General features: G+C 37.7%; 1 pseudogene; it reads right to left on the bottom strand.

Annotated features, from left to right (window-relative positions):
- Positions 1–43,313: 43,313 nt before the first annotated feature.
- LOC116895449 lies at positions 43,314–45,037 on the bottom strand (annotated as a pseudogene).
- Between the last annotated feature and the right edge of the window lie 27,052 nt (positions 45,038–72,089).

Here is a 72,089-nt window from a genome sequence, read left to right as displayed (position 1 = left end):
TCATGTACTCAGAACTCACGGGACTTCACCAGAACCTTCTCCACACTAAATTTATAAAATACAGGTGAGGGGCAGGTACAGGATAGAAGGATGCCTGTCATTGGAGGAGAAGGAAGGATGGGCGGGAGAGAAGTTTGAAGAAAAAGGAGGAGACTGGAAGACAGAAAGGAGAAGAGACAAGAGGGAGAGGGAGAGAAGCTGTGGCAGGACAACAATGGAGGCTGACATTAAGATTGTGCTCTGTGTTGTTTTTGATAGGCAAATGGTTGGAACTGGAAAATATCATCCTGAATGAGGTAACCCAATCACAGAAAAACACACATGGTATGCACTCATTGATAAGTGGCTATTAGCCCAAATGCTTGAATTACCCTAGATGCCTAGAACAAATGAAACTCAAGACGGATGATCAAAATGTGAATGCTTCACTCCTTCTTTAAAAGGGGAACAAGAATACCCTTGGCAGGGAATAGAGAGGCAAAGATTAAAACAGACACAGAAGGAACACCCATTCAGAGCCTGCCCCACATGTGGCCCATACATATACAGCCATCCAATTAACAAGATGGATGAAGCAAAGAAGTGCAGGCCGACAGGAGCCGGATGTAGATCGCTCCTGAGAGACAGCCAGAGTTCAGCAAATACAGAGGTGAATGCCAGCAGCAAACCACTGAACTGAGAAGGGGACCCCCGTTGAAGGAATCAGAGAAAGAACTGGAAGAGCTTGAAGGGGCTCGAGACCCCATATGAACAACAATGCCAAGCAACCAGAGCTTCCAGGGACTAAGCCACTACCTAAATACTATACATGGACTGACTTTGGACTCTGACCTCATAGGTAGCAATGAATATCCTAGTAAGAGCACCAGTGGAAGGGGAAGCCCTTGGTCCTGCTAAGACTGAACCCCCAGTGAACTAGATTGTTGGGGGGAGGGCGGCAAGGGGGGAGGACGGGGAGGGGAACACCCATAAAGAAGGGGAGGAGGGAGGGGGATGTTTGCCCGGAAACCGGGAAAGGGAATAACACTTGAAATGAATATAAGAAATACTCAAGTTAATAAAAAAAAAAAAAAAGATTGTGCTCTGTGTATTTACAGGTTGTTATTAATGTTCTTAGGGGATGGATAGTACTGGGCTTTGTATGTTTAGGTGGGGAATTATATCATACCAATTGGGTCAAAGATCATTGTGTTATGTGTTCTTTTATGTGACAGTTTGAGTGTAGGAAAGTGTGCGGCAGCAGGAGACACTGGGCCACCACGGAGTTGGGATGTATTTTCGCCAAGAAATCTAGCATATATCTTGGCGCACTGAGGTGCTGGACCTAGCAAGGTAAAAAAAAACAACCCTACTTTTTTATTCTTTTTATATTTACAACAACATACACCTCCATGTGGGAACTGGAAACTGAACCAAGGACCTCTGTAAAGCATGCTGATGTTCTCTTAACTGCTAACCCATCTCTTCCAGCCCACAATATGTTTTGTTACATGTTACAGCAGAGGCAGCCAAAGCTAATTTCCACAATTCAGTCTTCTCACCTGTGTCAATGAGAATATGTCCTACAAAGCCATCTATCCAGAGTGGTGCTTCTTTTTTTCTATGTATTATACTATGTGTGGAAAGTCTTTGGGGAAGGGACAGCTTTCTTACCTATCTTTGTGAACAGTGGGAAACTAGTGTTACACGATATCAGGACATTGGATTCTTCTGTGGAATGAGGGAGTTTTATGTCTTGAATGATATAGCTTGTGAGGCTGGTTGTCTATACAGATTTTTGAGCTTATTTATATATACCCTCTGAGCTTATTTATATATACCCAAGATAATTTTCAAGCTTCGGAAATTTTCAAGCTTCTTGGTATAGTGCCAAGTTGGAGGCTTTCCCACCATGTTTCTTATATACCCTATTTGCAGAAAAAAAAGATATCTGGTCCAAGGATTAAAGATTTTGGTAGTCACAATACTGACTATCTAGTTTAAGAACTATCAGAACTTGTTTGGAGTATACTGAGAAACTTATTCATGTACACCAGGGCAAGATGAAATCACTAAATCCAAACACTTGGTGAGTAGGTACACATTTATTGGGAAATCAAAATTTCCAAGCCTTCTCTGTGAGTGGGGCCAGATAGAAGAGCAAAATGTTGAGAAGGTCTAGCCTATTTTAAGGGGACAGGTTGCAGTGAGAGGGAATCTGTAAGCTAGAAGGACCTAAGAATTAAGAGTCGTTGGAAGAATCATGTAAGCCAGAAAAACCTGGGAGGTACCTAGATGCCTGATCTGTTCCAGGTTTGCTTGAGTTAATAGAGAAGTAAATGCCCCATTGCTGGAGGGTGTTGGTTATCAGGGCAGAAGAGTGCAGTAATGGCTTCTCCTGACAATCAAAAACCCACTTCACAAGGTTTCTGAGGAATGCTGAGTTCAGGCTTTTGTTGGGACTCGAGAATTCTTCTGTTCACCTGGTCACAATCCAGCCTGTGCTTAGCCTAGAATGTCAGTTAGGACAGTGTCAGCAGCACTGCATTCTGGGGACCTGTATTGGACAGTACAAATCCTAAAGTGCCAATCCCAAACCTTGGCCTTTATCAGACATTACAAGGCCACTCTAGATGCAATCAAGGTAAAAGAAAATCTGGGCTCTCTTAAATAAACAAGTCTTCTAATAATTACTTGCTTTTAAATATTGTGCTCAGTTGTTTTGGAGTAAAAAATGTTATATAGCCTAGTGTGACTTCAAATTCTGGATATATAAAAGGCTGTATTTAACGAGCCCCTACCTCTGCCAACAAGTGTCAAAACAATAGGCATGCATCATTGTATTTAACTTCTGTTTTACTCTTTCTTCACATAAATTAATTAATTGAAAATTAATAAATTGAAAATTAATTAATTTATATCCTGACCACACTTTCCCCTCTCTCCCCCCTCCTCAGTCCTTTGACCCCACCTCCCTTCCCTCACTCACCATCTACTTCTCCCTTTCTCCTCAGGCAAGGACAGGCCTCCCACGGATATCCACCAGCTCTGACATATCTCCTTTGATTAAAACTAGGTACAAATTTTACTCTTGAAGCTTGGAGACACAACCCAGTAGGCAAAAGAGTCCCAAAGACAGACAACAGAATCAGAGACAGCTCTACTCCCACCAATAAGAATATCATATGATAATCAGGATGCATGACTGTAGCATATGCACGGAGGGCTTCGGTCAGTCCTGTGTGTATTCTCTGGTTGGCAGTTTGATCTCAGTATGCCTCATCATGCCACGTTAGTTGATTCTATAGGTTTCCTTGTGATGTCCGTGACCCCTGTGGAAGCTACACATTTCCCACTCCCTTTTCTGCAGGATGCCTCAAACTCTGCCTCATGTTTGGCTGTGAGTTTCTGCATCTGTTCCCATCAGTTGCTGGGGAAGCCTCTCTGATAACAGTTATGCTGGTATCAAGTCTGCAAGTATAGCAGAATATCATTAGCAGTGCCAGGAGGAGACTTTCCCTCATGCTATCAAACTGGTCCAGTTATTGATTGGCCACTCACTGAATTTCTGCTTGCTCTTTACTACTGAATATCTTGTAGGCAGGACAAACTGTGTGTTCAATGTTGGATATTTTCACATTTTAAAACAGTAAAATATATCTATTGTAATTTATTGTGTTGGCTAGTTTTTGTCAACCTAACAGAAGGTAGAAAATATCTTCTTAAGTTTAGTCTATGGGCAAGGATGTGGAGTGATTTCTTGATTAAAGATTGAATAGGAAGGGCACAGCCAAATCTAGATGGTTATACATGTGTGCTTTTAGTTGTACTTGGTGCTATTAGAAAAAATATCTCAGCAAACTACAGGGAACAAGTCAATAAGCAGAGTGTCATGATGGCTTTCACTTCAGTTCTTGCCTTCAGATCCTGTCTTGGACTCTAGTCTTGACTTCTCTAAGTGATGGTGTATGATTTTGAGCTGTAATATGAAATACTTTAATCCCCAAGCTGTTTATGGTTATGTTATCTTATCACAGCAATGGAATGTATATATGTAGATGCTTTTAAAGATAATGAAAATTATTACAAAATCAGTTTTAACTAGGTTACTCTGGTATTAGAGTGCCTTTTTATCAGAAAGATATCAGTCATTGAGTTTTAAAATATCTGACTTCAGATAGATTTTCCATGGAGGATTATGGTTTTATAAATTTAAAATATATTCAAATTCCAACGCATATTTGAGGGGTAAAAACCTAATTCTCAGCTGATAAAAATGCTACATAGTATATTTCATCTCATTCTTTGGTGTACAAATACATTCACCATTCAAAATACATCACTACATTGTTTGTATACTCAAATTCCTGCCTAATATGATGAGTAAATGCTGACCCATCTATCTTTCAGATGGAAGCTATGCACTTGTAGTTTCTTGGAGTTCACTGTTTGCTACTACATTGCTCTCTGTCACAACCTCATTGTGTCTTCTGCCTGAGTTTCAGCGGATGTAGTGGGAGAGTATATGAAACAACAGCTACCAAATCATAAAATTACTAGTCTGTGACAGATATCTTAGAGTTTTTCCCACTTTAATCAATCTTTCAAACTAAATAAAATAATCTTTAATCTCTTTATAAGAGAAACATGAGCCATTTAATTAAGAAGAATTCCAATTATTTACAATTTATGAATGGAATTTCTGCAGAAACAATGACAATAAATAGTCTCTGGAAGAAAAGGCCTCCTTAGAAATAGCTTTCCTGTATTAAGAAATACTAAGCAGTCATGATGGCTCACAGTTATAACACTGGGACAGAGGAGGCAGAGGTTAAGAATCTTTAGGCTACTCTGATCTATAGAGCAAGGCTGTCACAAACTATAGTTGGAGGGTAAAGTGCAGAGATAGAGTGCTTGATAAGCACGTGAAAGACCTAGAGTTGGTTCTTGATACTCTAAGAGGAGAAAGGGATAGAGAGAGGGAACGAGGAGAATGAGAGGAAGAGAGAAAGAGAGGTAAAAAGAAGGGGAACTAGGGGGAAGAGAGAGAGAGAGAGAGAGAGAGAGAGAGAGAGAGAGAGAGAGATATTTTGAAAGTAAAATTTTCTGTCTCCAGTAGTAAGGTAAGATTTTTAAGAAAGAGAGTAAGATCAAGCTCTATGACAACATGTGATGATTATTCATGAATTCTTAATTTTATCTGAACCAATTAGCTTCTCAACAATGCTAACTATGGGAGGTTTATTCTGCTATTCACACCAAGATAAGTACATTGAAACCACAGATTTTGGGCAATTTTCTTAAATGTTCAAGATGTTTACTGGAAGGTAAGATACCTAGACCAGGAGAAGCCATGCGAAAGCACCACCCATAAGGTAAGAGATTTGTCCACTCTCCTTTCCTTGTAAATATCAATGAAGCTACAAAGAAATATGAGCTGCCAGACAGAAAGGGCAGTTTTCATTTTCTTATTTTGAGCAAGTATCCTTTTGCCAACAAACTGATTGTCCTTAAAAAATGTAAAAGACAAGTTCATCTTCCTCAAGATAGAAAATTCCACAGTGATAAATTAGTTTCTTTTTTAAAATAATTTTATTTTTCTTGGATATTTTATGTATTTACATTTCAAATGTTATTCCCTTTCCCCTCTCTCCCATACCATCTCCCCCTCCCCTTTCTTCTGTGAGGATGCGCCCATTCCCACAAACTCACTCCAACCTCAACACCCTTGCAGTACCCTATACTGGGGAAACAAGCCTTTATAGGACCAAGGTCTTTCCCACCCATTGATGTCAGACAATGCCATCCTCTGCCACATATGTGGCTGGAGTCATGAGTGCCTCCCTGTATACTCATTGGTTGGTGGTTTAGTCCCTGGGAGCTCTGCTGGGGTTTGGTTGGTTAATATTGTTCTTCCTATGGTGTTACAAACCCCTTCAGCTCCTTCAGTCCTTTCTCTAACTCCTGCATTGGGGTTCCCTTGTTCAGTCCAACCATCCTCATCTTCTCAGGAGACACCCATATCTGGCTACTCTCAGCAAGCACTTCTTGCCATCAGCAATAGTGACTGGGTCAATTAATTTCTAATTCTTGATCTGAAAAATAAGAGCTGGATTATTTATCTGAGATTATTTGACTTGTTCAGACAAGAATATCTTTTTCCAGAGTGTAAGTTTAAGGTTACTTCATGCCCATTCCTGTGTGTGATTCCACCTCCAGAGTTTTGGGGATGGAAATCAAAGGATAAGTTTGATGATTAACTGAGTATGATTTTACTCACAAAAAGCACATAGATTCTATGCAATCAACAACATGCTTTTCTCTAAATGGTGATTAACATTGCTTTTTGTTTGTTTGTTTGTTTGTTTGTTTTCATTTTTCCAGGCTGACTTAAGTTTGTGTGTTCAGGGCAATTTGCTTCTTTTTTCTTTTAGTTTTGATCAAATATGCTTTGTTTGCTATATTTTATTGGTTTTGCTAATGTTCTGGTTAGCCTGTCTAAAATTGATGATCTATATGAAAAAAGCAGGGATAGAAATTTGAGTCATGTATTTTACAATGTATTTGAGTCATGTATTTTATAATGTACTTTAATACATTTTACTTCAGATGTCTAGGTTATTTAGTGGTATGCATTCTTAATCTAACCAGAATGTCTGTGTATTTTCAGGTATCAGACCGAATCATATTAACTCTTAAGTTAACATATGAGAATGAATTCTGATCTTTCTGCATATATATATATATATATATATATATGGAATAGCCTCCTAACAAGGGCCTAGTTATCCTTATGTTTTTCTGAAATGTGTTTGTAAATGAGAAAACCAGAATGTGTGAGCATTTGCAGTGCAGAGTGCCCATTTACAGTGGCCCAGGAAACTGTTGAAGAAAGGTTTAGCTATACATGCAGAAAATGTCTACCCTAGGAGATTTGATATTCATGCCAAAGGTTCTCAGTGGCAGTTTGCCAGAAACCTTTTGTCTCTTCTTCCAATATATGATCATACTATGTACAGTCTGTTCTGCTTGGCTTCTTTCCCAACAAAGCAAAAGACAAAGCAGAAACCTGTTGAGTAACCTTGTCAATATCTTTGGCAGGCTCCAGCTTGTCTCCTCTACACACAAACTCAAAATTATTACTCAGATCCTTCAGTATATTATTATTTTTCTCTAATGGAGCTTCCAGGTTTGGAATCGAGTTGACTGAGTTTCTCCATTGCTAGAAGCTCATATTGCAGCTGTTGTCTCAGCTCTGAGATTAATTCCTAAGCCTCTTTCTGAATCCTGGAATTCTAGAAGTTCTGGAAACCACAATACTCACACAGGACAAACATTATTAGTGACTACAAAGTTTTTTTCCTCATGCCACCTTTAAGAAAATTCTATTCAAATGGTTATCACTCACTCAGCCATTAATTTTATGTACTCATTTGAAATTGCAATAAACATTTACAGTAATTGAGTCTGTGACAGGCTATACATTTTGATCAGAACATATCATTTTGTTTTTGTTGTTGTTTACTTGTTGATCAAGAAAGTTCTTAACTTGTCTGATTTCTTATATATTGCTTACATTGTACTATTCTAAACACCATTTTTATGGCAGGTAGTTGCAGACTAAATATATATTACTCCTTGTATTTAGTGTGACTTTTATTTGTGAAATTATATTTTGTAGTTGACAGAATGTGTATATCAATTTGTGTTTTTTCTTTTACTATCTTATGTATTCTAAAATAATCATACCCAACATTAACTGTTCTTTAATTTAAGACAAATTAGTCACTCTTTTTCCAGGGGTATAACAATTTAGTAGCCACCACAAAACAGTCTCCCTTGCGATCCGAACCAGTGACCTGAGCAGACCTTGGGCTGTGGCTTCAGACATGATTCCACAACACCCAAAGGAAGCCTGTCTTCCTGGTGCTCCAATATGCTGAGAATCACAGGAGAGGAATCCATAACAACTGTCCTAACACTGGGAGAAACTGGGATCTCTGGGATACAGGAAGCAGGAACCCCTGCACAGCCAGTGGCACAGGTTACTTCTGGTTTGAACCTGGATTCCGAGCAGAATTTTGGTGCTGGCTCTGCATCCACTCTTACAAGACCCAGAAGGAATCTGACTCCCAGGTGCTCTGAAATGACCAGGATCACTGGATTATAGAGGAAGCTCGACTCCTAGGAGATTGGACACAACCAGGAGCACTGGACATCAGACACACGCAAAATTAAAGCTTAGGCCACATCTTTCCCAAAACTCATCAAAACTTGGACCTCCTACAGAAACCAGGGAAACACAAATCCCACAAGCCAGAGGCACAGGTTTCTCCCACCTTTCATCTGTGCCCTGAGCAAACTCAGGGTTCTGGATCCAACCCACTCGTGCAAATTCCTAAGAAACCTTGACTCCCAGGAGCTCTGACAAAAACAGGATCTCAGGAGCATGGTCACATCAGAAATTCAGGATCTCAGAGGCAGCTAGACTCCCAGGAGCTCACATATCACCAGGATCTCAGGATCACAGGATGCCAGAATCATAAAATAAAAATGATAGAAAACCTAGGGAAGAGAAGAGGAGTCATAGTTGCAAGCATCACAAACAGAGTACAAGAGAAAGAAGAGAGAATCTCAGGGACAGAATATGCCATAGAAAACATTGATACAACAGTAAAAGATAATGTAAAATATAAAAAGCTCCTAACCCAAAATATCCAGGATATCTAGGACACAAGGAGAAGATCAAACCTAAGGATACTATGTATAGAAGAAAGGAAAGACTCCCAATGTAAAGGGTCAGTAAATATCTTCAAGAAAATTATAGAAGAAAATTTCCCTAACCTAAAGAAAGAGGTACCCATAAACATACAAGAAGCCTACAGAACTCCAAATAGATTAGACCAGAAAAGAAATTCCTCCCATCATATTATAGTCAAAACACCAAATGCACAAAACAAAGAAAGTATTAAAAGCAGTAAGGGAAAAATATCAAGTAATATATAAAAGCAGAATTATCAGAATTACTCCAGACTTCTCATCAGAGATTATGAAAGCCAGAAGATCCTGGGCAGGTGTCATCCAAATCCTAAAAGAACACAAATGTCAGCCCAGGCTACTATATCCAAGAAAACTCTCAATTAACATAGATGGAGAAAACAAGATATCCCATGGCAAAACCAATATCTTTCCACAAATCCAGCCCTACAAAGAATAATAGATGGAAAACTCCAACACAAGGAGGGAAACTAAACCCTAGAAAAAGCAAGAAAATAATCTCCTTGCAACAAGACCATAAGAAAAAAGCCACAAAATTATACTTCCAACCCTAATAACAAGAATAGCAGGCAACAACCATCACTATTCTTTTATATCTCTTAACATCAATAGACTCAATTCCCAATAAAAAAGATATAGACTAACAGACTGGATACATAAAGTGGACCCATACAGGTGTGCATACAGGAAACACACCTCAGTCACAAAGACAGACACTACCTTAGAGTAAAAGTCTGGAAAACAATTTTCCAAGCAAATAATCCCAAGAAACAAGCTGGAGTAGACATTCAATATCGAATAAAATAGAATTTCAAACAAAAATTATCATAAATGATAAAGAAGGACACATCATATTCATCAAAGGAAATATCCACCAGGATGAACCCTCAATCCTCATTATCTATGCTCCAAATGAAAGAGCATCTACTTTCATAAAAGAAAGCTTATTAAAGCTCAAAGCACAAATCATAACACACACAGTAATAGTGGGAGATTTCATCACCCCACTCTCATCAAAGGACAGATCATGGAAACAGACACTAAGTAGAGACATAGAGAAACTAACAGAAGCTATGAACCAAATGGATTTAAAAGATATTTATAGAATATTACATCCCAAGAAAAAGAATATACCTTCATCTCAACACCTCCTGGTTCCTCCTCCAAAATTGTCCATATAATTGGTCATAGAACAGGCCTCAAAAGATATAAGAAGATTAAAATAATCCCATGCATCCTATTAGATCACAATGGTCTAAGGCTGGTCTCCAATAACAACAAATAACGACAGAAAGCCCACATATACATAGAAGTTGAACAATGCTCTACTCAATGATAACTTTGTCAAAGAAGATAAAGAAAGAAATTGATGACGTGTTACAATTAAATGAAATGAAAATGGAGGCACAACATACCCAAACTTATAGGACATAATAAAAGCAGTACTAAGAGAAAAACTCTGAATGCCTCCAACAAGAAACTGGAGAGTTTGATTTCACGATACAACCTCTAGAACAAAAAGAAGAAAATACACCCAAGAGGTGTAGATGACAGGCAATAATCAAACTCAGGGCTGAAATCAACCAAGTTGAAACAAAAAGGTCTATACAAAGGATCAACAAAACCAGGAACTGGTTCTTTGAGAAAAATCAGCAAAATAGATAAACCCTTGGCCTGACTAACCAGAGAGGAGAGAGAGAGAGAGAGAGAGAGAGAGAGAGAGAGAGAGAGAGAGAGAGAGAGAGAGATTATCCAAGTTAACAAAATCAGAAATGAAAAGGGAGACGTAACAACAGAATCTGAGGAAATTAAAAAATATCATCAGATCCTACTACCAAAGCTTATATTCACCAAAATTGGAAAGTCTGGAAGAAATGGACAATTTTCTGGACAGATACCAGGTACCAAAGTTAAATCAGGATCAGAAAAATAATCTAAACAGTCCCTCCCATAACTCTTAAAGAAATAGAAGCAGTTCTTAAAAGTCTCCCAAACAAAAAAGCCCAGAACCACATGGGTTTAGTGCAGAATTCTATCAGACCATCATAGAAGACCTTATAAAAATACTGTTCCAACTATTTCACAAAATAGAAAAGGAAAGAACACTACCAAATTCATTCTATGAAGACAAAATTAAGTTTATACCTAAACCACACAAAGACCCCACAAAGAAAGAGAACTTCAGACCAATTTCCCTATGAATATGGACACAAAATACTCAATAAAATTCTTATAAAACAAATCCAAGAACACAACAAAATGATTATCAAACATAATTAAGTAGGCTTCATCCCAGAGATGCAGGGATGGTTCAATATATGGAAATCCATCAACATAATTCACTATATAAACCAACTCTAATGATCATCTCATTAGATGTTGAGAAAGCATTTGACAAAATTCAACACTATTTCATGTGAAAACTCTTGGAAAGATCAGGCATTCAAGATTCATACCTAAACATAAAAAAGTAGTATACAGCAAACTAGTAGCCATCATAAAAGTATATGGAGAAAAACATGAAGCAATCCCACTAAAATCAGGTACTAGACAAGGCTGCTCACTCTCTCCCTACTTATTCAATATAATACTTGAAGGCCTAGTCAGAGCAATCAGACAAAAGAACGTCAAAGAGATACAAATTGTATAGAAAGGAGTCAAAATACTACTATTGGCAGATGATATGATAGTATACTAAAGTGACCCCAAAAGTTCCAGGAGAGAATCCCTAAGTCTGACATAGTTCAACAAAGTGGCTGGGTATATAATTAACTCAAACAGACCAGTAACCCTACACTACTCAAAGATAACCAGAAGGAGAAGAAATTAGGGAAATGACACCCTTCACAATAGTCACAAATAACATAAAATATATTGGTTTGACTGTACACAATCAAGTGAAAATTCTGTATGATAAGAACTTCAGGTGTTTGAAGAAAGAAATTGAAGAAGGTCTCAGAAGATGAAAAGACAACCCATGCTCATGGATTGGCAGGATGAATATAGTAAAAGTGGTCCTTTAGCCAAAAGCAATCTACAGGTTCAATGCAGTCCTCATCAAAATTCCAACTATATTCTTCATTGAGTTAGAAAGAGCAACTTGCAAATTCATTTTGAACAACAAAAATCCCAGAATAGCGAAAACCATCCTCAACAATAAAAGAACTTCTGGAGGAATCACCATCCCTTACCAAAAGCAGTAATACAGAGCAATAGTGATAGAAACTATATGCTATTGGTAGACAGGCAGGTAGATCAGTGGAATAGAATTGAACACCAAGAAATGAACCCATACACCTATGATCACATGATATATGACAAAGGAGCTAAAACCATACAGTGTAAAACACATAGCATTTTCAACAAATGGTTCTGGTTCAATTGGAGGTCATCATGTAGAAGAATGCAAATCGACCCATTCTTACTGACTTGTAAAAAGGTTAAGTCCAAGTGGATTGAGTATCTCCACATAAAAACAGAAACACTCAAACTAGTAGAAGAAAAATTAGGGAAGAACCTTGAACACATGGGCACTGAAGAAAATATCATGAACAAAACAGTAAAAGTTTATGCTCTATGATCAAGAATCAAAAAACGGGACCTCATAAAACTGCAAAGCTTCAGGCAGAGGACACTGTCATTAGGACAAAATGGCAACCGACAGATTGGATAAAGATCTTTATTAATTCTACATCTGATAGAGGGGGAATATCAAAAGTATACAAAGAACTCAAGAAGTTAGACTCCAGAGAGCCAAATAAATCCTATTAAAAACGTAATATAGAGTTAATCAAAGAATTCTCAGCTGAGAAATATAGAATGGCTGACATGTACCTAAAGAAATGTTCAATATCTTTAATCATCAGGAAAATGCAAATCAGAACAACTGAGATTCTACCTCATACCAGTCAGAATGGCTAACACCAAAATCTCAGGAGACAACAGATGCTGGTAAGGATGTGGAGAAAGAGGAACACTCCTCCATTTTTGGTGGGATTGCAAGCTAGAACAACCACTCTAGAAATTAATCTGGAGATTCCTCAGAAAATTGGTTTTTCCACTATCTGAGGACCCAAATATACCACTCCTGGTCATACACCCAAATAATGCTCCAACATACAATAATACTCCACTGTGTTTATAGAGGCCTTATTTATAATAGCCAGAAGCTAGAAAAAAATACAGATGCCCTTCAACTGAGAAATGGATACAGAAAATATGGTACATTTACACAATGGAGTACTACACAGATATTAAAAACAATGATGTCATGAAATCCATAGGCAAATGGATAGAACTAGAAAATATCATCCTGAGTGTGGTTACCCAATCACAAAAAACAAAACAAAACAAAAAAAACAAAAAACAAACAAACAAAAAAAACACACTTAGTATGTATTCACCTGATAAGTGGATATTAGCCCAAAAGCTTGAATTACACCAGATAACATCCACAGACCACATGAAGCTCAAAAAGGATGACCAATGTGTGGATGCATCATTCCTTCTTAAAGAGGAAACAAAGGTATTCATAGGAGGAGATACAGAGACAGAGTTGGGGGAGAGAATGAAGGAATGGCTTTTCAGTGCCTCTCCCACATGGGGATCCAGCCTATATATATATATATAGCCAGCAAACCTAGACAATATTAATGAAGTTAATAAGTGCATAGTGACAGTAGCCTGATATAGGTCTCTCCTGAGAAGTCCAGGCAGAGCATGAAACATACAGTAGAGAATGCTAGCAGCAAACCATTGAACTGAGAAAGGAGTCCCTTTTGCAGGAGTTAGAGAAAGGATTGAAGAATCTGAAGGGGCTTGCTTCCCCATAAGAACAAGTATACCAATATAGAATTCCCAGGGACTAAACCACTACCCAAAGTCTACACATGGACAGACCCATGGCTCCAGTTGCATAGATAACAGAGGATGGCCTTGTTGGGCTCCAATGGGAAGAGAAGCTTTTGGTCCTTTCAAGGCTGCACCCCCCACCCCCAGACAAGCCCAAAAGAAGATAGCCACACAAACATACTTCCACAACAAAAATAAAAGGAAGCAGCAATCTCTTTCTCTTAATAACTGTTAACCTAAATGGACTCAATTCCCTAATAAAAATAGACTAACTGAGTGAATTCATACAGAAGGCATAACATTTTGCTATATACAAGAACCACACCTTAGTGACAAAGGCAGACACTATTCAGAGTAAAATGCTGGAAAAAATTTTCCAGGCAAATGGTCCCAAGAAAAAAGCTGGAGAAGCCATTCTAATATTGAATTAAATCGACTTTTATCCAAAAATTATCAAAAAAGATAAAGAAGTACATTTCATACTCATCAAAGGAAAAAGTCTAAGAAGATGAACTTGCAATTCTGAACATCTCTGCTCCAAATGCAAGGGAATCCATATTCATAAAAGAAACTTTACTAAAGCTCAAAGCACTCATTTCAACTCATAAAATAATACTGGAGACATTAGCACCACATTCTCCTGGATAATGGATAATGGAAACAAAAATTAAACAGAGACACAGTGAAACTAACAAATGTTTATGAACCCAATGGAGTTGAACAAATATCTATAGAACCTTTCATCCTATAGTAAAAGAATGTCCCTTCTCAGGTACTGGAGTGAAATAGTCCTTTGCATCCTATCAGATCACCATGGACTAAGGCTGATCTTCAATAACAAAAAGAGCAAAGCTCATATACATATGGAAGCTGAACAATAATCTACTCAATGATAGCATGGTAAAGGAGGAAATAGAGAAATTAAAGTCTTTTTAGAATTTAATGAAAATATAGGTCAAACATACCAAAACTTATGGGACACAATGAAAGCAGTACAAGGAGGAAACCTAATAGCTCTGAGTATCTCCAAAAACGAACAGGGAAGAGCACACACCAGCAGGCTGACAGCACACCTGAAAGTTCTAGGAAAAAAAGAAGCAAAAACACACTAGAGGTGTAGAAGTCAGAAATAATCAGAGTTGAATTAACCAAGTACAAACAAAAAGAGCTATACAAAGAATCAACAAAACCAGAAGCTGCTTTTTTGAGAAAATCAACCAGACAGATAAACCCTTAGCCAGCCTAACAAGAAGGCCAGGAGATAGTATCCAGATCTTCAAAATCAGAAATGAAAAGGGAGACATAACAACAGAAACTGAGGAAATTAAAAAAATTATCAGATCTTACTACAAAAGCCTATACTCCACAAAACTGGAAAATCTGGAGGAAATGGACTATTTTCTAGATAGATACCAGGAACCAAAGTTAAATCAGGATCAGATAAACCATGTAAACAGTCCCATAAGCCCTAAACAAAAGAAGCAATCATTAGAGGTCTCCCTACCAAAAAATGCCCAGGACCAGATGAGTTTAGTGCAGAATTCTATCAGAATTTCAGAAAAGACCAAGCACCTTAGGAAATTTTCAACATCCTTAGTCATCAGGGAAATGCAAATCAAAAGAACCCTGAGATTCCACCTCATGCCTATCAGAATGACTAAGATCAAAAACTTAGGTGGCAGCAGATGCTGGCAAGAATGTGGAGAAGAGGAACATTCCTCCATTGTTGGTAGGATTGCAAACTGGTACAACCACTCTGGAAATCAGTTGTTGAGTCCTCAGAAAATTGGAAATACTACTATCTGAGGACCTAGTTATACCACTCCTGGGTATATAACCCCAAAATGCTCCAACATATGGCAAGGACACATGCTCCACTATGTTAATACCAACCTTATTTATAATAGCCAGAAGCTGAAAAAAAAAAAAGATCCAGATGTCCTTCAGCAGTGGAATGCATATAGAAAATGTGATACATTTACACAATGGAATAGTGATCAGCTATTAAAAATAATGACTTCATTAACTTCTTAGGCAAATGGAACTAGAAATTTTTTTCAGAGTGAGGTAAACCAATCACAAAACAACACACATTATATGCACTCATTGATAAGTTTGTATGTGCCCAAAAGTTCTGAATATCCAAGGTACAATTGCAGACCACATGAACTCAAGAAGAAGAAAGACAAAAGTGTAGATTCGTCTGTCCTTTTTTAGAAGGGGAACAAAATACTTACCAAAGGAAATAGGGAGACAAAATATGGAGCCTAGACTGAAGGAAAGATCATCCAGGAACTGCTCCTTCTGGGGATCCTTTCCACATGCAATCACCAAGCGCAATCACAATTGGAGATGCCAGGAAGTGCATGCTAACAGGAGCCTGATATTGCTTTCTCCTGCGAGGTTCTGTCAGAGCCTGATAAAATCCTACATTGATGCTTGCAGGCAACCATTGGACTGACAATGATCTCCCTAATGGAGTAGATAAAGAAAGGAGAGCTAGCTGAGTGGGTTTATAGCCCCAAAGGAAGAACAACTATATCAACCAACCAGACATTCCACTGCTCCCAGGTACTAAATTGCCAACCAAAAAGAACAAATGGAGCAACCCATGGCTCCAACTGCTTATATAACAGAGGATGGCCTTGTTGGTCATTAATGGGAAGAGATGTCCATGATCTTGTGAAGGCTTAATGCCCCAGTGTACGGGAATGCCAAGTCAGGGAGGCAGGAGGGAGAAGGCGGATGTTTAGAGGAGCACCCTCTTGGAGACCTGGGGTAGGGAGATAGGATAGAGTGTTTCTGGTTGGGAAACCGGAAAGTTAGATAACATTTGAATGTAGATAAAGAACTATCCATTTAAAAACTATCCATTTAAAAACTGGGGGAAAAAAAAAACAAAGTCTCTGTATCTCAAAAGCAAATATGATATATGTCACCTTTTTAACAATAAATGTGGATTTCAAGTAATTTCTTGAATACCTGAATGTATTTTTAATACCTTAAATGATTTAAAAACTCTTGAGTTTAAAAAAAATCTAGTTTCCCCTTATGTTAATTTCTTTTCCTAAGGCTATAATGAAGTATTCTGACAAAAGCAACTTAAGAGAGAAAGGATTTATTCTGACTCACTGTCCAAATTTTGCAATCTTTCACAATATTGCAGAGAAGCCTAGGTGACATATATTTGAAATAGCATGTCAAATTTTGTTGAAATCTGATAGTAAAGAAAGACGAATTCATACGGCTTCTCACTTCTCTGTCACTAGTTACAGCATCCTGGATCCCAGTCAAGGACTAATGTCATGCAGTCATTACATCCTTTCATGTTAAGTTAGATAGCAGAATATTCCCCAGAGGCATGTGTAGAGGTCGGTATTCCAGGTCATTTTCAATACTATTTGCCAAAACTAACTGTCCTACAGCTTTGCTGTTTTTTTTTCTTTAAATTAACTTTCAATTCTAGTTGGGTACTTGTAAAGGGACCTGTATTCAAATTTCAGCAAAAACTCATGAACTAATAAAATTTATAAAATGTATTTTGTGTATATTATATTCTATCTACTATTTAAATAATATTTTATTCTATCTAGTCCTGAAAATAAATTCTAGGGTAACTGTATTATATATCAGACTTTAAATTCTTTTTTGATAGAACACTATCATGAGGAGCATTGATCATTTGAATTCTCTGTTTTTCTGTGATTTTGAACATGAAAAAATATTCACATATTTTTTACACATTTTTTCCATATCAGGTATATACATATTATTAAACTACTTTATAACATCAGATAAATATCACTCTGTAAATCATCTCTTAATTTGAATACTTCTTCCCACACATCTAGTCAGAGATATTACATATCTATTTTATTCTTTGTTAACCATTATTTGAAGACAGATATTTAAAAATAAGCTGTTGAAAGTTTTTCTGTATTTCATTTTTCATCATGAACATTACTATTCTTCTTAGAACAACATTAAATAGAGAAAAATAAGAGAATAGACATAGTTATCTTCTAAGTACTAAGTTCAGGAAAATTAAGACACTGCAATATGTATCCATAATTAAAAGTAGTGTATTTACCACAAACTAATGTGTGTCAGTAAGATCAAACATATATACTACTTTATATTTTTGCATATTCCTTTATATGTTTGCATATTCTAATAAAAACTCATACCATAATGGGTATATGTATGTCATTATTCACATACTTGATACAATGAAAGTGTACAAAGTAGGAATTCCTATTTTGGAGGAAAGGAGGTAAGAGAAATGGCTAAGACTATATGAGCTTCCCTTGGGATATGGGAAAAGGGAAGCTTAAAGAATTGTAACATGACTTCATACCAAGGGAAATGATAGAGTATTCTATTTGGGAAGAAAGTTTACTGTGGAAAAGGATCGTGAGACCTGATCCAGCTAGCAAGGTGTCTTAAGCAGGCAGTTATGACTTCTGCATTGAGAAGATAGAAACTATGAAGACTAGAAGTTCATTAATGGAATGTGTGAGCTTTTTATTATTATTTGTGTGTGTAAACTAAAATGTCTCTTACATAGATCACATAAACATAAAGGAAGTTGATTGACCAAGTTGAATATCTACATTTTATTTATACCAATTAAAACTGCAAATCGTTTATATCAAGATCTTCAGTTACCCTACTTTGTGTCAAGTGAAAGCTCTCTGGTTACCTTGCATGGATTTATAGTAGACAGAAAATCTGCCTAAGAAGGGCTGCTACAGATTTCCACTTCATCTTTCACATGTCAAAACCCTCCTGGCTTAGAAAGGAACTCAATCCCCAGCCAACATCTCTTAGAAAGAAGCTTTTATTTTTCCTGGAGATTCTTATCTGAACCACTCTTCACATTTCTGAAGTACTGTTGCTCCTTTCTTGTGTGATTCTTTTTGGAAATCCTTTATGGTTCTTCTTTGCTCTGGGGGCTTGAGTCCCGAGACTCTAGTGGAACTATTTGCAATGTATGTTTTCTGTTGTTTCAAACAGATTTGGACATGAATAAATGATGTGTGTGAATATATGTGCAGATGCAGAATAAAGAGGAAAGACCTGCATTTTCCATCTAATTTTGATAGTTTACTTTAAAAGTATTCATGCAGGTAGAACACCAGAAACCTCTTTGGAGATAGCTACTGTTATTTTTATAGAATAAATTTAATTTTATACTCAGAAGAAGCTTCATCCTCCCCAAAGAGTAATTTTCAAAGTTTAGTATATGGCCCAAGTTAAGAGAGCTTTGCAAGCCTGTGCAAGATCAGGACCCTCTTAGCTATCCATGATACAAGAGAATTTCAGGTCTGGTTCTATGTGTTTTTATTTTTCAGCCAGTGACTGTGATGAACAGCTTGATCTTTGCAGCATCACCGTAGGGGTAATATCATACTAACTCTCCATCATCTCAGAATTGCATTATGTAATGAGTGATGTCACCCAGGAGGCCATATTGTGAATATGATCAATGCTGGGTAGAAAATAAGTTGGACAACCCATTTGCTGATTTAAAAAATTCAAAGGCAATCTCCTAGCATCATAAATTAAAAGATAATTATCCGTCTCTAGGCAGATGACACCGTTTCATTATGAAGTGGCCTTCAGCTATTATACTGCTGACTAATTATTGTCAGGATACATCTTAGCAGGGGCTGAGCTAAAACAAAACTGTGATGTGTTTTTCAAATGTTTTCTAAGGTTTTCCTGGCTACCGCCACACAATCCTGAACAGAGATCAAATTGTTTATAACTAAATCAACACTCCCTCTTCAGAGCCTAAAGAGTTTCTATTGGGGTCAAGTTGGCAAATTGGTAGCACCTAACCTTTTGTTGTTTATTAAAAGTTTATAATAAATCTGATTTTCACAGCTGCAAAGCAGATTTGCTTTTGAACATTTTACTGCAGAATTATACTTTGTCTATAAAACTTGCTCATTTTATACATTCAAATATCAAAACTCATGCTGAAGTCTCTGTATACTTACATAAAAACTAACAATATTACTATCTAAATACATGACTAGGGCAGAAGAGCTACAATTCAAGAGAATGAATATATATAATATATTTCAAAATAATGTGTTCTGCCTTCAAGCAAGCTTTGGAATTTTGTCAGTTTCTACAAGCAATTTGTCCAATCTTCTTGACTCTAAATGAGAAGAGCTACACAGTTGTAAAAGGAATATTGTGAGAAAAAAGTGATGTCACTTTGTAAGGGATAAGCAAAGTGACTAGTATGTAGGCTCTATAGGATGACCCAGAAATGAACCCACACAGAATAGGGATTCATTTCTAGTGAATCTTCAATATCTTTTTTTCCTTGTGCTTCACTCTTCTCCACCTTCCTCTGGTAGATTTCTAACCTGCTCTTACTTGGAACTTTTATTTGACTTGATTATTAATGTTGACATTCTTTCCTATTGAGGGCTTCAGTTTTCATGCATTTGATTTATAGAATTTCAATAGATTTGTGCAGAAAGCTTTATCTCTAGGAAAATGTTCTTCTTTAGTTTGTAGAAGTTCTGTTTCTGACATTTGGTGACATTTTCCCATACTGTTGACAGGTATTTCCCCTTCCTTCAGACAGGCAAGGAGACTGCTGGGGTGTTTCATCTCATCTATATTTCTTTTTCTTTTACTTTGTTTCTGTCTTTTTTTTTTTTTTTTATTAACTTGAGTATTTCTTATATACATTTCGAGTGTTATTCCCTTTCCCGGTTTCCGGGCAAACATCCCCCTCCCCTCTCCCCTTCCTTAGGGGTGTTCCCCTCCCAACCCTCCCCCCATTGCCGCCCTCTCCCCAACAGTCTAGTTCACTGGGGGTTCAGTCTTAGCAGGACCCAGGGCTTCCCCTTCCACTGGTGCTCTTACTAGGATATTCATTGCTACCTATGGGGTCAGAGTCCAGGGTCAGTCCATGTATAGTCTTTAGGTAGTGGCTTAGTCCCTGGAAGCTCTGGTTGGTTGGCATTGTTGTTCATATGGGGTCTCGAGCCCTTCAAGCTCTTCCAGTTCATTCTCTGATTCCTTCAACGGGCGTCCCTTCTCAGTTCAGTGGTTTGCTGCTGGCATTCGCCTCTGTATTTGCTGTATTCTGGCTGTGTCTCTCAGGTTCGATCTACATCCGGCTCCTGTCGGTCTGCACTTCTTTGCTTCATCCATCTTGTCTAATTGGGTGGCTCTATATGTATGGGCCACATGTGGGGCAGGCTCTGAATGGGTGTTCCTTCAGTCTCTGTTTTAATCTTTGCCTCTCTCTTCCCTGCCACGGGTATTCTTGTTCCCCTTTTAAAGAAGGAGTGAAGCCTTCACATTTTGATCATCCGTCTTGAGTTTCATTTGTTCTAGGCCACTAGGGTAATTCAAGCATTTGGGCTAATAGCCACTTATCAGTGAGTGCATACCATGTATGTCTTTCTGTGATTGGGTTAGCTCACTCAGAATGATATTTTCCAGTTCCAACCATTTGCCTCACAATTTCATAAAGTCGTTGTTTTTTTGATAGCTGAGTAATATTCCATTGTGTAGATGTACCACATTTTCTGTATCCATTCCTCTGTTGAAGGGCATCTGGGTTCTTTCCAGCTTCTGGCTATTATAAATAAGGCTGCGATGAACATAGTGGAGCACGTGTCTTTTTTATATGTTGGGGCATCTTTTGGGTATATGCCCAAGAGAGGTATAGCTGGATCCTCAGGCAGTTCAATGTCCAATTTTCTGAGGAACCTCCAGACTGATTTCCAGAATGGTTGTACCAGTCTGCAACCCCACCAACAATGGAGGAGTGTTCCTCTTTCTCCGCATCCTCGCCAGCATTTGCTGTCACCTGAGTTTTTGATCTTAGCCATTCTCACTGGTGTGAGGTGAAATCTCAGGGTTGTTTTGATTTGCATTTCCCTGATGACTAAAGATGTTGAACATTTCTTTAGGTGTTTCTCAGCCATTCGGCATTCCTCAGCTGTGAATTCTTTGTTTAGCTCTGAACCCCATTTTTTAATAGGGTTATTTGTCTCCCTCTTGGTCTAACTTTTTTGAGTTCTTTGTATATTTTGGATATAAGGCCTCTATCTGTTGTAGGATTGGTAAAGATCTTTTCCCAATCTGTTGGTTGCCGTTTTGTCCTGACCACAGTGTCCTTTGCCTTACAGAAGCTTTGTAGTTTTATGAGATCCCATTTGTCGATTCTTGATCTTAGAGCATAAGCCATTGGTGTTTTGTTCAGGAAATTTTTCCAGTGCCCATGTGTTCCAGATGCTTCCCTAGTTTTTCTTCTATTAGTTTGAGTGTGTCTGGTTTGATGTGGAGGTCCTTGATCCACTTGGACTTAAGCTTTGTACAGGGTGATAAGCATGGATCGATCTGCATTCTTCTACATGTTGACCTCCAGTTGAACCAGCACCATTTGCTGAAAATGCTATCTTTTTCCATTGGATGGATTTGGCTCCTTTGTCAAAAAATCAAGTGACCATAGGTGTGTGGGTTCATTTCTGGGTCTTCAATTCTATTCCATTGGTCTATCTGTCTGTCTCTGTACCAATACCATGCAGTTTTTATCACAATTGCTCTGTAATACTGCTTGAGTTCAGGGATAGCGATTCCCCCAGAAGTCCTTTTATTGTTGAGCATAGTTTTAGCTATCCTGGGTTTTTTGTTATTCCAGATGAATTTGCAAATTGTTCTGTCTAACTCTTTGAAGAATTGGATTGGTATTTTGATGGGGATTGCATTGAATCTGTAGATCGCTTTTGGCAGAATGGCCATTTTACTATATTAATCCTGCCAATCCATGAGCATGGGAGATCTTTCCATCTTCTGAGGTCTTCTTCAATTTCTTTCTTCAGAGTCTTGAAGTTCTTGTTGTACAAATCTTTTACTTGCTTGGTTAAAGTCACACCGAGGTACTTTATATTATTTGGGTCTATTATGAAGGGTGTCGTTTCCCTAATTTCTTTCTCGGCTTGCTTCTCTTTTGTGTAGAGGAAGGCTACTGATTTATTTGAGTTAATTTTATACCCAGCCACTTTGCTGAAGTTGTTTATCAGCTTTAGTAGTTCTCTGGTGGAACTTTTGGGATCATTAAATATACTATCATATCATCTGCAAATAGTGATATTTTGACTTCTTCTTTTCGATCTGTATCCCCTTGACCTCCTTTTGTTGTCTGATTGCTCTGGCTAGAACTTCAAGAACTATATTGAATAAGTAGGGAGAGAGTGGGCAGCCTTGTCTAGTCCCTGATTTTAGTGGGATTGCTTCAAGTTTCTCTCCATTTAGTTTAATGTTAGCCACTGGTTTGCTGTATATGGCTTTTACTATGTTTAGGTATGGGCCTTGGATTCCTATTCTTTCCAGGACTTTTATCATGAAGGGGTGTTGAATTTTGTCAAATGCTTTCTCAGCATCTAATGAAATGATCATGTGGTTTTGTTCTTTCAGTTTGTTTATATAATGGATCACGTTGATGGTTTTTCCAGATATTAAACCATCCCTGCATGCCTGGGATGAAGCCTACTTGATCATGGTGGATGATTGTTTTGATGTGCTCTTGGATTCGGTTTGCCAGAATTTTGTTGAGTATTTTTTTCGTCGATGTTCATAAGGGAAATTGGTCTGAAGTTCTCTTTCTTTGTTGGGTCTTTGTGTGGTTTAGGTATAAGAGTAATTGTGGCTTCATAGAAGGAGTTGGTAGTGCTCCATCTGTTTCAATTTTGTGGAATAGTTTGGATAATATTGGTATGAGGTCTTCTATGAAGGTCTGATAGAATTCTGCACTAAACCCGTCTGGACCTGGGCTCTTTTTGGTTGGGAGTCCTTTAATGACTGCTTCTATTTCCTTAGGAGTTATGGGGTTGTTTAACTGGTTTATCTGTTCCTGATTTAACTTCGGTACCTGGTATCTGTCTAGGAAATTGTCCATTTCCTGCAGATTTTCAAGTTTTGTTGAGTATAGGCTTTTATAGTAAGATCTGATGATTTTTTGAATTTCCTCTGAATCTGTAGTTATGTCTCCCTTTTCATTTCTGATTTTGTTAATTTGGACACACTCTCTGTGTCCTCTCGTTAGTCTGGCTAAGGGTTTATCTATCTTGTTGATTTTCTCAAAGAACCAACTTTTGGTTCTGTTGATTCTTTGTCCTTTTTGTTTCTACTTGGTTGATTTCAGCTCTGAGTTTGATTATTTCCTGCCTTCTACTCCTCCTGGGTGTATTTGCTTCTTTTTGTTCTAGAGCTTTTTAGGTGTGCTGTCAAGCTGCTGACATATGCTCTTTCCTGTTTCTTTCTGCAGGCACTCAAGCGCTATGAGTTTTCCTCTTAGCACTTTAGCTTTCATCGTGTCCCATAAGTTTGGGTATGTTGTACCTTCATTTTCATTAAATTCTAAAAAATTTTTAATTTCTTTCTTTATTTCTTCCTTGACCAGGTTTTCTTTGAGTAGAGCTTTGTTCAATTTCCACTTATATGTGGGCTTTCTTCCCTTATTGTTATTGAAGACCAGCTTTAGGCCGTGGTGGTCCGATATACGCATGGGATTATTTCTATCTTTCTGTACCTGTTGAGGCCCGTTTTTTGACCAATTATATGGTCAATTTTGGAGAAAGTACCATGAGGAGCTGAGAAGAAGGTATATCCTTTTGTATTAGGGTAGAGCGTTCTATAAATATCCGTTAAGTCCATTTGGCTCATGACTTCTCTTAGTCTGTCTACGTCTCTGTTTAATTTCTGTTTCCATGATCTGTCCATTGATGAGAGTGGGGTGTTGAAGTCTCCTACTATTATTGTGTGAGGTGCAATGTGTGTTTTGAGCTTTAGTAAGGTTTCTTTTACGTATGTAGGTGCCCTTGTATTTGGGGCATAGATATTTAGGATTGAGAGTTCATCTTGGTGGATTTTTCCTTTGATAAATATAAAGTGTCCTTCCTTATCTTTTTTGATGACTTTTAGTTGAAAATTGACTTTATTTGATATTAGAATGGCTACTCCAGCTTGCTTCTTCCGACCATTTGCCTGGAAAGTTGTTTTCCAGCCTTTCACTCTGAAGTAGTGTCTGTCTTTGTCTCTGAGGTGTGTTTCCTGTAGGCAGCAGAATGCAGGGTCCTCGTTGCGTATCCAGTTTGTTAATCTATGTCTTTTTATTGGGGAGTTGAGGCCATTGATGTTGAGAGATATTAAGGAATAGTGATTATTGCTTCCTGTTATATTCATACGTGGATGTGTTATGTTTGTGTGCTTTTCTTCTCTTTGTTTTGTTGCCAAAACGATTAGTTTCTTACCTCTTCTTGGGTATAGCTTGCCTCCTTATGTTGGGCTTTACCATTTATTATCCTTTGTAGTGCTGGATTTGTAGAAAGATATTGTGTAAATTTGGTTTTGTCATGGAATATCTTGGTTTCTCCATCTATATTAATTGAGAGTTTTGCAGGATACAGTAGCCTGGGCTGGCATTTGTGTTCTCTTAGGGTCTGTATGACATCAGTCCAGGATCTTCTGGCCTTCATAGTTTCTGGCGAAAAGTCTGGTGTGATTCTGATAGGTCTGCCTTTATATGTTACTTGACCTTTTTCCCTTACTGCTTTTAATATTCTTTCCTTATTTAGTGCGTTTGGTGTTTTGACTATTATGTGACGGGAGGTGTTTCTTTTCTGGTCGAATCTATTTGGAGTTCTGTAGGCTTCTTGTATGCCTATGGGTATCTCTTTTTTTAGGTTAGGGAAGTTTTCTTCTATGATTTTGTTGAAGATATGTACTGGTCCTTTGAGCTGGGAGTCTTCACTCTCTTCTATACCTATTATCCTTAGGTTTGATCTTCTCATTGAGTCCTGGATTTCCTGTATGTTTTGGACCAGTAGCTTTTTCCGCTTTACATTATCTTTGACAGTTGAGTCAATGATTTCTATGGAATCTTCTGCTCCTGAGATTCTCTCTTCCATCTCTTGTATTCTGTTGGTAAAAACTTGTATCTACAGCTCCTTGTCTCTTCTTTTGGTTTCTATATCCAGGGTTGTTTCCATGTGTTCTTTCTTGATTGCTTCTATTTCCATTTTTAATTCCTTCCACTGTTTGATTGTGTTTTCCTTTAATTCTTTCAGGATTTTGTGTCTCCTCTGTATGGGCTTCTACTTGTTTATTTATGTTTTCCTGGAATTCTTTCATGCATTTTTTTTGCGATTCCTCTCTGTAGGCTTCTACTTGTTCTCTAAGGGAGTTCATCATGTCTTTCTTGAAGTTCTCAGCATCATGATCAAATATGATTTTGAATCTAGATCTTGCTTTTCTGGTGTGTTTGGATATTCCATGTTTGTTTTGATGGGAGAATTGGGCTCGATGGTGCCATGTAGTCTTAGTTTCTGTTGCTTGGGTTCCTCGCTTGCCTCTCGCCATCAAATTATCTCTAGTGTTACTTTGTTCTGCTATTTCTGACAGTGGCTAAACTGTCCTATAGGCCTGTGTGTCAGGAGTGCTGTAGACCTGTTTTCCTCTCTTTCAGTCAGTTATGGGGACAGAGTGTTCTGCTTTTCGGGCGTGCAGGGTTTTCCTTTCTACAGGTCTTCAGCTGTTCCTGTGGACCTGTGCCTTGATTCACCAGGCAAGTCACTTGCAGCAGATAAGTTAGTCTTACCTGTGGCCTTTGAGGCTCGGGTTCGCTCATGGGGTTCTGCCCACGGCTCTCCAGCGTGTGGCGACCCGGGAAGATCTCGCCGCCTCTTCCGGGAGCCTCCGTGCACCAGGGTTCCAGATGGCCTCCGGTGTTTTCCTCCGGTCTGTTTCCTTCAGGATCCGACGGAGATCTCACGGCACAACCCGGTCACCTCCTGGGCCGCCTCCACGCACAGGAACCCAGAGGCCTTGTACAGTTTCCTCTTGGGTCAGGGATGTGGGCAGGGGTGGGCAGTGTTGGTGGTCTCTTCCGCTCTGCAGCCTCAGGAGTGCCCACCCGACCAGGCAGTAAGGTATCTCTCCCACGGGTTCTGGGAGCAGAGGGCTGCTGCGGGCCGGAATCCGCTGGGTGGGTCTTCGTGTACTCACGGGGCCTACATGGCTTTAGAGGGACTCTGCCCTGTGCCCCGAGTCCACCAGGCAAGTCACTTGCAGCAGATAAGTTAGTCTTACCTGTGGCCCTGAGGCTCGAGTTCGCTCGCGGGGTTCTGCCCCACGGGCTCTCCGCGGTGGCAGCGACCGGGAAGATCTGCGCCGCCTCTTCCGGGAGCCTCCGTGCACCAGGGTTCCAGATCGGAACTCCGGTGTTCGTCCGCCTGTTTCCTTCTGAATCCGGCGGTGTCTCAGGCAGGGCTCCTGCTGCTCCTGGGCCCTCCCCCACAGGAACCCAGAGGCCTTGTACAGTTTCCTCTTGGGTCAGGGATGTGGGCAGGGGTGGGCAGTGTTGGTGGTCTCTTCTGCTCTGCAGCCTCAGGAGTGCCCACCTGACCAGGCAGTAAGGTATCTCTCCCACGGGTTCTGGGAGCAGAGAGCTGCTGCGGGCCGGGATCCGCGGGTGTGGGACTTCCGGTCCAGACATCAGTTTTTGGTGAGTGATCGGAAGAGCACACGTTTGAACTCCAGGCACGCCGATAGCCCGTATGCCGTGTTAAGTTAGTCTTACCTGTGGCCCCGAGGCTCGAGTTCGCTCGCGGGGTTCTGCCCCACGGGCTCTCCGCGGTGGCAGCGACCGGGCTGTTTCTGTCTTTTTTAAAATCATACCAAGCCCTGAAAACTTCTGATCTCGCAGTATGTCCTCTTTTTAGGTGACATCGTTACAACTTTTGCTTTACCTTCAATTATCTTGTTTACTAGGATATGGGAAATTGATGTTTCCCCCTTAGGCATCAAGGGAGAATACCATTTGTACCTTTTTCTGGTATGTATTAGAAATTGACATACAAAAGTCATTATATTCTCTGCAGTTATTTTTTCTCTGAAGTACAGTAAAATGAGTTCTCTTCATTCATATAAAACCTAATTTTGTCAGTGCTTCACGATTTGCTCTATATTTACATTAGACAGGCATAAGTCAGTGAAAATTTGTTACAGAATCTTCATTTCTTTTTGAAATTTTTCTGTTTTTATATCACTTGTAGTAAACATTACTATCCACAAATACGGTTGGGAGAAAAGCATTTCTAGCATTTTCACATTGCTAGAAACACATTAGTATCATTATTTAAATGAGCATGATTGAAGAAAATGTCCTGGCTAGTGGTGTGAACAAGCGACAGTAATTAGGAATCACTTAACCAGAACTGGTGCTCTGCCTAAAAACTAGGAACACAACAGGTGACAAAGCAAAGTGAGCCTGTTTCCCATAGAATCAGGGTCATCAAAATCTTAGTATGTCTTATGCTTGCAAAACCTGGATGATTAAAGGAATTTATTATTTCTTTATTCACATGTCAACAATGTCCAATTGTTAATTCAAAGTTTAATTTCAAGTGGTCAACATCTTTATGCTCTAAACATATACTTGATTTACTAAGACTTATTAGGTAGAAGAGTGACACCCACACTTCCTAATCTGTGAGAATCTTTATAAGTAATAACTCAATGCATACACATATTTTCCTGTGGATATGTTTCTTTGTTTATATAGTTGATATCATTTTGGTAAACATTAGGGTCATTTTATTCATTTGTGTTGGGATATTATGATAAATTTATTGTTCCATATAACATACATTTCAAATGATACATAATAAAAAGGACTAAGCATTTTTGCACCATAGTCACATCACCATAGGACATATTCAAATATCAGATCAGAGATATAAAGGAAGGATTAGCTTAATTAAAGCACTACATTCACAGTTCTCTTTGAAGATTTTCCTCAAAGGAAAGGTCACAGCATTTTATAGAGGATGAAGTTATAACACCAATATTAACTAGCCACAGGCCTCCTTAAAGAGCAGAGAGATGCTCTCTCAATTCTCCTGAGGGGGCTTCTGGCAGAATCCCTTCATGCATATATAATCTTAACAAGATTTTTTTGTCTTTCTCCTGTGGTTTTGAATTATTCTTTTTTCTAAGTCCTTTTTAAATTATTATGGTCAAAAGCTATAATTTAAGAAAATTAACTTTAGGAATCATTTGGGTGACCAGACTATTTTTCATTATACTACTTATAGAATCACTGATATTCTCTTGATCAAGTTTAAATTCCATAACAATTCAATTTCACCTGTCCAGTATATCAGATGACACTAGAAACCAAGTGTCTTTGACTTGGACAGTCAAGCTACATGGACCAGATAGATGGATCATGCCATCTAGCAGAGTGCCCCACTGCATATTTATGCTCAGTAACTACAATCTCTATTTTAATCAACTCCTTGATTTCTCTCATTAATTTACTTTTGCATTCTCCTCAGTCACTAATTTACAGCCGATTGCAGCTCCTCAAAGTCATTATCAGATTCTCAGAGTAGACTTGACTCGTCTTGTATAAAGGACTTCAACTTGGCTCCATCATGTTGATAAATGCACATCATTTTACCTCTGTTCTATGGTTTTAATTAATACAATGACTCCTATTCTAGCCATCTAAGTATCAATCATATTCTCTTCCTCTCAATTCTATGCTTGAATTTTCCCTCAAGCCTCCATACACACAATGCTGTTTTCCATTGCAGTGCCCTTTCAATTATATACTATAGAATGATAAAGTCATTGCCTTGATTCTATATGGCTCCTATTTTAGTTTTCACTTACTTTTTGTATGCAGTTGCTGTCTTTATTCCTTATTTCTCAATCCCTCATGAACTGCTTTGAATATGGCAGCAAATATATAATTCCATTGTAAATCATTCTTGTAAAGATCAGTAGGCCCACATCTTGGGGATGTTATCTTTTTAAAATCTATCTGTACAAGTCTATCATATAATATGACTGGAAGAATTTATATTTTTTCCCTCTCAATACCAGTCTGACCCAGAAAATTCCCAAAATGTATCATGAGACATTCAGTTTTCATGCAAGAAGTGTGAATGGCACAATTTCTTCAAATTTTTACACGTGTTTTTTAGAGGGCCTTCAAGTGCAGGGTCCACAGAAAATCTTCTATATATGGTTCATATTGCAAGCAATATTACACTCATTATCACATTTGGTACTAATTAAATATTATATTCATATTTTCACATGTATTTTCTTCAAAATTCTTGAAGTCAATGACTTAAAATACTTCTGAGTTTCAAGTTCCTGTCACAGCAACTTTAGGAGTATTCCCATACCATCCTGAATTCAGACAAAGAATAAATTGTTCTTCAGCTTCACAGAGATATTCAATTTGATGACAAACTGATAAATTTAAAATTTTGAACAAGCAAAGCCAATTATTTCTTAATATTATTAATGTTGTTATGTTTCTTAATATCATATGCACAATTAAAATATGAAATGAACATCATTGTATATATTATCAATTAAGTCTTAAAAATTTTATTTTATTTTGTATTTTTCTAAAAACATACGCACAAACAAACTTTACTTCTGGTAAAGTCATTCACAGGTATGCTACCTGTGGAGGTCAGAAGAGGGTATCATATTTCCTGGAAAAGAAGATAAGGATGGTTTTGATCCACCTGTTACTCCTGGGAAATGATCTTAGGTTCTTTGCAAGAGCTTAAGTATCAACCATCTTTACCTAGGAGCCATAATCCCAGATGCAGCGCTTAATGTTTATGAAGATAAAATGATTCCACAGTAAATTAAAACAAATCATATGCTGTTGAACTTTTATGATAAGTATGATCTTTCAAGGGAACTATTGTGAGGAAGTTATTTTCCTTCAAAGTATATGTGTTTACATGTCTAATCAGGAAATTTGAATGCCTGGCCAAGCTCACTACTAGGATGCAGGTATCTATTAATAGATGACCACACTCTCTACTTTGATTTTCATTTTTGGTAATATACTGAGTATTTGAGAGCAAAGGCCATACTGCCCAGAAACTCAGTGAAAATTAATCAGAAACCATTCATACCAAAGAACAGTTTATGGTGAGAGTAGACATTTTGCAGAAGACCTTTTAATCTTGGAGAAAAACATAAGCACTGCTCTACAGGCACCTGACAATATGACTTCATGTGAGAAAACAGTACAACCTGATCATTGCTGTGCAGTGTTGTTAAGGAGTTGGATGGAGCACTGCTTGCATGGATCCTCAGCCTAGAGAACTCAAGTGGTAAACAGTAGCAAGCTGAGCAAGAGGCATTAGGTTTGGCAAAAACACTACTCTGTGTACATGAAAACAAGTTCTCCAGACTCACTGCTGACCATGTAGGATGCTTCAAACAACTAGAAAAAGGTAATTTGGGAGAAGTAGAACTATACCATTGATAGGAGAAAAAAATTTAAAAATTACAGCTTGTATTTTCTGTTTGCACCCACAACATAAGGAACAAATAAGTATAACATGCCATAAATCACAAAAATAAATATACAAATATAGTCTGTAGACTGAAGTTCTACACAGAAACAAAGTAAGGATCCCAACATTTAATATAATCAATAAATAATAATATTTAATTCTGTGGTAAAATGTTGTCAGCTTAACTTTTAGTTACATATTATTAAAATTTTCAGTATTTGGCAATTAATATTAGTATTATATATATAAATTTTGTATTAAACAAAATGCTTGCTTTTTAAAATGAAAATAAAAGAGTATATACATTCAATTTTCTAAGTTTGATTAATCTTGCATCACTGAATACAGTCATAATTTTTTTCAAACTTACTTATCCATAAGTGTGAAATATTGCTTTTATATATTATAAAATATTAAATTCATGCTCTGTATTGCAGAAAATATTGAATAGTGAGTGCTTTAGTACAATGAATGAAAATAAATGCATGTCACTTATAGAAAAATGTTCTGATATATAACTAGTAATGTTTAAAAGTAAAATTGAGTATAGAATGATATGAGGCTGAGGAAGAAAACAGAAGGATCAGAACCAGGTGAGTTATTCACTTTTCAGTAAATTCAGATTTCCATGAGCTTCCAAAGTTTATATTTCAGAGAGGAACATCAACTATGGCACCCAGCTTCCATTCTGCTAACAGATAGAATGGTCCCCACCTCCAAGGCTGGAAGGCTTGTCCTTGTTATCCTCCTGTGTGAGAAGATATTTAGGGTTGCTGTTTAATAATAAACATATTTACCTATCTTATGACTATGTCACTTTGCAACTATAAGTGACCGTCCTGAGTCCCTTTGAGGCAAGCCAGAAATGGTAGCCTCTGGCATTTAGTATCTTATCTTAAAACAGCAGGGAACTATGTAAAGGATTAATTGCTAGAGCCCTTTCCCTTTAATCCAGATACTTCTCACTCAGTCTAGGGAGAAGTTTAGATCATTAAATTTCTGGTGAATGAGAAGACAGTCATGTTCTCAGAGGGAAAAACTTTTATATAGGCAAATTTGGATTAAGTTTACATAAATTCATATACAGAATCATGCATTCATACATTTCCATTCTAAGAAGTTGGACCAAATATACATACTTCTCTTACAATAACATACGTATAAACACCCATCCACACCTTCATGTGTACATGGAATAAAAGTTCAAGAACTAATGCAGAAAGAACTCACTCATTATGCATGAAAAATGGTCTTCATTCTTTGTTGCATGGAGAAAGTAAAAGAATCTACTGCTGACGTAATTAAAAGCAAGTCTAAGAAGAAAGATTTGTTCTCTTTAGTAAGACTAAGCTTGCCTTACTATTAAGAAAAGACCTAAGAAGCTCAAGAAAAATAAAGACCCAAATGTGGATGCTTCAGTCCATCTTAGAAGGGGGAACAAAATCAAGGAAGAAATAAAGGTAAAAAGAGTAGAGCAGAGACTGAAGGAAAGGACATTCAGAGACTGCTCCACCTGGGGATCCTTCCCACATACAACCACCAAACCCAGTTACTATTGCTGATGCCAAGAAATGCTTGCTGACAGGAGACTGGTATGGATGTCTCCTGAAAGGCTCTGCCAGAGCCCTACTGATACAGATTAGGATGCTTCCAGCTAACTATCAGGCTGAGCATGGAAACCTCAACAGAGGAGTTAGAAAAAGGACTGAGGGAGCTGAAGGGGTTTTCAACAACATAAAAAGAACAAGACTATCAACCATCTAGACCTTCCAGAGCTTCCAGAGACTAAACCACCAACCAAAGAGTACATATGGAGGGACCCATGGCTCCAGCTGCATATGTAGGAGAGGATGGCATTGTCAGGCATCAATAGGAGGAGAAGTACATGATCCTGTGAAGGCTCATTTTTTCAATGTAGGGGAATGCCAGAGTGTTGAGGTGGGAGTGGGGTGGGAGGGGGAGCATCATCATAGGATCGGGGGAAAGGGAGAGGAGAAGAGGGGACTGAGAAACAGGATAATACTTGAAATCTAAATACATAAAAATACCAGAGAGAGAGAGAGAGAGAGAGAGAGAGAGAGAGAGAGAGAGAGAGAGAGAGAGAGAGAGTGTTCAGTTGCATGGTAAGGGGAAGCCTGCCTGCTCCTTTGCTCTCTCTTTAACTCTTTTTTTCTTTTTCTATGCTTTTCTGCATTCTGCATATTGCTCCCTTTAGCTTTCATATTTTTTTTTATATATTTGGTTGTGAGCCCTAGCCTTTAACGGCTGAGCCATCTCTCCAGCCCGTTTTTATATTTTCTAATACTTTTTACCTTATTCCACTTTGCATTATCCTTTTAATCTTGCGCTCTCCTCCTGGTCTGATATAAGAACCCTCTTGCTCCTTATCCCTTATTATCAATGATTTCTCTCAAATTTTTTTATTTACATTTCAAATGTTATCTCTTCTTCCGGTTTTCACTCCAGAAACCTGTTATCTTCCCCTGCTTCTATGGTGGTGCCTCCCCCACCCACCTCCCCACACTGATATTTACCTACACTGGGGCATCGATCTTTGGCAAGACCAAGGGCCTCTCCTCACAGTGTTGTTGGACAAGGCCTTCCTCTGCTACATATGTGGCTGGAGCTATACGTCCGTCCCTGTGTACTCTTGAGATGGGGGTTTAGTACCTGGGAGTAGTGGAGGTCTAGTTTGTTGATATTGTTGTTCCTCTTGTGGGGTTGTAAACCACTTCAGCTACTTCAGTCCTTTCTCTAACTCCTCCCCATTCTTAGTTCAATGGTTGGCTGGAAGCATAGGCCTCTGTTCTTGTTAGGCTATGGCAGAGCCTCTCAGGAGATAGTTATATCAGGATCCTGTCAGCATGAACTTCTTGGCACACAGTATTGTCTTGGTTCGGTGGTTTTATATGATATGGATCCCCAGGTGGGGAGTCTCTGGATGGCCTTTCCTCCAGTCTCTGCTCCACACATTGTCTTCATTTCCTCCTGTGAGTATTTTTGCTTCCCCTTCTAAGAAGGACTTGACAAAGGAACTAAAAACATCCAGTGGAAAAAAGACCACATTTTCAAGAAATGGTGCTGGTTAAACTGGAGGTCAGCATGTAGAAGAATGCAAATTGATCCATTCTTATCTCTTTGTACAAATCTCAAGTTCAAGCGGATCAAGGACCTCCACCTAACCAGATACACTGAAACTAATAGAAGAGAAAGTAGGGAAGTGCCTCAAACACACGGACACAGGGGAGATTTTCCTGAACAGAATACGAATGGCTTATGTTCTGAGATCAGGAATCAACAAATGGGACCTCATAAAATTGGAAGGCTTCTGTAAGGCAAAGGACACTCTCATTAGGACAAAACGGCAACCAACAAATTGGGAAAAGGTCTTTACTAATCCTACATCCAATAGAGGGCTATTATCCAATATATACAAAGAACCCAAGAAGTTAGAAGCCAGAGAATCAAATAACTCTATTTATAAAATGGGGCAGAAAGAGAAAAACACAGAATTCTCAACTGCATAATATCAAATGGCTGAGAAGTACCTAAAGAAATGTTCAACATCCTTAGTCATCAGGGAAATGCAAACTAAAACAACCCTGAGATTCCAACTCACACCATTCAAAATGCCTGAGTTCAAAAACTCAGGTGACAGGAGTTGCTGGTGATGATGTGGAAAAAGTAGAACACTCCTCCATTGATGGAGGAATTAAAAGATGGTACAACCACTCTAGAAAGCAGTCTGTTGGTTCCTCAGACAAATGGGCATAGTACTACCTGAGGACCCAGCTATATCACTCCTGGATATATACTCAAAAGATGCCCCAACATATAACAAGGAAACATTCTCCACTGTGTTCATAGCAGCCTTATTTATAATAGCCAGAAGCTATGGAAGAATGGATCCAGAAAATGTGGTAAATTTACACAAGTACAACTCAGCTATTAAAAACAATGACGTCATGAAATTCTTGGGCAAATGGATGAAAATAAAAATATCCTGAGTAAGGCAACCCAATGATAAAAGAACACACTGGTATGCACACTCACTGATAAGTGGATATTAGCCCAAATGTTGTAATACCCATGATACAATTCAGAGACTACATGAAGCTCAAGAAGAAGAAAGATCAAAGTTTGAATGTTTCTCTCCAATTTTATATCCTGCAATGTGAGCTCTTCTAGTCTTCTGTACCTTTTGTAGGTGAATAGATCACAGGGTTTTTCCAAGCATTCCCATCCTTACCCCCTCTGTTTTTGTTGTTTTGTTTTGTTTTGTTTTGTTTTATAAAAGTTCACTGAAAGTTAAAACATAAATTGAATAAGATGTTTACAATAGAGAATGTTTATGTGCATATCCATCAAGATTAGTCATCTTGGTAAACATCTGTCATCTGTCGGCAGTTCTACAGGTTCATGGGGAGCTAAAAACCATTGAAGCTTTGTATAGATAAACTAAGTCACTATTTTGTCTTCAGTCCTTGCACCTATCACAAATCATTTGTTCCCTTTTTACGACCTTTGATCTTTACAACCTCTTGGAATGTGCTCTGTATTGCAGAATCCTGCTTACTTTCTCAAATGCAACTAACTTATGACTCTTGAAGACTGTCAGGGTTCGCAATGTAGTTTTGTCATCAGAAAGGATTTATTGGCAGTTCTTCTATAAAACCCCTTAATAATTACAAATATAATTTTAGGAATTCTTATAGGACCATCATTAAGAATTAAGAAATCATCTCTGTATATATAGCATCACTACAAGACATTGCATCATCACTGTTCTACAGAAATCTACTTGAATATATATATGTATATGTAATATATATATATATATATCAAGTAGATTATATAATACAGAAAAAGCACATTAATGGCAAAAATCTTTCCTAAAATGAAATCTCCTATGCCTCGCCGGCAGGAGCAAATTAAGTGTAAATTTTAATCCATGGCAGAACCATCTCAAGAAGATTACCTGCTCAGATTTTAGGTTCTTGGTGGCTCCTGACACACATACTCATACACACACACACACACACACACACACACACACACACACACACACCATATTTGACAAATTAGTTGGAATAACATATTCCTGAGTAAAAATTACCATTTCAAGAAATGCTTTTGAAGACATATTTTTCACAATTAAGCACTTTGCCATCTTATCATCTGTATACTGTCTTGGTTAGTTACACTTATTTGGGAAGACATACTCTCAACTGAGAAAAGTGCTTCCAGAACATTTGCTTGTGGGTATGACTCTTTTTTATTTTCTTGATTGATGATTGATGTGAAAGTATCTAACTAATTATGTGCTCTTTCCGAAAATACCATAAGCAAGCTAGTAAGCATCTTTCCACAATGGTGGATAATAGATAAACAAAACATTAAAGAGGGTGGAACTATCTGTATTTAGAGAAATATGAGGAAACAATGAAAATGGATATTTTCTATCTATTGAAATGACTGGAATTTAAATTTTCAAGTCCCCCACTAACCCACGCACTGAACCAAATACGATTATCTACTGTGGCACGTGATCAAGGTTTCTCATTGTAATCACTGTTTGTACTTTTCTTTCTCAAAATAATGGGCCATATTTATCTTTTTCTGAGCATCTTGTGGTATTTATTGTCCCCAGCAATTGTAGTGGCAACTTTCCATGAGGTTACATAATGCCTTTTCTAACTGTGCTTAGTTAGTGGCATAGTCACATTTCAAGAGTCAGTGGTGGGAGACAGCATTGCAACAAGCTACCCCCAAAAGTTCTGGTTTTCTTATTTTCCTCTTCCTGTAGAATTTTCTTCTTAGCCTAGTAGCTTAGATTAAAAATATATTCCAACAAGATAGGGCTATCCTCCTTGAGAGAGCATGTTTTTAGTAGGTACAAACCCTGTGTTGAGTTTCTATGCTAGTAGGGAAGGGAAAAGAAACAGATGAAGTGAACAGAATCAAGGCAAAATTTTATAATGTTCTCTCTATTTTAGTGTCTATCACATTGTATTCTCCAATATAGTATGAATGTACCATGCATATACAGATATTAAAGTTTTAGTCAATTATTCCAATCTTACATTTGATGCATAGCATTGATTGTCTGATATTCAAAGATTGAAAGTCATACTTCTCATGATGTTTTAAGTAGAAAGAGGTTAAAGTAGACAGGAAAGATATCTCAGTTCTTAGGAGCTCTCTCTGCACTATCAGAAGACCTGAGCTCAATTTCTAGATTAATCCATAATTGGGAGGCTCACAATTGCCTGGAATTACAACTTCAGCAGACCAAACACACACCTTAGGGACAGTTGCTTTCATACATGCATACCCATATGCAAACATATGCATATATACTTATCCCCAAATACAAAAATGATAAAATCATCTGGATTAAATTTTTCTTTTTGAATTTTACTAGTATAAGATTTTCAAAAGCAACATCTAACATTAAATTATATAAGTCAGATATGCAGGTATATTATATTTTCAAATATATTAATAATTATTATAGACAGGATTGAATTATTAAATATATTGGCCAAATGCAATGATTCTATTTTTGTCAAAAATCTTTCTCAGACTTTCTAGTTTTTCTTTATTTTGATATGGCTTGTTAGCATAGCATGAAATCTTCTCTACATGTGCATCTGAAGCCTGCAGCATTTATCATCTGTCTTTTTACATTGTTCAAGTGCATAATGGGAATTCTGATGTAAGCTGACAGGTCTGTTATTCCACATAAGCTTGAGTAACAAGCTCACAACATCTTTGCTGCTTTCGAAATTGAAATCAATGAACTTATATAATTGGATCAACATCATTTATATGCAAGTACTCATCACATTAGCACTATTAAATGATGGTCAATTTCTAATCTAGAGCATGCTTCAAAGCCAACACCAGGCTTAAAATGTTCACATGATCTAAATCACAGAATGCTTTATTTGACTTCCATTACAATTCCTGTTACACACATTGGTGCCTTCCTCTTTCAGTGATGTTTCCATAACTTTCTTGCTACCATTACAATTCCTGTTTTCTTTACCTGCATCCACCTCTCTGGGAAGATCTAGTTTCCTGTTCCATTTGTAAGGGACCCACATAAATGCCAAGCTGCACATCTTGGTTGGTTGTTCAAACTCTGAGAGCCCCAATTGCCCATGTTAGTTGGCTCTACTGATCTTCCTGTTCTCATTTCCTTAGAGGCTGAAATCCTTCTTCCTGTTCTTCCATGAGAATTCCCAAGCTCCAGCCACTGTTTGGATATATGTGTTTGCATCTGTCCTAGTCAGCTGCTGAGTGGGGCATCTCAGAATACAGCCATAATAGACTCCTGTCTGCAAATATAACAGAGTGGCATTAATAGTGTCATGGACTGGTGTTTGAACATGGGATGGGTCTCACATTGGGCCAGTTATTGGGTGGAACTTCCCTCAGTCTCTGCTCCATCCTCTGTTACTGGTTTTCTTGTAGAAAGGATAAATTTTCGGCCACATTTCTGTGAGTGGGTTGGTTTCCCTATCACTCCATTGGGGTTCCAGCCTGGCTAAAGGAGGTAGCATCTTTAGGTTCCATATTGCCAATGCTGTGAATCACAGCTAAGGTTATACTCATTGTTTCTTGGGTGCCTTATCCCAGGTCTCTGTCTCTTCTGGGAGATGCCTCTTACTACCCCACCTCCATCATTTGCAGATTTCCAATCATTCTCATGGTCATCTGGACATCCTTCCTGTCACTCCCCACACCTGATCCTGAAAAGCACCATTCATCATTCCATCCCCTCTTCAATCCAATTCCCTCCCTCTTTCTGTCACATAGACTATTTTATTCCCTATTATAAATGAGGTTCAAGCATCATTGCTTGTGCATTTCTTCTTGTTTAGCTTCCTTGGGTTTATGAAGTGTAGTATGAGAGTATGCATGTTGTTTTGGGACTTGGCTACCACACTCAAGATGGTATTCTCAAGACCAATCCATTTGCTTGCAAAATTTATGGTGTGTTCCTTTTGAGTTGCTGAATATTACTCTTTATGTGTAGGTCTATACCACATTTTCTTTATCCATTCTTTAATTGAGAGACATCTAGGTTGCTACCATTTTATGGGTATTATAAATAAAGAGACTATGAGCATAATGGGCAAGTGTCTTTGTGGCTTGGTGGAGCATCTTTTGGGACTATTACCAAGAGTGGTATAGAGGGTCATGGGGAAGAGCTATTCCCAGGTTTGTGAGAGACCACCAAATTGATTTCCAATGTATTTGAACAAGTTTGCATTCCTACCAGCAATGGAGGAGCATTCCCCTTGCTCCACCTCCATGCCAGCATGTGCCATCACTTGAGTTTTTCATCTTAGCCATTCTGATGGGTATAAAGTGGAATCTCAGAGTTGTTTGGTTTACATTTTCCTGATGAGTAAGGACTTTGAACATTTCTTTAAGTGATTCTTGGCTACTTGAGATTCTTCTTTCCAATTTTTTAAAAGGGTTATTTGGGTTATTGGTGTTAAACTTATTGGGTTCTTTATACATTTTAGGGATTAGCCCTCTGTCAGATGTAGGGTTGGTGAAGATCCTTTCCCAATCTATAAGCTGCTGTTTTGTTCAGTTGACCGTATCCTTTGGCTTGCAAAAGATTTTCAGTTTCATGAGGTCCCATTTATCAATAGTTGATCTTGGAACCTGAGCTATGGTGTTCAGGAAATTGTTTCCAGTACCAATGACTTCAAGGGTATTTCCCACTTTCCCTTCTATGAGACTTAGTTCCGTTTTGTTCAGGGTCATAAATATGGAACTGTTTTCATTTCTCAACCTGTAAACATCCAGTTGAAACACCACCATTTGTTAAAGGTACATTCTTTTTTCCATTGTATGGTTTTGGATTATTCATTAACACTCAAGTACCCATAGTTGTATGTGTTTATTTCTGGGTCTTTGATTTGATTCTACTCATCAGTGTGTGTTTTTATACCAGTACTATGCAGATTTTAATCACTAATGTTCTGTAGTACAGCTTGAAGTCAGGGATGGTGATTCCTCCAGAAGTTCTTTTAATGTTCAGAATTATTTTGGATATCTCCTTCTGTTCTGTTTCTTTTTCCAGGTCAAATTGAGAATTGATCTTTCAAGATTTATAAAAATAATTGTTTTAGAAGTTTGATGGAGATTGTATTTCATCTGTAGACTGCTTTTGGTTTGGTAGCCATTCTTTAGTGTCATGTTTCTGGCTAGATATTCTAAGTGCTACATTGAATAGATAGGGTCAGTCCCTGATTTTAGTAAAATTATTTTAAGTTTCTTTCCATGCAGCTTAATACTGGGTGTTGACTTGCTGTATATTGCTTTGAATATGTTTAGGTATGTGCCTTTTATCATTGATATCTCTAATACTTTTAATATAAAGTGATGTTGGATTTTATCAAAAAATTTTCAGCATCTAATGAGGTCATGTGATTTCTTCCTTATTTTCTTTCAGTTTATTTATATAGTGGGTTACATTGATAAATTTTCTTATACTGAGGCATCTCTGCATTCTTGTGATGAAGCCTACTTGATCACGATGGATGATTGCTTTGTTTTAATGTGTTCCTGGATTCAGTTTGTGAGTATTTTATTAAATATTTTTGCATTAATGTTCATAAGAGCAACTGGCCTGAAGTTCTCTTTGTTTGTGAAATCTTCATGTTGTTTAGGTATCAGTGTGAATAGGCCTCACAAAATGTGTTTGGCACTGTTCCTTCTGTTTCTAATTTGTGGAATAGTTTGAGGAGTATTGGCATTAGCTCTTCTTTGTAAGTAGTGTAGAATTCTCCACAGAAACTATCTGGCTCTAGGCATTTTTTTGATAGGAAGATTTTTAATGATTGCTTCTATTTATTTATGGGTTAAGGGGCTATTTAAATAGTTTTCCTCATCTTGATTTGATATTGGTAAATGGTATCTATCTAGAAAATTGTCCATTTTTAAAGATCTTCTTTTTTGATCCAGTCATACTGGTCTTCTAATAGTCTTCTTGTATGTTTATAGATATCTCTTTCTTTACGTTGGGAAAGCTTTCTTCTATGATTTTGTTGAAAATATTTTCTTGGCCTTTTACCTGGGATTCTTTACCTTCTTATTCCTATAATTTTTATTTTAGGTCTTTTCATGGTATTCCAGATTTCGTGTCAATTTTTTTTTTTTGGATTTAACATTTTCTTTGACTGTTGTTTCATTTTCTTCTATTGTATTTTTTTATACCTGATATTCTCGCTTCCATCTCCTGTATTCTGTGGGTGATGCTTGCATCTGTTGTTTCTCTTTCCTTCACAGGTTTTTCCATCTCCAGGATTCCCCCAGTTTATTTATTCTTAATCAATTCTATTTCCAATTTCAGGTCTTGCATAATTCTTTTATTTCCTTCACCTATTTATTGGTATATTTTTTGTATATCTTTAAGAGAATCATTTGTTTCCTTTTAAAAAGACCTTCACCTGTTTGATTAATGTTTCCTGTATTTCTTTAAAGGATTTATTCATTCCCTGTTTTAAGGCCTCTATTGTCTTTATGAAACTGGGTTTAAGATATTTTCTTCTACTTCAGTTGTTTTAGGATGGTCAGGGCTTGTAGTAGCAGGGTAGCTGTGCTCTGAAGGGGTTATATTTCCATGGCTTTTTGCTGATTGTGTTCTTTTGAAGGCCATTTGCTTTCTGGATGGCTTTTGTCCCTGGACATTGCTTTTGTAGTAGGTATTAGGAAGGGGTTATCCAGATTTCTGATGGGTATCCTTAGGCTGTATGTTTCTGAATCTGCAGGTCTGTATGGTTAAGATACAAGGGGTTGCTATGACTCAGGAGCTGAAGTTCTGATGCAGGTGTGCAGAGAGATGGTTGTAGAATGAAGGTCTGCCTGAGTTAGCAGGCTGCTCAGGGCAGCTTGTCATGCTTAGATTGCTTTTCTGTATTTTTAAGTTAGACTATTAGGTTGCTTATTTGAAATAATTTTGATTTAAACCAATGCCTATGAATGAGTATATGTCAGTGCACTACTTGTATGCTCTAACTGAAGGAGCAAAAGTAGGTATCACATCCCCTGAAGTCAGAGTAACAGTAAGAGAACTATGAATAATCTTAACCACAGAAAAATTTACTCAATTTTACTCTATTAATAATTTTTTGGTGTGAGTAATTATACCCTTAAAATTTCTGCTTATCTGTCAGAGGCTCCTGGATCCCCTGCAGTGTTTCACCCTCTTTGTCAGACCCTTCGGGGTCCCTTGCAGGGTTTGACCCCTGCTGAGCCCTGGTGATGCTTGTGTAAGTCTTTTGTTCCTAGCAAAGGAGCAGTCTGGTCTGGTAGTGACATACCAGTTCCTGTCTTTTGTTTTCCCAATCTTTTGTGAGATTTAGGCTGGTCTTCCTGGATTTCTCCCCAGTAAATTCAGGGCACTTAGTCGGTCTTTTATTACTGAAGTCTTGAGCCAGGGTTTCCCACTGTGCTTCCCAGATTTTTTCCACCTGGTCAACTTGGGGTATATATTCGGTGAATAAAGCCACAGGAGCCCCTTCCTTTCCTTGCTTAACAGGAGTAACCCATGTGTGTGTGTGTGTGTGCGTTTGCTTGCGTGCGTGCATGCGTGCGTGCGTGGGTGTGTGTTCTTTAATTCCGCAGGCTTACGCCTGATTCTTGGTGCTGTGTCCCTGTGGTCATCAACACTTATTTATATTATAGAACATCTAGTAAGTTTTAAAATGAATTTTATTTGCTTATTATAACTTTTAAAATTCCTTTCCTGATTATTTCAATTATCTTCTATTTATTTAAAAAAAAAAACCTATATTGTTCAGTCTCCAAGTATTTGCTATGCTTGAGCAATGGTAGCAGCCAGCCAATAAATGAGTTGACTTAAGGCTCGGTGGGGAGTCGGTGTGGCGGCAGTCCCAAGATGGTGCCTAGGACTGCAGCTAAGTCTCATGACTAGCACCTGACTTCCTCACACACCTGAAACTAGCCACGTCCATTGAGAGTTGCGCAAACACAGGCAGGACAGACTAGAGCAAACCATCCCACAGCTAAAATCAAACCACAGAAACAAACAGAATGACGCGCTTTCCACCAGATGAATCTCAAATTTCCAGTGTAGAAATGGAGTGATATGAAATGTCAAAGACCCCATTATTTAGTAAAGAAAGGACATCCCCAAGTATTCTAATTCCACATGTGGACAACAAAATACTGTCTAGCCAGCAAATGCTATAAGGGCAGCAGGTGGCTGTGGCTCTGTCCCCTGAAGGAAAGCCAGCAAGGTCCACTTGTAGCAGGTGCTGCGTCCTCACAGGAGACTCAGTCTTTTGGGACCTGGAGTTCTTGCTTGTAGTAAAAACTGAGCCCACAGACGATAGCCCAGCGAGTGCTCTGTCGGAGACACCACCTCTGGAACCAGGGTTGCTGTTGTGGATCTGTTCAAGTGTAAGATGTCTTTAAATTAAGGAGTTTTAAGGCCACCTGGGTTCATGTTTTCAGTGCTGAGAGGTGAAGTCCAACCGCAGGGCCTTTTTACCCACTGAGGATGTGCTCCTGCTTCAGTGAGAGGCAGCATCTCCTTTTGGCACCACAAAGTTGATGTCTGAAGAAAAGGCCTCCCACACTAGCTCTGGATCGCCTTTTCTTTCACAGCTGCTGGTGGTGCATCCATGCTCAGAGCAATGACAATGCTCTCCCCATCTTCTGCTTTAACTCACTTGAGCTCTGGCTGCTCTGCCTGGTCACCATTCTGGTGCTTTGTGGGCAGGGAGGCTGGTACTGATGCATGGGTGGCCAACATATGGAGAGGACTTGCCACTGCATTGTTCACCTGGCTGTGCACTGCTGTAGGCATTGGTACCACATGAGTTCCGTTTTGCATTACAGTTTTTATTGGAAGCTGGTGTTGACCTAAAGGCGTCTGCTGCACTATGGTCACTGTCTGAACAGGGGTGCCCTGTGATGTCTGAATGATTCGGCTAGCAGCGCCAAATGTGGCTGGGCTAATTGCAGGGACAGGTTCTACTTTCACTCTGACTTCTCTGTGGTCGCCATTCTCTTGTGGTTCAGTCTTAGGAGGAGCCAGCACCGCAGCCTCAGTGAACACAGGTCACTGTGTATGTGTTTGCTGTGTATGTGTTTGCTGGGGCCAGTCCAGCCACGCCGGTGACCGCCACTGTTGGTATCTGATGGACAACATGTACAGTCTGCACGACCGGTGACTGAGAAGTGGGTGTGGTCACTGGGGTTGTAACAGTATAGGTGACAGTCTTAATGGCTGGGGGTTGCTGACGCTGGACAGTAATTAAGTTGGGCTGACTAGAGAGAGGTGACCCTGGTGCACTCTGGGCAAACCTTGCCTCCTGGATGACAGCAAGTTTGGGCTGTTAGGCATCGGGCTCAGGCTCCAAGGGGGCTGAGGAGCCTTCCCTCGACAGGCTCTCCAGGGTCTGGGCGCCACTGGAGTGAGCAGACAGCACTCCAGCATGGTTGGGAGAAGCCGGGGCACTCCTGGAGGAGAGCAGTCCCAGGTGGGTTCTAAAGCAAGGCATGCCCCTAGGCCGTCTTTTCCTAAAAGCCTGCTCTACCAGCTTGCTCTCGGAGGCAGAATCTATCCTCCAGAAGGAGCCTTTGCCTGGTTCTTCCTGGGAACGTGGCACTTTGATGAAATAACTGTTCAGAGAGAGATTGTGGTGAATTGAATTCTCCCAGCCCTTGTCCGCAGTCCTATGGTATGGATAGTTTTTAGTGATATGTGTGTAAATCCCATTTAGGGTAAGTTGTTTATCAGGAGCCATTGTAATTGCTTGTACTATCAACTGTGCATAGGAGTAAGGTGGTTTTGAGTCATCCTTTGGGCTGTCTCCACCTGAAGCTTCCTTTTCATTTTCTGGCTGTGAATTGTTAGCCATTAAATTGAGGTCAGATGGTATCACATGGCCCATTTTGTACCCTGAAGATCCGGCTCCCTGGGGGCTGAATGGGCAGAAGTTTGCAGCACTGATAGTTCCCATGGGGGAGGGGAGGGGGCTGATGAGGTGGGCCATCGTCCATATCAACTCCACTAGAGTGTACGATCACCATGGAAGTGGTGGGAAAGGGGAAGTTTAAAGGTGTCGGCCAGAGCTACCGGATCACAAAGTCTGCTGCAGCACAAAGAGCCCTCCGCACCCTCAAAGCTAACCAGCCTCTGGTTCCTAACAGCTGAAGCTTCCAGATTTACAGGCAGCAGGGCAGTGGTCCAGAACCATAACAGCACACCACAAAGGATGATTCAAGCCGACACAGAACACATCCTTAGCTGGAGGACTGGCTGATTAGATTGCTGCCGTTGCCTCATGGTAGAAAGAATGGGCTGGACTTGCTGGACTTGCCCTATGCCTGATTCTTATTAGCATCCTGGCCTTTTGGTGCATGTGCTGTCTACCGTTTCGTCAGCACAGAACTCAAGCCTTAATGATACAGGCTTTTGCAGTGGTGGAGACAGGACAGTCTCCTCAAGTGTGGCTTGGCATGCTAGAGAAGTAGTCAATGATGGGTAAGACCCCCTGGGCGTGTCACCAACCTAAGACAGGAATCAAACCTAAGCTGTTAGTCTCCCGATGACAGGTAAGGGGCATTGCTGCAGGGGGCACCTAAGACAGACATTCTCTCTGCCAAAAATATAAAGAAGGGGGAGATGTGGGAAGCAGGTGTGGCGCCTGGGACTGCAGCTAAGTCTCATGACTAGCACCTGACTTCCTCACACACCTGAAACTAGCCAGGTCCATTGTGAGAGCTGCACAGGTGCACCATGACGCAAGATCAGGCCATGTGACGTGGACCTATGAACTTAGATTACACAGTCTGGACTGAGGAGGCAGAGTTGAAGGAGGATATAAGGGAGTGTGCTCGGGGGCTGGGTGAGAGAGAGAAGAAAGGAAAGGAAAGATTCCTGTTTGCATGTTGTAAGGTTCCTGAATAAACCGCTTTGAGAAGAACGCTGTGTTGTTGCTCTTTTCTGGGGGTCGGAGACAGAAGCGACAAGGCCCAATCCATGAGATGGAATCCTTACAGTATATTACTGTAAGGGTGATTAAGTACCTAAGAGTTATAGCCCAAGGACTTAGAGTAAAACAAAACAATAGTGTTCTAAATAAATTATTAAAAAAATATAGTGAAAAAAATAGCCATTAATGATATTATGCTATTCTCAAAGATCAGTTTCTTGTTCTTTGTTCTTGTTTTTCAGAAGATTCCTCCTGAAGAAGATGGCAACAAATATAGAGAATTAATCAAGATGTTATGTGTCTTGGCCAGCTCGTCCATCCTGCAGGACAATCAACGAGGGTGCAGAGGGTACCTGGAAGAGAATGGGGGACAAGAGACACAAAAAAGGACACCAAGAGTCTGGCCAAGGCGACAATTTTATTTTTTTCCAAGGCTGAATTTATACCATAACAGGGGTAACAGAGAGGAGGGAAGAGGGAAACATTTACACAGGCCAAGGACACAATACTCGTGTGGTCAGCTGATGTCAACAGGATGTTGGTTTCTCAGAAAGGTTACAGGTTTGTCATATCACTGGGTATCCTGACCACCAGATTTGTATTAGTATTCTGCAGCTGGCTGGGGATTTTCCATGAACCCAGTCATACTTAACTCTAATTATACTATTAACATCAGTAACGGAGGGTTTTAAGGGCATCACTCCCAACAGTTATGCAAAGCATGAGAGATATTGAAATACTGAGACTTAACTGGTATAACTCCATCAAATAGTACTCCTCAGAACTCAAGGAACCCCATAAGAAAGAAGGCAGAAAGTGAGGCAGAGATAAAATTAATGAAGGGCAGAGATAAAATTAATGAAGGGCAGCAGGAAAACAAGATCCTCTATGATGACACAAGCAAAGTTCATATGAACTCACAAAGACTGAAACTGCATTCATAGAAGCTGTAATAGTATGAACAAGATACTCTATACATATAGCATCATGTCGAGTTAATGTTTCTACAGCATTTATGAGCACAGGAACAAAAGGATCTCTGATTCTTGAGCCTTCTTTTGGTTTCTTTCTGAAAGTTTGCCTTTTCATTTAAAAAAGAATGAGTGAGTGATTGAATGAATGAATGAATGAATAAATAAAAAGCTAGCCAATAGTGGAAAAGTTAACAACTAAACTGATACTTATACTTCTTGAGAGAGGTATAAGTTTTTTTATAATAAATCAATCACTATAGGACAGACCTTGTGTTAGGAAGAATTGAAAAATATATAAATGAATTCCACTGTGTGTGTGTGTGTGTGTGTGTGTGTGTGTGTCTGTGTGTGTGCATGTGTGAGTGTGTGTTTTTGCGTGCATGAGTGCATGTGTGAGTGCTTGCATGATTGTGTGTGTGTGTGTGTGTGTGTGTGTGTGTGTGTGTGTGTGTGTGTGTGTGTGCATGTGCCTTTATTGGCCTACTGTTTTTTTTTTTTTTTAGGTATAATTTTACTTGGTTTTCTTGGTTGTTTTTTTTTTTTCGTTGTTGTTGTTTTGTTTGTTTGTTTGTTTGTTTGTTTTTGGTAAGGGTGTTGAGAATTTTATGAGTTTTTGTTTGTCGTTTTTGTTCATTTTTGTTGTTTGTTTGAGAAAGAACATAAGGTTGAGTGTCTAAGGACAAGATAAGGAAGACAGTTTTGAGGGGAGTATATTGTCAAATGTATTTAAATTTAAAAATAGTTTTAAATAATAAAAATATATTTTTAAAATAGTGAGAAAAAAGAGGTATGGGAAAAGAAGTGGCCAGGATCAGGAAAAACAAATCAGAGGATGCTCTTAAGGGAGGAGCTATCAAGAGTACATTTTAAGGAGCACTTCCACCCCTGTAATAATGGAAAGACTGATTTTTATAATATTTTTATGATGGTGAGTAGTTTTCCATCATGTGCTTTAGCTTACAGTGGTACCATGGAGAAAATCAAAGCAAATAAACAAACAAACAAAAACACATGGAGCAGCCAGTTAATGATTAGGACCATAAATCAGGAGTTGCTACTCGGCCACAGCACAAGAGGTTTCCTCACAATCCGTACCAGAATTATCAGCATGAAGGTATAATGTCATGTCTTCAGGCCTTGGAATTTGCCCTCTGAAAATTGAATGCTGTCTTTTAAGTTTTGGCCTGTTTTCTGACAAAGCTCTCAGCAGATGTAAGGTTTGTAGATAACTTTTCTCAATCCATTCATTGTCTCGTTATTTTATTGGCTTTTTCTGTCAAGATTATCTCTACTTCAGGCAAACCCATGTCTATTTTTATTTGTGTTACTTACTCTCTTATAGTCATAGACAAAAAAAAAAAAAACCCAAACATTTATTAGAGCAATTGAAGAACATTCTCTAGTTTTTCTAAGAGCTTTGTATGTCAAGAAGTCTTTTGTGTTTAAATCCTTTGTCAATTTGGATTTTTTAAAAAAGTGGTATAAAGTAATGGGCAAAAATTAATTAGTTATATTTCCAAGCAATGTTTATTGAAGAGGAATCTATTACTTCAACTCTATGCTGTTTTTGGATCTTAGAATCAATTGAATGTAGATATGTTTTCTAAATTTTATGTTTCAGTCTAATTTTATGACAGTACCAAGTTCTTTTGGGTACAATAATTTCATATTACTTCTTCATAATCAGCAAATAAAATGACTTTTGCTTCATTCATTTTGACAAATGCTAGGGAATCTTCATGATTTAGGGATTAGAGACATATAAATATTTCAGTGTAACTTTACTTCTCTGGGGAATACTGTTGGTACATTGACAGAAATTCTGTAGTTTACTGTTCACTATGGACTTTATGGAGATTTTCACAATATTTACTCTTATAAACAAGAAGCATGGCTTACTGATATCTTTATTTGTAAAATCTAAAATTTCTTTCCTAAACATTTTCTATTGAATTTAGTCCTTATTTTTTACAGTTAAATTTTATAATATTTCAGTGTATATCCTCATCTTGACTTTACTTTCAAATGCTACTGGGAATGTCAGCTACTTCCTTAGTTTTTTTAAAAAAATAAGTATGTTTTAATTGGTTAAGCGAAGCATTTGTGCTAATCTTATACTCTGACATATTAGTGGATTTATATTTCAGTTCTGAAAGTAAATACTGAGGACTATTTAGACTTTTCTGTTTATAAATTGATAAGTCAACCAGCAGATGTTTCTTAATCTTTGTTCTCCATTTGAATTCTTTTATGCATTCTATTTTGACTCAATAACCATTGCAATATATATAAAAAACACACATACACTATACTTGAAAACTATAACAAAATGATTGTGGAGGGTATTACAGTCATTCGGAGCAAGTTAGGAAGTAAGAGGCATTCGGATATATGGAATTAAGTCACTGGTCTTTCCAGGGACTCTGATATATAGTATCTCTGATATAGTATATTTCAGTTATTTTTCATTACCAAAAGTCCTAAAAGTCTTTCACTAGTTGTTGTATAGATAAATATATATCTTTATCTGTACATAAGGATAAATTCAGTGTTTATGTATGTATTCTGTTGGAACATCACATAAATTGCATTCTATTTATCCATTGTTTTGAAATTCCAATTATTTAATTTAAAAAATATAACTGGATTCTATATGTATCCCTGGTGTGTTACATCAATAATAAGCTTCTTATAGATTCAGATAGTCCTGTAACAATTTTATTTTGAATAATCTGAATTTTTATGTTTAATATTAGTAATTCTCTTGGGCACCATAGGGATGATATATATTAATGGGACAGATATTGAAGAAGTCTAACGTTACCCTAAATGCTGACTATAGCCAGCATAGACACAATTTCTTTAAAAAGAGAATTGTATGGTGTGGCAATGCATGGTGATAAGATTACCTATTGCATTCCAAGAGATTTGAACTTTTGCTGAACCTCCCAGCCAGAGTTAATATTATACCTTGAGGTCACTTAAGATTTTTAGACTGGTATTCTAATATGTACTTAGCCTTTTTGTTTAGCCTGCATTCAAGAGAACAATGTTACAACCAACCTTACTTGCCTTATATTTTTCTATAATCAGGTTTTGCAACTTTAGAAAATGTACAGCTGTAATCCTAAATTGTGCACCTGCCCTTGACCCAAGTGTGATTCGCATATTTTTGCAAGAGGGTTGTGTTAATGATATGCTGAAAATCAAAAATATAGGTTGAGAACAACCACAGAAAGGAAAATCCACCACAAACATTTAACAATTAGAGATAATGCTTGATAATTCATGATGTTTTAGGGCTGTTTGTTGTCTGGGTCACTGGAGTCAGTGACTTAATCTCTTTTAAAATGCTGCTAAAGATTTCTGCAAAATATCTCCCATTTCTTCTCCAGATGTTGGTTTAGAAAGCAAAGCCCTATGTTAGGAAGAAACAGCCTTTCCCTTACGGAGGGAAAGACAGATTCTCAAGACAATGCACAGATGCAGATTCATATACTATATAAACAGAGGATATTGGAAGACACGGGGAGAGTGAAGTACAGAATTCAAATTGTAAGTGACAAGGGATACTATATTGCTCTTTTCTTCTCTCAAAATCCTCCTCTGTATCCCTTTTTTTGTCCTTTAAACTCATGACCTTCTTGGTCCTGCTTATATATTGCATATATTTCTATGTAGATACATATTTATTGATAAACATAACCTCCTCAGTCAATGTAATATTATTTGTATGTATATACTTTTTGGACTGACAATTTGGGACTACATAACCAATGGGTGTTTTCTCTCTGAGGTAGACTATTTCTCCCATTCTCAGCGTGTCCTAGCTGCTTCTAATCCTTTGTATAGGTTTGCAGCCTTGTTGCCTTTTCCCCTGCCATTTTGGCATGTCTATTAACATTGTCCATGTTTAGCTCATGTCTTGGCAGTCATATCAACGATCTATTCAAATGGATGTATTTTGGTGCCCATGTAAGAAATCATTAATGTGTTAAATCTATGCAGTATAGATTTTGTTCACATACCTACAACATGATGGGTAACTAGAGCATAATTTTATGTTTTAAGTGTATATGTGGATACTCTAAGATAAGATGAAAAGAAGAATTAGAAATGAAAATTCTTAGTAAATCATCATTAAAATGATTATATAAGCAGTATGCTCTTTAATTTTTTTCTATTTTTGACTTGTTTTGTAAGTTTATCAAACATAGTATAATCATTAACTTCTGTTTTCTAATAATACACACAGAAATTCCAAAATTTTCAAGTTTACTTTCTTTACCTTTTCATTAAGTATGGCATCCTTTCTGATTAACTCTATATAGAGAATCAAATCTACTTTCCTTATTGTCAAAAAGATGTTCCCATTCTCCTCTGAGAACATGGGCTACTTACCTAAGACTTAATATGAGTGTGAATCATCCAAATTAGAAATTGAAATAAAATCCCTGACCTTTATAAATGCTTTTGTAGTAAACAAAGATATTGAATGACATTAATACCTTCAGTTACTTTATTATTTATCTTTCCTTGCCAGTTTATTATGTATAGAAAGAGAACATGAAGAGAGAGCCACACAGAAATTAGTTCCATATTAGGAGGCAAATGTCAACTTGAAAATGAGATTTTCTTTCATAACTATATTCCTCCAGACTTCATTTCCTTTTTAGAAAGTGCTTCTTGATGAAGCTTTATGGTGACCATTTTGTGCTGATTAAATACTATAATCCTCTTATTTGTGAAGATTTCTTCAGATCCCTTGTGCTTCTTCCTTGTATTAAACATGGATATAATGAAGCTCACACTGCATTTGGGAGTAATTATTATTACAGTCTGAAGTGTATTTCAGTCACAAGCCATTTGCATTTATGTGCTGAAACTAAATGATTAATGTGGATTTTACAGATTTTTATTTTTTCTCAGCTGCAAAACTATATTAAGCTCTCAGAATCTTCTTATCTCTCATTTAATTCAGTATATAATTGAGAACAAGCTTTTAGTATAAATAGGAAGGCTTCCTAAACTTAACTGGATTAACAGTTGAGCCACATTAATGTGTGTGAAGTCAAAGATCTCACTAGTATTTAGATACAAAAAGAAAGTAGAGAAAATAGAATTTGAAAATTGACAATATTATGTCCCTATAATTGACTGACAGTGTCCTCCCTCTTTACAACATGTTGTGTAGCTATGTTAAATGGAGTGGCCTTTCCATGAAAAATTGCTTTCTCTGATGACTTTCCTTGACCTTAAACATGTCACTCACTTTTCTTCTAAACCTCCTACAGAAAAATTAAGGATTTCTTGACCGTAAGCAGGAGTCATATTAGACTATTTCCATGTAATTAGATAAACCATAGACTTAAATAAACCTTTATTTAAGCTTTTCTATCCAATTACTAAAGCATGTGTGATTTAATTACTACATTTAATGTTATTTAATCAATTATTAATAGAAGAAACTCAGATTTCTTAAAGCATTGTATGATCAATGATATAACTATTAAAGCATCTAAAAGCATTAATTATTAATTATTAATAAAAGAGTTCTTAGAATTCTTTTCTGCCGAAAGCAGAATGTTTTGGAAAGTACAGAGATGTCATTAATTCTCTATTCTTATCCACAGACTTTCAACTGCTGGTGCCTAGTAAGGTTGAGGCAGTTCTTATAAAACATGAATTTATATTGACAGCATCACCTCCTTATCACCTATTGCATCAAAAGTGGCATTCATACCATGTATTTTATGGATTTTGACTATGTGTAATGACAGGCATCCTCCGTTTTTATAGAATATTATCACAACATTCCTACCCTAAGGTAATTTCTTTTTCCACATGCTCACTCTTCCCTTCCCTCAATATCTTGAGGACAACATTTTTAACTTTTATCCTAAATTCTTTTTTCTCCAAAATGCCATACAGACAAGTATACTGAAGGAGTCTTCTCAGATTGAGCTGTTTCTCATGTGAAATGAAATCCTTTGACAAGTTTTCCCAGATTGGTTCATTTGTTTTGAATGTTAAATAATGTTCGATTGTTTGAATATACCACAGTTGAATTGCATAGTTACTGAGTAATTTCTCTATATACACTTGAAATTTTGCCATCCATCATGTTCTTTGACATTAACCAAAAGAAATTTTTCATTTTTTTTGTTGGTGGTGATGTTTATTTTTTTTGGGGGGGTGTATTTCTTCTACATACACATACACAGCACATATGCACACATGCCTTCACCTATATCAACACCTACACATAACACATACAGATATATATAGACATACACATAGAGTGGTCAAGTACCTTGCTCTCAAATGTTCAAAAGAACTCTGTGTATGTGTACAGGGAAACGTTTAAAAATCACTATTAAAAGACAATTGGATGTTCAATACATGTGGCTGTTTAGTGTAACATAGAGTTACCCTTTACTAATGCATCATTTTGTTTGACATTAAACCAAATGAGACAAAACTTTTGCAATCATGAAATTCTTACCATGGATATTTGTAGCAGAATTTTTCATAATCACCAAAATATTGCTTTTTGTGTCAGCCTGACACAAATTAGAATCCGGCAGGCAGGGAGCCTCAGGTTAAAAATCATCCTAATTATTTTAATGATATGGGGGACGCCCTCCCCAGTATGTGTGGCAGATTATACTATCTGTATAGACGAAAATATGCATAGAATAAAGATTATTCACTTTTGTTCACTTGACCTTCCTTCTTACCAGTTCAGTCTTTGTCCTCCTGCCAAGGTGATTTGTCTTGTTGCTTCAGCTGTGGATTTTCTCAGTTATATCTAAAACTATGCTTCCTATTGCTTTCTAGGATAAGTGCCTCTCCAATAACCCTCCTGGTTTATGTGCTTCACTGAAACTCTTAAGGCACCCAGTTTCCTGGATTGAACAGCTATTGTGTGCCCCTCCACTATGAGGAGTGTCTCTACTCTGAACCACCAACTACCAGGTTCTCAGTCTCCTAGGTGTGATACTCTTTTAATGTAATCTGGTTTAAAGAACTCTTTCTTTCCTATACTTTGATGTGAACATAACATATTTAATTTTAGGTGTATGGGAGTTTTGCCTGCTTGTATGTCTGTGTACCACATGAATGTTTCATTTCCTCAGAGTACACATGAGGGCACTGGATTTTCTGAAATCAGAGCTACAGAAAGGTGTGAGCTACCAAGGGGATGGTGCAAATCAAATCTGGGTCTTCTAGAAGAATGAGTTCACCAAGCCTTGTCTCCAGCCACTATTATTACATTTAAATTTATTTACATTTAATTTGTGTCAGTTATACACTTTATATAAATTGACATTTTTTATACCTTACAATATATATCTGCATCCTTTCATTTTGATTGTCTTAAATGCACCTCTTATTCTGTAGAACTTTATATTCATGTAGAATTGTTCACAAATTCTAGACACCCGTTTATGCAGTTTAAGGTTCCCCAATGGCAGCACCTTACAAAATTAGAGTCTGATATAATAAGGAATATATTGACATTGAATGTAAACACAATATGATTAGGTTAAATAAATATCTTAAAATGATAAACTGGAGCAACAGAAAACAGATCAATATTCACGATGGGATAGGGACAGGAGCATGGAGAAATAGACAGTAAGTATTGCCAGAAAAGTTCAACCAAACAGAGCCTTTCAGTGACAGAACAAAACAGGTATTATAAAGAGTCAATAAGTTCCTCTAAAGAGAAGGTCAGTAGATCTGTTATCAGTAAATGTCACAAACTTCAATAATCTCTCTAAGGGCAGTGTAGTCTTTTTGTACACACCATTGGCTTATCACATACATCCAGATGCCTTCAATTGTGGAAAGAAAATTACCCACATATAGTTAAGTGAACACGACTTTAATGTTATAAACCAGTGAAGTAAGGAAATGTAAGTGGATAACAACGTTTTCATCACTGAAAATGGACAAACAAGCTACCTTTCCCTTTAGAAAGCAGTAAACTCATTGACAATGTCATGGTTAAAGGGGATTACTTATATTTCTTTCTATACACTGAATTAAGGTTTATTGATGAAGTTGAGTGTGGAAGATGATACACATATATAGATCCCAGGAGAAACATTCCAACACCTAAGAAACAATTGTGAAAGAGGGCAATAGTCTAATGTTTCTTCTAATGTTAATAATCTAATCAAGATTTTTCTTAATAAAATTTGTTATTTTCCTCTTTCTCCTTCTCTCCCTCTCTTCCTTTTTGTCTTACTTTTACTTTTTGGTTTTATTTTTCTTCAAAATTTGTGTTGTGAGTTTTAGCTGCCCATATGTAAGTGAGAACTGTGCATGCAGTGCCCTCAGAGAACAGAAAAGAACACTGGGACTCTTATAACTGGATTACAAACAGCTGTGTGTCACCTTATTATTGCTGGCAACTTTCTTTTCTTTCCCATTTTAGGAACACTTACCCCTGTCCATTTGCTCACTTTTAAAAAATCATTTTAGTTTATATGAAAGTTTTATCGATAAACAAAAATATGCATTAATTAAAGCAACTAGAGCACGACTCATTTCGTCAATAGAAGTACTATTTTTTTTCATCTTTATTAACTTGGGTATTTCTTATTTCATTTTGATTGTTATTTCCTTTCCCTGTTTCTGGGCCAACATCCCCCTCCCCCTCCCCTTCTCTACGGGTATTCCCCTCCCCATCCTCCCCCCATTACCGCCCTTCCCCCAACAATCACGTTCACTGGGGAAACTTCAGTTATCTCACTTGCTATCTACGGAGTTATTACCAACTCCTACAAGTGTTTTGTGTTTCAGATTCTTTCCATTGAAAAATATTAAAAAATTAGTTTTGTCATATCAAACGATATTTTTGGAATATGAACCTAATCCCTAGAATGTCAGGAGAATTAGGCTTTGTATAATGTGAATTATCTAATTATCTAATGTGTGTGTATGTGTTATATGGATATATGCATAATTACATATATGTGTATACACTTGTACATACATCATTTATATATGATAGATGTATATTCATTTAATGTGTATTTGTGTTTTACCTGCATATGTGTATGTGAATCTCATATGAGTCTGATGCTCCCAGAGGTAAAAGAGGGCACTATTTTGCTAGGACTAGAGTTACAAATGTTTGTGATCTACTATGTGGGTTTTGTCCACATAGTGGATAATTTTTGGTTTTTTGGTTTGTTTGTTTGTTTGTTTTATTTTATTTTTATTCTCCTCTCTATATTGAAGTACTCATTCCACTAACTTCTGCAGAGCTGCTTAGAGATCACACAGTCCTTTAGTCTCCTTTTTAAAACATGGAAACTTTCATAATCTCTATTCAATTTTATTTGATAACTTTTTCTGTGTATAATATTCTCATTTGACTTTTGTAGTCTTTCTAAATTAAAATATATTTGTAGGGTTTACTGGCTTTCCCTGTTTCTGTTGGAAAATCAAGTGTTATCCTTTTGCCTTTATTAGTGACTTGATCTTTTCTGTTTGTACTTTTCTATTTTCTTTTTTTAATTTTTAAATTATCATATGCTATTGATAGTTTCCTTTGGTTATGCCTATTTGATGTGCATTAGACTTCTTTTTTTTTTCTTTTTTAAATTTTTTTTTTTATTAACTTGAGTATTTCTTATGTACATTTCGAGTGTTATTCCTTTCCTGGTTTCGGCAAACATCCTTCCCTCCCCCCTTCCTTATGGGTGTTCCCTCCCACCCTCCCCCCACTGCCGCCCTCCCCCCGACAGTCTAGTTCACTGGGGGTTCAGTCTTAGCAGGACCCAGGGCTTCCCCTTCCACTGGTGCTCTTACTAGGATATTCATTGCTACCTATGAGGTCAGAGTCCAGGGTCAGTCCATGTATAGTCTTTAGGTAGTGGCTTAGTCCCTGGAAGCTCTGTTTGCTTGGCATTGTTGTACATATGGGGTCTCAAGCCCCTTCAAGCTCTTCCAGTTCTTTCTCTGATTCCTTCAACGGGGGTCCTATTCTCAGTTCAGTGGTTTGCTGCTGGCATTTGCCTCTGTATTTGCTGTATTCTGGCTGTGTCTCTCAGGAGAGATCTACACTTCTGCACTTCTTTGCTTCATCCATCTTGTTTAATTGGGTGGCTGTATATATATGGGCCACATGTGGGGCAGGCTCTGAATGGGTGTCCCTTCAGTTTATGTTTTAATCTTTGCCTCTCTCTTCCCTGCCAAGGGTATTCTTGTTCCACTTTTAAAGAAGGAGTGAAGCATTCACATTTTAATCCTCCGTCTTGAGTTTCATTTCTTCTAGGCATCCAGGGTAATTCAAGCATTTGGGCTAATAGCCACTTATCAATGAGTGCATACCATGTATGTCTTTCTGTGATTGGGTTAGCTCACTCAGGATGATATTTTCCAGGTCCAACCATTTGCCTACGAATTTCATAAAATCGTTGTTTTTGATAGCTGAGTAATATTCCATTGTGTAGATGTACCACATTTTCTGTATCCATTCCTCCGTTGAAGGGCATCTGGGTTCTTTCCAGCTTCTGGCTATTATAAATAAGGCTGCGATGAACAGAGTGGAGCACGTGTCTTTTTTATATGTTGGGGCAACTTTTGGGTATATGCCCAAGAGAGGTATAGCTGGATCCTCAGGCAGTTCAATGTCCAATTTTCTGAGGAACCACCAGACTGATTTCCAGAATGGTTGTACCAGTCTGCAACCCCACCAACAATGGAGGAGTGTTCCTCTTTCTCCGCATCCTCGCCAGCATTTGCTGTCACCTGAGTTTTTGATCTTAGCCATTCTCACTGGTGTGAGGTGAAATCTCAGGGTTGTTTTGATTTGCATTTCCCTGATGACTAAAGATGTTGAACATTTCTTTAGGTGTTTCTCAGCCATTCGGCATTCCTCAGCTGTGAATTCTTTGTTTAGCTCTGAACCCCATTTTTTAATAGGGTTATTTGTCTCCCCTGCTGTCTAACTTCTTCAGTTCTTTGTATATTTTGGATATAAGGCCTCTATCTGTTGTAGGATTGGTAAAGATCTTTTCCCAATCTGTTGGTTGCTGTTTTGTCCTAACCACAGTGTCCTTTGCCTTACAGAAGCTTTGTAGTTTTATGAGATCCCATTTGTCGATACTTGATCTTAGAGCAGAAGCCATTGGTGTTTTGTTCAGGGAAATTTTTTTTCCAGTGCCCATGTGTTCCAGATGCTTCCCTAGTTTTTCTTCTATTAGTTTGAGTGTGTCTGGTTTGATGTGGAGGTCCTTGATCCACTTGGACTTAAGCTTTGTACAGGGTGATAAGCATGGATCGATCTGCATTCTTCTACATGTTGACCTCCAGTTGAACCAGCACCATTTGCTGAAAATGCTATCTTTTTTCCATTGGATGGTTTGTGCTCCTTTGTCAAAAATCAAGTGACCATAGGTGTGTGGGTTCATTTCTGGGTCTTCAATTCTATTCCATTGGTCTATCTGTCTGTCTCTGTACCAATACCATGCAGTTTTTATCACTATTGCTCTGTAATACTGCTTGAGTTCTGGGATAGCGATTCCCCCTAAAGTCCTTTTATTGTTGAGGATAGTTTTAGCTATCCTGGGTTTTTTGTTATTCCAGATGAATTTGCAAATTGTTCTGTCTAACTCTTTGAAGAATTGGATTGGTATTTTGATGGGGATTGCATTGAATCTGTAGACCGCTTATGGTAAAATGGCCATTTTTCTATATTAATCCTGCCAATCCATGAGCATGGGAGATCTTTCCATCTTCTGAGGTCTTCTTCAATTTCTTTCTTCAGAGTCTTGAAGTTCTTGTTGTACAAATCTTTTACTTGCTTGGTTAAAGTCACACCGAGGTACTTTATATTATTTGGGTCTATTATGAAGGGTGTCGTTTCCCTAATTTCTTTCTCGGCTTGTTTCTCTTTTGTGTAGAGGAAGGCTACTGATTTATTTGAGTTAATTTTATACCCAGCCACTTTGCTGAAGTTGTTTATCAGCTTTAGTAGTTCTCTGGTGGAACGTTTGGGATCACTTAAATATACTATCATATCATCTGCAAATAGTGATATTTTGACTTCTTCTTTTCCGATCTGTATCCCTTGACCTCCTTTTGTTGTCTGATTGCTCTGGCTAGAACTTCAAGAACTATATTGAATAAGTAGGGAGAGAGTGGGCAGCCTTGTCTAGTCCCTGATTTTAGTGGGATTGCTTCAAGTTTCTCTCCATTTAGTTTAATGTTAGCCACTGGTTTGCTGTATATGGCTTTTACTATGTTTAGGTATGGGCCTTGGATTCCTATTCTTTCCAGGACTTTTATCATGAAGGGGTGTTGAATTTTGTCAAATGCTTTCTCAGCATCTAATGAAATGATCATGTGGTTTTGTTCTTTCAGTTTGTTTATATAATGGATCNNNTTGATGGCTTTCCGNANATTAAACCATCCATGCATGCCTGGGATGAAGCCTACTTGATCATGGTGGATGATTGTTTTGATGTGCTCTTGGATTCGGTTTGCCAGAATTTTGTTGAGTATTTTGGTTGGTGTTCATAAGGAAATTGGTCTAAAGTTCTCTTTCTTTGTTGGGTCTTTATTGTGGTTTAGGTATAAGAGTAATTGTGGCTTCATAGAAGGAGTTCGGGTAGTGCTCCATCTGTTTCAATTTTTGTGGAATAGTTTGGATAATATTGGTATGAGGTCTTCTATGAAGGTCTGATAGAATTCTGCACTAAACCCGTCTGGACCTGGGCTCTTTTTTGGTTGGGAGACCTTTAATGACTGCTTCTATTTCCTTAGGAGTTATGGGGTTGTTTAACTGGTTTATCTGTTCCTGATTTAACTTCGGTACCTGGTATCTGTCTAGGAAGTTATCCATTTCCTGCAGATTTTCAAGTTTTGTTGAATATAGGCTTTTATAGTAAGATCTGATGATTTTTTGAATTTCCTCTGAATCTGTAGTTATGTCTCCCTTTTCATTTCTGATTTTGTTAATTTGTACACACTCTCTGTGTCCTCTCGTTAGTCTGGCTAAGGGTTTATCTATCTTGTTGATTTTCTCAAAGAACCAACTTTTGGTTCTGCTGATTCTTTCTATGGTCCTTTTTGTTTCTACTTGGTTGATTTCAGCTCTGAGTTTGATTATTTCCTGCCTTCTACTCCTCCTGGGTGTATTTGCTTCTTTTTGTTCTAGAGCTTTTAGGTGTGCTGTCAAGCTGCTGACATATGCTCTTTCCTGTTTCTTTCTGCAGGCACTCAGCACTATGAGTTTTCCTCTTAGCACAGCTTTCATTATGTCCCATAAGTTTGGGTATGTTGTACCTTCATTTTCATTAAATTCTAAAAAGTCTTTAATTTCTTTCTTTATTTCTTCCTTGACCAGGTTATCATTGAGTAGAACATTGTTCAATTTCCACGTATATGTGGGCATTCTTCCCTTATTGTTATTGAAGAACAGATTTAGGCCGTGGTGGTCCGATAGCACGCATGGGATTATTTCTATCTTTCTGTACCTGTTGAGGCCCGTTTTTGACAAATTATATGGTCAATTTTGGAGAAAGTACCATGAGGAGCTGAGAAGAAGGTATATCCTTTTGCATTAGGGTAGAACGTTCTATAAATATCCGTTAAGTCCATTTGGCTCATGACTTCTCTTAGTCTGTCTACGTCTCTGTTTAATTTCTGTTTCCATGATCTGTCCATTGATGAGACTGGGGTGTTGAAGCCTCCTACTATTATTGTGTGAGGTGCAATGTGTGTTTTGAGCTTTAGTAAGGTTTTTTTTACGTATGTAGGTGCCCTTGTATTTGGGGCATAGATATTTAGGATTGAGAGTTCATCTTGGTGGATTTTTCCTTTGATAAATATAAAGTGTCCTTCCTTATCTTTTTTGATGACTTTTAGTTGAAAATTGACTTTATTTGATATTAGAATGGCTACTCCAGCTTGCTTCTTCCGACCATTTGCTTGAAAGTTGTTTCCAGCCTTTCACTCTGAGGTAGTGTCTGTCTTTGTCTCTGAGGTGTGTTTCCTGTAGGCAGCAGAATGCAGGGTCCTCGTTAAGTATCCAGTTTGTTAATCTATGTCTTTTTATTGGGGAGTTGAGGCCATTGATGTTGAGAGATATTAAGGAATAGTGATTATTGCTTCCTGTTTTATTCATATTTGGATGTGTTATGTTTGTGTGCTTTTCTTCTCTTTGTTTTGTTGCCAAGACGATTAGTTTCTTGCCTCTTCTTGGGTATAGCTTGCCTCCTTATGTTGGGCTTTACCATTTATTATCCTTTGTAGTGCTGGATTTGTAGAAAGATATTGTGTAAATTTGGTTTTGTCATGGAATATCTTGGTTTCTCCATCTATGTTAATTGAGAGTATTGCAGGATACAGTAGCCTGGGCTGGCATTTGTGTTCTCTTAGGGTCTGTATGACATCAGTCCAGGATCTTCTGGCCTTCATAGTTTCTGGCGAAAAGTCTGGTGTCATTCTGATAGGTCTGCCTTTATATGTTACTTGACCTTTTTCCCTTACTGCTTTTAATATTCTTTCTTTATTTTGTGCGTTTGGTGTTTTGACTATTATGTGACGGGAGGTGTTTCTTTTCTGGTCCAATCTATTTGGAGTTCTGTAGGCTTCTTGTATGCCTATGGGTATCTCTTTTTTTTACTTTAGGGAAGTTTTTCTTCTATGATTTTGTTGAAGATATTTACTGTCCTTTTGAGCTGGGAGTCTTCACTCTCTTCTATACCTATTATCCTTAGGTTTGATCTTCTCATTGAGTCCTGGATTTCCTGTATGTTTTGGACCAGTAGCTTTTTCCGCTTTACATTATCTTTGACAGTTGAGTCAATGATTTCTATGGAATCTTCTGCTCCTGAGATTCTCTTCCATCTCTTGTATTCTGTTGGTAAAGCTTGTATCTACAGCTCCTTGTCTCTTCTTTTGGTTTTCTATATCCAGGGTTGTTTCCATGTGTTCTTTCTTGATTGCTTCTATTTCCATTTTTAATTCCTTCCACTGTTTGATTGTGTTTTCCTGGAATTCTTTCAGGGATTTTTGTGTCTCCTCTCTATGGGCTTCTACTTGTTTATTTATGTTTTCCTGGAATTCTTTCAGGCATTTTTGCGATTCCTCTCTGTAGGCTTCTACTTGTTCTCTAAGGGAGTTCATCATGTCTTTCTTGAAGTTCTCCAGCATCATGGTCAAATATGATTTTGAATCTAGATCTTGCTTTTCTGGTGTGTTTGGATATTCCATGTTTGTTTTGATGGGAGAATTGGGCTCCGATGGTGCCATGTAGTCTTGGTTTCTGTTGCTTGGGTTCCTGCGCTTGCCTCTCGCTATCAAATTATCTCTAGTGTTACTTTGTTCTGCTATTTCTGACAGTGGCTAGACTGTCCTATAGGCCTGTGTGTCAGGAGTGCTGTAGACCTGTTTTCCTTTCTTTCAGTCAGTTATGGGGACAGAGTGTTCTGCTTTCGGGCGTGTAGTTTTTCCTTTCTACAGGTCTTCAGCTGTTCCTGTGGACTTGTGCCTTGAGTTCACCAGGCAGGTCACTTGCAGTAGAAAAGTTGGTCTTACCTGTGGTCCCGAGGCTCAAGTTCGCTCGCTGGGTGCTGCCCAGGGGCTCTCCGTGGAGGCACCAACCAGGAAGATCTGCGCCGCCCCTTCCGGGAGCCTCTGTGCACCAGGGTTCCAGATGGATTCTGGTGCTTTCCTCTGGAATCAGTAATGTGTGCAGAGAGCAGTCTCTTCTGGTTTCGCAGGCGTGTCTGCCTCTCTGAAGGTTTAGCTCTCCCTCCCACGGGATTTGGGTGCAGAGGACTGTTTATCCGGTCTGTTTCCTTCAGGTTCTGGCGGTGTCTCAGGCAGGGCTCCTGCCGCTCCTGGGCCCTCCCCCACAGGAACCCAGAGGCCTTGTACAGTTTCCTCTTGGGCCAGGGATGTGGGCAGGGGTGGGCAGTGTTGGTGGTCTCTTCCGCTCTGCAGCCTCAGGAGTGCCCACCTGACCAGGCGGTAAGGTCTGTCTCCCACGGGGTCGCATTAGACTTCTTGAATTTTGATGAACATCTCTTCTAGGTGGAAACTTTTTATATTATTTTATTAATAATATTCTTTCTCTGGGATCTCATCTTCCTTCTCATCCTCTGCTTCAATTTTCTATTCTCCTTATTAAAGTGTTAAGTCTTTTCATAGTGTTCTAAAGCTTTCCCATCTTCTGTCTATAGGTTTTATTGTAGTAGTTGTTTTTTAACTTCGCATGACATCTATTGTGTACTCCAATTGTCACCTACACGGACACAGTTGTTGATATGATCTATTCTGCAGGATTTCTACTGAGGTTGCTTATCGCTTATTTTAGAGTTTTATTCCCTGACTGTTTTCTCAATCATTGTAACTTATTTACATTTTTATTTATATCCCAAATGTTGCCCCTTGTCCCCCTCCCAGATTTCTTCCCTTCCTTTGCATTGCTTCTGTGAGGGCAGCCCCATGTCCATCTTCTCACCTTGGTGCTTCAAATCTCTGCAGGATGAGGCACTCCTCTCTCACTGAGGCCAGATGTGGTAGTCCTCTGCTACATATGTGTCAGGGGCCTTGGCCAGCCCATGAATGCTCTTTGCTCGGTGGCTCGGTCTCTGAGAGTTTCAGGTTACTTGACACTTTTTTCTTTCTGTGGGATTCATATCCCCTTAGTTCCTTCAGTCCTTCCTCCAACTCTTCCACAGAGGTCCCTGACTTCAGTCCAATGTTTGTACGTGGCTGTCTGCATCTGTTTCAGTGAGCTGCTGGGTAGAGACTCTCAGAATACTGCTGTGCTAAACTCCTTCCTACAAGCACAACATAGCATCATTAACAGCGTGAGGGATTGTTGACTGCCCATGGATGAGTCTCAAAATCAGCCACTTACTTGTCAGCTGTTTCTTCAGTCTTTGCTCCATCTTTGTCTCTGCATTTGTTTTAGACAAGATTAATTTTTGTGTCAAAATTTTGTTGGATGGGATGTCCTCACTCTGGTACTGGGGGTCCTGTTTGACTACTCGAAGTGGTGTCTTCCTTATTCCAACTGTTGGCCATTTCTGCTAAGGTCCTATGCATTGACTCCTGTGAACTTCTCTCATCCTGGGTCTTTGGGACTTCTTAGAAAATCTTCCCATTCCAGACCCCTAGTCACTGTATATTTCCATTCATTCTCCCAGCCCCTGGTGTTCACTTCTGCCTCTCCCCTTGTTTGACCTGTCTATCTCCCTAGTCCATCTATTACCCATAGAATTCCCTCTCTCCCTCTGCCTCCCATGACTATTTTGTTACTCCTTCTAAGTGATATTCAAGCATCCTCAGTTGTGTCTTCCCTCTTCCTTAGCTTATTTGGGTCTGTGGAGTGTAGCATGAGTATCCTGTATTTTATGGCTAATTTCCATTTATCAGTAAGTACATACCATGCATGTTCTTCTGGGAACTCACTCTTGATGATATTCTCTAGTTCTATGCATTTGCCTGCCAGTCAAATGCTTCTCAGTCATTTGAGATTCCTTTTTTGAGTGAGAATTCTGTTTAGTTCTTTTACCCCATTTTTTTTTGATTGGGTTATTTGTAGTTTGTGTATCTTAGTATGGCTTCCTAATTTATTCAGCTCATAAGTTTGACTACTTTTACAAAATGTTTGATCTTACAAGTAATTATTCTTTTACCTATCTGACAGTAAGGTGTTTCAGATCTCTCATTGAGGCTCATAGCTAGGGGGATTAATAACTTCACAGTGGGCATTTTGTCTTGATTTCTCATGTTACTTTCACTTCTGGACTGCAATTTATGCATTAAAAGCAGTTTATTATTTCATCTTCCTTTCTTTTGTTTCATCTTGCACTGTTTGATTATATAATGTTCAGGAGAAGGTTCCATTGTATGAGAGTCGAAACCTTCTTTCCTTTTATAGAACTTGTGTGGAAGGTTACAGGTCATATTTCTACTCTTCGAGAAAAATCCTCAAAGACTGTACAGTCAGTACCCAGGGTCAGCAGTCCCATTTCTGGACCTCTACTCTACATTGTTTTAAAATTAATTAATTAATTAATTTTTGTAAACTATCTTACTCTTTTTTCCATTTGTATTGTTACTTTTCTATTTTTTATATTTATCTCAATATTTTATTTATTTACCTTTCAAATGACATCCCCTTTCTTAGTTTCCCCTCCAGAATCCCTCTGTCCTATCCTCCCTCCTCCTACTTCTATGAGAGTGCTCCCCCACCGACCCCCTCACTCCTATCTCCTGGCCCTGGCATTTCCCCATACTGGGGCATCATGCCTTCCCAGGATCAAGGGACTTTCCTCCCATTGATGTCCAACTTGACCCTCCTCTCCTACATATGTGACTGGAGCCACGGGTCCCTACATGTGTACTCTTGGGTTGGTGGTTTAGTTTCTGGGATATTTAGGGTGTCTGGTTGGTTGATATTGCTGTTCTTCCTATGGGTTGCAAACCCCTGCAGCTCCTTCAGTCCTTTCTCTAATTCCTCCATTGTGGACCCATGCTCTATTCAATGGTTGGCTGTGAACATCCACCTCTGTATTTGTCAGACTTTAGCAGAGCCTCTCTGGAGACAGCTATATCAGACTCTTGTCAGCAAGTGCATCTTTACATCTGTAGCCTTATGTAGCCAGAAGCTGGAAAGAACCCAGACGTCCTTCAATGGAGGAATGGATACAAAAATGGGTACACAATGGAGTACTACTCAGCTATTAGGCAAATGGATGAAATTAGAAAATATCATCCTGAGTGAGATAACCCAATTACAAAAGTACACACATGGTATGCACTGATAAGTGGATATTAGCCCAAAAACTCAGATTGCCCACAGTACAATTCACAGACCACATGAAGCTTAAGAAGAAGGAAGACCAAAGAGTGATTGCTTCAGTCCTTCTTAGAAGGGGTAACAAAATACATAAGGGAAGAAATAGGGAGACAAATTGTGGAGCAGAGACTGAAGGAATGGCCATCCAGAGACTGCCCCACTGGGAATCCATCCCATATACAGACACCAAACCCAGACACTATCGCAGATGCCAAGAAGTGCTTGCTGACCAGATGATTTCTTTATTCATTTATTTTTGCACATCCCCATTGCTGCTTTCTTCTGCTATGGATTTCCAAATCTAGATTTTTAACTTTGAGTATTGTCAAGCTAAGTTAGGAATAGCAAGCTTTGGGAAGCTGGGTGTATGCCCCGGAGTTCTCAGAGTGTCTGGCTCCATGAAGTGGTCAGTTGTTTTGGAATCAGTGGTGGGGGAAAAGACACGATCTGCACCACTCTATTGTGGTAGGAGCTGTAGATGGTCTCTAGACAATACTATTTATATGGTATGTGTAGTTCTTAGAGATACCCAGGTGGTAGGGTTTGATATCAGAGGGATGTTGGAGTTACATGTGAGGTGAAAGGTTACATTTAATACTCAAGTTGTTTTCGCTGGTGTTCATATTAGACTACATCCTGTGTGAGGTATGTATCTCTCTATATGTTTCTCTAGTTACTGTTTTTAGCATTTGTTGTGTTTAATAGGTTAAATGCATTCTATACTTTCTTTAACTAATTCTTATATTCACTGGGATTGTAAAATGTTAACATGTTTTCTTTCATTTACTTAAAATCATGAATACGTGTTTGTTACACATTATTTTTATTTACTTGAAAATTATGCCATTGAATATTTCCATTTTTTGACATTATGTTTAGCTTACACATCTTATGAATTAGTTAGACATCACTGCTGAATTCTGAAAATGTAGTCATATTTGTCTATTCCTCAATTTAGGTATATCAGGTTCATTTACAACATTAGATTCTGTTAATGCATATATCTATTTGTACACATTTAACATGTCCCACAACATTTTAGTTGATTTTTAAATTGAATTTTAATTTGAGATGATGATTGCTTATTTTTAGTCTAATCTCAAGGTACTCTTCCTTTTTGTGGAGTCTTACTCAGTCTAACACTTAGGCATGATTTTAAAAAAATCTGTATTACCAATAGCTTGAGACATACATTTGACTAAGAAATTGAATCTCAGCTTTAATTAAGTTAATTTTAACTCAAGAAATTTGTCAAACATACTGGAGAGTTCCAACTAAGAACATTTAAATGATTGTAGTACCTCGGTTGTAGACTTCCATCTTGTTTTTCACTTCTTATTTATTTACCTGTATTTCACAAACTTCCCTATTTTCTTAGTACCCCTTAGGTAAGTTGAATATATATTTAATAATATTCAATTTATCTACTTCACATTTTCAACTTTTATATACTCTGACTTTTGGTTTCAAATTCACAACCTCAGTCATCATAGTTTTTGGTGAATTAATTTGTGTACAATATAAGAAAATTATGGTGTTTATTTTAATTTTCTTCTGAATTTTGTATAATTGTTACTTTTCTGTATTTTCTAAACCTCTTAGTATGTCTTCGTGTTTTTTCATCTAACTAGTAGCTTATCTTCATTATTTATGTAAAAAATCAAGTAGAAAACATCAGATATGTACTTATCTGACAATAATGAAGTTTAATATATGAAATACAGAAAAAAATCGGATGTGAATAAATAGTAATCAATACTGACAATGAATTAAATATTACAATTTTATTCACACTTTAAAGATTATACACAACCATACTCTATGATAAGCAAAGAGTAAGGCAGAAAAAATTTTAAGTAGAGTGGTAAGACTTTAATACTCTAGTATTTATTATTTAGAAAAACCCTAAGTTTATAACAACAAATTAATGATAAAAATTAATAAAGTATTAAAAATGTATACATAAGACTATCAAATCAAAACACACAGTGTACATATCAGGAATAAAGTAGTAATGAATATATGCTTATAAAATTAATTATATTTTGTATAATTATAATTATAAATGTAATTATAAATATAATTATAATTATAGAGTTATAATTATAATCATATGTAATTTTACACAAATGAGTATGCTTACATAATAAGAAATTATATATAAAATCGTGTAATGTTATACATAATTATGTATATATAATATATGAAAGAATGATTATAATTTATATACATATTTATATATGCTTATATATACATTTCTCTTTTAATTATATAATATATTTGAATATATACATATATATTTGAGAGTAAGAAATTAAATTATTCTGATTTGAAGAAAGCTTAATTTGTACATAAATGACATGGAGTACATCCCAAGAAAAAAAGACAATCAAACAAACAAATTAAATACAATTTCTGAATGTGATAAAGTTAGAGTTGAAATATATAAATCAACATACAGAATTGAGTAGACGTTATATATACCAATGATGATCGTGCCAAAAATTTACTATCCACAATAGCTTATAAATATTTGTAAAATATCAAGGAATAAAAGCTTTACAAAAAAGGTTGAGTATATCAGTATGACAAATATTTAAAAGTTTTGATATTATAATGACATTATTTTACCCTTTTCTTTTGTCATGCCAAAGCTGCCCATGACTCCACTTTTCTGCTTTCTCTCAAATTAACATATTATTATTTTTAATAGTTGTTATTTTTTATTTTTGTGTGTGTATGTGTTTTTGTTCCTAAGTATATAAATACAACCTGCTCAGTCTGTATGGTAAAATGTTAAGTTTATTTACATATTTTCAGGATTGAGCACTTGATATTGGATAACCAATTGTTTTTTTTCCTGGAGAATGTCTTACTCTCAGATCTCCTTAGTTGCCTGTAGTTCTTTGTTTCTTTCTTCTTCTACAGTGAAAGTAAGGGCAATAGCAATAAACTAAAATATTTTGGGAGTCTAATGATGGATTCAAACAAGCAACTCTCAAAATGGTTTGTCATATCTTGTGCTGGGATTTTGATAGATGATCTACTGCTCTTGGAGGATACTTTGTCAGCCCAGATAGAACATTTTCATTTTAAAATATACATGTATGTTCATATGTTATTAGTGTGTATTATAGGCAGATAATAAAGAGTTCAATTCCTTATGACTTTTGCAGACATCATCACTCCTTTGACCTTATATTTATTATTCTGTAGTTACCTTGCTGACCTTTTCTAACTAGAGCCAACTCCCTAATTTTTACATTTTTCCTTTTGGATGACCTTTTCTTGCTATTCCCCTAGCAATGGTCGCTTTTTACTTGTTTGGTTTCTGTTGTTTGTCCAAATTATTTAACCCCATCTGACAATTTGGAGCTAGGAACAGTAGAGGACAGCGAACATGCAATTTTTTATCTTATTATCTAGATTTTTGTTATCTCATGCAATATTTTTTCCAGTCCCATCCATTTATCTACAAATTGTGTGATTTCATATTTCTTTGCAGCTGAATAGTATCTATAGTATATATTTTCCATTATCCATTTGCTAATGAGGGTATTTAAGTTGTCTCTGTTCCCTAGCTATATCCCTGTGAATAGAGCAGAATTAATAATTTTGAGTAAGTATCTCTGGAGTAGCAAGTCCCCTCCTTAGACATAGGCAAGGAGTAGTAGAGCTGAGTCATATGGGCTACCTATTTTTAGCATTTGAGACTTCTCTGCAGGATTTCCATATTGTCTCTACATTCTCTCCAGCAGTGAATTCTTTCTTCTAGCAGTTTCAGCATTTCATATTTCACACAATGGCTTTTGTCCCCTTTGTAGTTAGTTTTTGTGTAAGGCAATAGATATGTATCTAAATTGAATTTGTGAATGAACCTACAGTTTATCTAACTGATAATTTTCTCCAGTATTCTTTATTGTTTGTTTGATTGTTTATTTGCTTGTTTCTTTCTTTCTTTCTTTTGTACATTCTTTCGTTTGACTTTGCCAAATATTATATTGCTGAAGTTCCATGCACTCAAGTTTGGGTCTTAATTTTTTTTCTTTTGTCTAAATGTCAGTTTTAGTGCCAATACCAACATGCACTTGTTACTGAGTTTCTTTTTAATATCTTGGATATGGAATTTAACACTCTAGCGTTGGTTTGTTCTGCTAAGATATGTTTTGACTACCAAGAATCCTTTATAATTCCACATAGATTTTGGGATTTACTTTTATATATTTCTGTGAGGAATAAGATTGGATTTTGATTAGTATGCATTACTTCTGTAAATCTTCAGCTAGGTAAACTGGATGTTTATACACAAGTTTGATTTAGATTCATATCTATTGCCTTTTGGTAAAATGATTGACTTCATAATATTGATTTCTCTGATCTAGGAACATGAGGTGTATGAAACAAGTTTTAAGATACTACAAAAATTAACTAGGCACCCAAACAAACTCTCCTTTCATTTTTCTAGAGTTGCTGTGGGTATAGTTACTGTTTTCTCTTTGTGCTTTGAGGGAGAATCCTGCTAAGTAGATCAGCCTCTTCAAAAACTCACAATTAAGCCCAAGCCAGACTTGTATGCTAACGAACTACCTGCCTCAGCCTCTTGTGTTACAGGTGTGCCACCACACCCAGCCTTTTGGACTCTCTTTAGCTAAGTCTTGGGTGTGTTCTCTAGGTACCTCATGTTTCTTACTAGTCTCTATGCCCTACCTGGAAGAATGTAGTCTGTCAGCTCCTGAGTCCTCTACTCTCAGCTACTTTGGGTCCTTATTCAGGAACATGGGAAAGGGATTTCAAAACAAACTTCCAATTTGGACCAAACCCAAACCTTGTTTGATATTAGTAAAATCTACTATCCAATCTATTCCAATATATCTCTGATGTCAGGCGCTAAAGACACTATAAAGAAATAAACGTAAAGATTAAATTATAACAAATGTTTCTATAATGGCTAATAGTGATTGCCAGCTTGAATGGATTTTGAGTCACAATGGAAACAGGTGTTTTTGTTTTGTGTGTGTGCACGTGAGAGAGAGAGAGAGAGAGAGAGAGAGAGAGAGAGAGAGAGAGAGAGAGAGTTTGTGTGTGTGTGTGTGTGTGTGTGTGTGTGTGTGTGTGTGTGTGTTTTGAATATGCTTGGTCCATGGAAAGTGGCACTATTGGAAGGTGTAGCACTGTTGGAATAGGTATGGCCTTGTTGGAGAAATTGTGTCGTCATTTTGTAAGTCGACTTTGAGGTTTCCTAGTGCTCAACCTCCCCCCAGTTCAGAAGACTCTTCTACTGACTGCCTGTGGTTCTTCTACCACCATGTCTACTTGTACAATGCCATGCATCCCATGATGATGATAATGGACTGAACCTCTTAAACTGTGAGCCAGCCCCAAATTAAATGTTTTTATTTGTAAGAGTTGCTTTGGTCATGATGTCTCTTCACAACAATGGATACCCTAAGACAGTATATGAGACTGTGTCCAGAAAGATTTAACTTAAGATGGAGACCTGTCCTGAAAAAGAGCAACAACTTCCCCAGGCTATTCTCCATGGCTGGATAAAAAGGAGAAATGTAGATGAGTATTAGAATTCATTTCCTTTGCTTACTGGCCATGGACAATATGTGACCACCTGCCTGTCCCTCCAGCCATCATGATGGCTTTGTAAGCCAAATTATCCTACCCTTGTTCCTGTTACTGCTTTTGACAGGTATTTTGTTTAAATAAAAGGAAAAATAAAAATAGTTTTACAAAAAGTACTATGGAAAGAAAGAAGACACCAGAAATTTGAACTAACAACCAATCTTCTTGACAAGAAAACCAATTTTGTCAAAATGTTATACTATATAAAGCCATATATGCATTCAATGCAGTCTCCATATCTCCAAGGCATTCAGTGCAGTCAGTCTTTATCCTTCTAATGAAATGACATTCTTCACGTTACTAAAAAAATTAAAAGTCATAGAAATCATAAAAGATGACTAATAGTCAAAGTAATTCTAAGCAGAAAGAATTGAGTCAGAAGCATCACAAAACTTACCCTCAAATTATAGTATAACAGAAGTATAATGATAGAGATATCATGGCTGTGACAAAGAAGCAGATATGTAGACCACTGGAATTTAACTTAAGATATGTAGATTAAACCCGCAAAGCTAAGATATCTATTATTTTCAAAAAATGGAGAAAATATCATCTGGAAAAAATAACTTCTTTGTATAAGCTGGGAAGAAAATCACTATCCTGATGTGTGAGAATGGAAGTAAATGAACATCATTGCTCTATACAAAAATAATTTCAAACTGAA

Source organism: Rattus rattus, chromosome 3, assembly GCF_011064425.1.
Source record: "Rattus rattus isolate New Zealand chromosome 3, Rrattus_CSIRO_v1, whole genome shotgun sequence".
Taxonomy (NCBI): Eukaryota; Metazoa; Chordata; class Mammalia; order Rodentia; family Muridae; genus Rattus; species Rattus rattus.
Note: the sequence above shows the minus strand (reverse complement) of the source record. Positions and strands in the feature narration are given on the sequence as shown.